At 35.3% G+C, this 72,089-nt stretch overlaps 3 protein-coding genes across 3 annotated transcripts; 1 reads left to right on the top strand and 2 right to left on the bottom strand.

Moving 5' to 3' along the window:
- The first annotated feature begins 15,816 nt into the window (after positions 1-15,816).
- On the top strand, positions 15,817-16,431 carry LOC141685928 (uncharacterized). Its single transcript, XM_074491003.1, has one exon. It carries the CDS (start codon positions 15,817-15,819, stop codon positions 16,429-16,431), a length of 615 nt encoding a protein of 204 aa, XP_074347104.1.
- Positions 16,432-41,871: 25,440 nt separating this feature from the next.
- On the bottom strand, positions 41,872-45,598 carry LOC141684520 (uncharacterized). The gene is made up of 2 exons (XM_074489538.1): positions 44,832-45,598; positions 41,872-42,422 (listed from the first exon to the last, which is right to left on the bottom strand). The coding sequence occupies exons 1-2, from the start codon at positions 45,508-45,510 to the stop codon at positions 42,355-42,357; spliced, it is 747 nt and encodes a 248-aa protein (XP_074345639.1). The 5' UTR covers positions 45,511-45,598; the 3' UTR covers positions 41,872-42,354.
- A 1,292-nt stretch (positions 45,599-46,890) lies between these two features.
- Positions 46,891-48,643, bottom strand: LOC141687243 (putative jasmonic acid carboxyl methyltransferase 2). The gene is made up of 4 exons (XM_074492453.1): positions 48,498-48,643; positions 47,995-48,402; positions 47,505-47,759; positions 46,891-47,374 (listed from the first exon to the last, which is right to left on the bottom strand). Exons 1-4 carry the CDS (start codon positions 48,570-48,572, stop codon positions 47,030-47,032), a joined length of 1,083 nt encoding a protein of 360 aa, XP_074348554.1. The 5' UTR covers positions 48,573-48,643; the 3' UTR covers positions 46,891-47,029.
- Between the last annotated feature and the right edge of the window lie 23,446 nt (positions 48,644-72,089).

Below are 72,089 nucleotides of genomic sequence, written 5' to 3'. Positions count from 1 at the left end.
CCTTATTCTTTTTCCAGGCTTCATCACAAAAAGACTCAATTCCTTGAACCTTGGTGATTTGAGCATGAACATCTTTGAATGTTTTCCATGCTTTAATTACCTCCTATTCACGATCGAGCTGCTTCTTTAAAATTTCTTCCTTTTTCAAGGACTCAGTTAATTCCTCCTTGGCAATTCTACACTCAATTTTTAGTTTCTCAAACTCAACAAACTGAGACTCAAGCACATTATTCCTCTCACTCAAAAACAAGTTGTTTTCTTTGATTTTAGCATTTTCTTTAGTGAGGGACTTAAGTGTAACACGTAAATGATATAATTCTGTAGACATGTCATTTATTGCATCATTACACTCAGCTTTAGATAAATTTGCAAGGTTTGTAGTGATTACCTGATTGCTTGAGGAACTTGTCTCTGTTTCATCAGACTTGGCCATAAGGGCTAGATTGACATAGCTGACATCCTCATCTTCATCCAAACCCTCAGCTGCCCAGTCATTCTCTTGTGTAATAAAAGCTCTTTCCTTCTGTTTGAGTAGATCAAAGTATTTTTGCTTATAATCCACAGACTCAAATATTTTCTTACTGGAATCTGACTTTCTACACTCATTTGCAAAATGCCCTACCAAGCCACATTTGAAACACTTGAATTTTGATTTATCCACCATGTTTCTATTTGGCTTGGCAGCTCCAAAGTTCTTCTTGAACTTGAGCTTGGCAAATCTTCTTGAAAGGAATGCTAGGTGCTCATCAATGTCCTCCATGTCATCTTGGCTCAATGAATCTTCACTTTCTGCAGCTAGCCCTTTACCCTTGCTTTCACAGGCCTTTGAAGTTGATTCCACAGCTTCCATCTTCACTACCTTCTCCTTTTTCAGTTCAGCCACTAGTGCAATGGATCCTCCTTTCTTCTTTCCTCTCTCCATTCTTTCATCCTGCTCTATATCAAGCTCATAGGTCTTCAGAATGCCATACAGTCTCTCCAAAGTAAACTCCTTATAATCTTGTGAGTTTCTCAATTAGACTGTCATTGGTTTCCATTCCTTTGGAAGAGATCTGAGAAATTTCAGATTGGAATCTTTAGTCTGATAGACTCTTCCATGCAATTTAAGAGCATTTAGTAGCTTTTGGAATCTACTAAAAATGTCAGTGAGTGACTCACTTTCTTCATTGTGAAAATGCTCATATTGCTGAATCAGGAGCTGTATTTTATTTTCTCTTACTTGCTCAGTACCATCACAGATTATCTGTATTGTGTCCCAAACTTCCTTGGCAGTCTTGCAGTTGATGATGTTATCAAACATGTTTGCATCAACACCATTGAACAGAATGTTCATGGCCTTTTTATCTTTCCTGACTTGTTCAATATCAGGATCAGACCATTCATGCCTTGGCTTTGGAACAGATGGTTCATTTCCTGTTGCAGCTCTCATAGGAACATGAGGGCCTCTTTTTATGCAGTCCACATAGGCCTCATCTTGAGAAAACATATGAAGATGCATCTTTACCTTCCAATGATGGTAAATATCTTTATCAAGAAATGGAATCTTGACTCCAACATCTTTCTTGTTTATCTTGCTGAATTGTTTTGATCTTTAAACTCTTTGTAGATTAAGAGCTTGCTCTGATACCAATTGTTAGTCCCTTAACAATATAGCAAGAATTACAGAAGGGGGGTTGAATGGAATTCTTGAACCTTTTTCTTGAAATAAAAATGTTCAACTCGATTATGGATATATTTGTTTTGATTAGCACAATGCGGAATGTAAACTTGAATGAATCAAAACATAAGTAATTAAAAACAAGAGTCTTTAAAAACTTTCTGGTGGATTTAAATAATTCCACCAGAGATATATTTAATATATCGAGAGGACTCTGTGTGCAGAAATGCTCACAGCTGCTTACAAAATAGAACTGCTAAAAACACAGGAAATGCTAAAGATAGTGCTTACAAAGATTTCTATGTTGTTGTTTCTTAGCTATCTCAGTTATTTTTCTATTTGCTACTCTCTTGGTTTATATATTACCAAGATTACAAAGTCAAAAGAACTGAACAAATATAAAATCTAACAGTCTTGATCTTTGCTGCTTTTCGTCCTCTATTACCCAGTTAATGGGCTTCCACAGTGTACTTGTATCCAACTCAACGGCTGTGTGTCAGCTTTCACTGTTCAACTGATGTTTGAATCTTGATATGATCATCAGTCGACTTTCAGATCATCCGTCGATGACTTAATTGATCATCCGTCGACTGCTATGTTAAACATCCGTTGATAGTCATTTGATCATCCGTCGAAGCTTTGCTAAACATCCGTTGGTAGCTATTTTGGTCATCCGTCGAAGCTTTGTTAATCATCCGTTGGTAGCTATTTTGGCACTTGACTTCATTTCACTTATACAGAATTACAAGACATTGCTTATGTACAGTTAATCAACCTATTCTGCATATCTAGTTAAAGTCAACATGACTTATATACTACTCCAGATTTTATACAAAGGTGCATACAAAACTGTGCTACAAACTTATTATTACATAAGCTACTCACTCGATGGATAATAAGTTAATCATCCGTCGGGACTATAATGAGTTATCCGTCGGGACTATAATTCTTATCCGTCGAGTGCTACATTATTTCACTAAGTAAAATCTACTTAGATGTTTTGTTTAGGTAATCATCAAGTACACAACATATTCACAACAGAGGATCAGTTGCACTTGTAGCTGACAGTGAGAAGGTTGAAGCCAGGAATGAGGAGAAGACAATGCCAAGTCTCAAAATTGGCACAAGCAAATCAGAATCAAGCAAGGGTAAAGAGCAAGTAGCTGAGGATGAAAACAATTCCAGTCAGGATGACTCTGATGATGTTGATGAACATCTGGCTTTTCTGTCCAGGAGGTTTGCAAATATGAAGTTCAGGAAAAATACAAAATTCACTAAGCCAAACAAAAACATGGTGGACAAATCCAAGTTCAAATGTTATAACTGTGGCATTAGTGGACACTTTGCAAGTGAGTGTAGGAAGCCAACCTCTGATAAGAAGAAATTTGAGCAAGTTGATTACAAAAAGAAGTATTTTGATTTGCTCAAACAAAAGGAAAGAGCTTTTCTCACTCAAGATGATTGGGCAGCAGATGGAGTCAATGAAGATGATGATATGGAATATGTCAACCTAGCCCTGATGGCTAATTCTGATGAAAATGAAACTAGTTCATCAAGCAACCAGGTAATTACTACTGATCTCACTCAGCTTTCTAAAAATGAATGCAATGAAGCCATAAATGATATGTCCAATGAATTATATCATTTACGTGTTTCCCTTAAATCACTAGCTAAAGAAAACACTAGGATCAAAGAGAATAATATGTTTTTAAGTGATAGGAATGCTGTGTTAGAAGATCAGGTAATTGAGCTTGAAAAGATTAAACTTAGATGCTTGACTGTTGAGAGTGAACTAGAAGAAGCTGTTAAGAAAGTAGAAATTCTTTCTAAACAGTTAGAAAGTGAGCAAGAGGTAATCAAGGCCTGGAAAACATCTAGGGATGTTAGTATTCAGATTGCCAAGGTTCAGGGAATTGAATCATTCTGTGAGGATGCCTGGAAGAAAAACAAAAAGGAGTTAGAATTAATTGATGGATTGTCAACGGATGTGGAATCAACGGATGATGAAAGTTATCCGTTGAAGGAAGAAAAAGAGCATCCGTTGAAGGCTCATCAATTAAAACAGGCAAGTAATTTTAAAAATAAAAATCTCAATAAGAAGGATGATTCAACTTTCAAGAACTTTGTCAAAGAAGGAGCTGGCACATCCAAAGATGTCAGTAAGGTGAATATAGGACACATGACTTTAGATCAGCTGAAAAATAGGCTTAAGTTGGTTGAGGATAAGAAGGAAACTAAAAGAAAATCTAAAAGAAAAGGGAAGGTAGGGATTAATAAACATAACAATTACACACCTGATAGGTATGCTCCTAGAAAAAGCTGTGTGCATTGTAAAAGTATTAATCACCTATCTGATAATTGCAAATCTGTTAAAAATGCTCCCATGCCTTCAAATCCCTCCATGCCTAACATGTCCATGTCACCTATGCATGCTATGTCTGTTATATCTCATCAGAATCCCCATGCACATTTTGCAAACATGCCATATATTAATAATCCTTATTTTACTGCATTTAGTATGCCTCAAATGCCATACAATATGCCTATGTGGAATAACATGTTTGCACAATCTATGCCTTATCAAATTCAATCAAATGTCCTAAATGATTCTGTGACTAACCCTACACTTCAACCAACCACATCTGAGATCAAGGTTGACCCAAAGTTACCTAAGTCAAAAGATGCAGGAGGAATGAAGTCTAGGAAAAAGACTAACAAGGCTGGACCCAAGGAAACTTGGGTACCAAAATCAACTTGATTGATTTTGTTGTGTGCAGGGAAAAAGAAGGAATCTATGGTACTTGGACAGTGGCTGTTCAAGACACATGACATGAGATTTCACCCTGCTCACAGAGTTTAAGGAGAGAGCTGGCCCTAGCATAACCTTTGGAGATGACAGCAAAGGATTCACTATGGGATATGGCTTGATTTTAAAAGAAAATGTCATCATTGATGAAGTTGCATTGGTTGATGGTCTCAAACATAATTTATTGAGCATCAGTCAACTATGTGACAGAGGGAATACTGTTTCCTTCAATTCTGAAGCCTGTATTGTCACAAGTAAGAAGGACAATAAAATGGTTCTAACTGGAGTTAGAAAAGGGAATGTGTACTTAGCTGACTTCAACTCTACAGATGCAGAATCCATTACTTGTCTTCTCAGCAAAGCAAGTCCAGTTGAAAGTTGGCTATGGCACAAGAAGTTGTCCCATTTGAATTTCAAGACAATGAATGATCTAGTCAAAAAGGACTTAGTTAGAGGAATGCCCCTAGTAGAATTCACAAGGGATGGACTGTGTGATGCTTGTCAGAAAGGAAAGCAAAAGAAAGTATCATTCAGTAAGAAGCTTGAATCTGCAATTGATGAACCATTACAACTGCTACACATGGATCTTTTTGGACCAGTCAATGTATTGTCAATTTCAAGGAAAAGATATTGCCTAGTGATTGTAGATGATTTCTCAAAGTTTTCATGGGTTTATTTTCTTGGATCAAAGGATGAAGCTAGTGAAATCATTATCAATCATATCAAGCAAGTCAACAATCATCCTGATTTCAAAGTAAGGAATATTAGGAGTGACAATGGAACTGAGTTCAAGAATTCAACCATAAAGTTGTTCTGTGAAGAAAATGGGATCATGCATGAGTTCTCAGCTCCAAGGACCCCACAACAAAATGGTGTGGTGGAAAGGAAGAACAGATCACTAATTGAAGCTGCAAGGACAATGCTTGAAGAGTCAAAAATCCCAACTTACTTTTGGGCTGAGGCTGTTAACTGTGCATGTTACACTCAGAATATTTCTCTAATCAATCAGGCAAAAGGCATGACTCCCTATCAATTATTCAAGAGAAAAAAACCAACTTTAAACTTTCTGCATGTCTTTGGTTGCAAATGTTACATCTTAAGGAATTAATTTGATCACAAAGGGAAGTTTGATGCAAAGGCTGATGAAGGAATATTTGTTGGTTATTCTGCTGAAAAATCATATAGGGTCTACAATCTAAGAACCAACATTGTCATGGAATTTGTGCATGTTGTGTTTGATGATAAAAAGATTGATGGACTAACAGATGAGGGACATCATGAAGGACTCAAATTTGACAATATTGAGATATATTGTGATGATAGTGAAGATGAGAATGATAAAGAAGGCATCTCAAGAAGAATTCAAAATCTGCTTTTGGATAATGCACAGAATGCTGCATCCGTTGAAAGTCATAATTCAGCTTCCGTTGAAAGAGGCAATGCAGCATCCGTTGAAAGACAAAGTGCATCATCCATTGAAGTTCATAATGAAGCATCCGTTGATCACAGTCTGTCAACGGATAATCAATTCACTTCATCAGTTGATAGAGCTCCCAACTCCTTTCAAAGGATCAGCAACTCAGGGGGAGTGTCAACCAATCAACATTCTATCTCACATCATGACAATACTGAGGCAACCTCATCTAGAGCTAATCTACCACCTCAAAGGAAATGGACCAAGAATCACCCTTTTGAACTGATCATTGGTGATGCTACATCTAAAGCGCAAACTAGAAGGGTTACTCAAGATGAATGTCTGTATAGTAGCTTTCTATCACAGGAGGAACCTAAGAGAGTAGAAGAAGCTCTATTGGATCCAGATTGGATTTTAGCAATGCAAGAGGAGCTAAACCAATTTGAGAGGAACAAAGTATGGAAGCTGGTACCCAAGCCAAAGAATAAGAGTTCTATTGACATAAAATGGGTATTCAGAAACAAGATGGATGAAAATGGCATTGTCATAAGGAATAAAGCCAGATTGGTTGCTAAAGGCTATTCTCAACAAGAGGGAATAGATTTTGATGAAATATTTGCTCCAGTTGCCAGACTTGAGGCCATCAGAATCTTTCTAGCCTATGCAGCCCATGCCAATTTCAAAGTCTATCAAATGGATGTCAAGAGTGCATTTCTAAATGGGGAATTGGAGGAAGAAGTTTATGTAAGCCAACCTCCAGGGTTTGAAGATCCAAACTTTCCAGACTATGTATATTATCTGTTGAAAGCACTCTATGGACTAAAGCAAGCATCTAGAGCCTGGTATGAGACTTTGTCAAAATTCCTTCTAGATAATCACTTCACAAGAGGTACTGTTGACAAAACTCTTTTCTTTAGAAATGTTAATGGCTCTACAATACTTGTTCAAATTTATGTAGATGATATTATATTTGGATCTACAAATGATAAGCTTTGTAAAAAGTTTGCTAAGTTAATGCAAAGTAAATATGAAATGAGCATGATGGGAGAGCTAACTTATTTTCTTGGTTTACAAGTTAAACAAGTTAGTGGTGGAATTTTCATTAGTCAAACTAAATATATTTATGATCTTTTAAAGAAGTTTGACTTAATGGACTGTTCATCTGCAAAAACTCCCATGGACACTGCCACCAAGCTTGAATTAAACAAGGCTAAAAAGTCTGTGGACATTTCAAGTTATAGAGGCATGGTTGGTTCACTTTTATATTTAACTGCTAGTAGACCTGATATAATGTTTTCTACATGTCTCTGTGCTAGATTTCAAGCTGACCCTAAAGAATCTCACTTAGTGGTTATTAAAAGAATCTTCAGATATCTCAAAGGGACTCCAAATCTAGGAATTTGGTACCCTAAAGAGTCTGGTTTTGATCTAATTGGCTACTCAGATGCAGATTATGCAGGCTGCAAAATAGACAGGAAAAGCACAACTGGCACCTGTCAATTTCTAGGGAACAAGCTTGTGTCATGGTTTAGCAAGAAGCAAAATTATGTTTCTACATCAACATCTGAAGCTGAGTACATTGCTGCTGGTAGTTGCTGTGCACAGATACTATGGATGAAGAATCAACTATTTGACTTTGGACTAACTGTTGACAAAATTCCTATATTCTGTGACAACACAAGTGCCATTGCCATTACTGAAAATCCAGTGCAGCACTCAAGAACCAAGCACATTGACATCAAGTACCACTTCATTAGGGAACATGTGATGAAAGGTACAGTGGAACTTCATTTTGTTCCAAGTGAAAAGCAGATTGCAGACATATTTACCAAGCCACTTGATGAATCAACATTCACAAGATTAGTAAGTGAGCTAGGTATGCTTAATTATTCATAATCTATGTCCTCTTTATAATCTGCCTTGAAGCCTGAAATGAATTTGCTGCAAGAACAAAGTTGGCTTTAAGTAAGACTTATTCTATCAACGGATATTCCCTATCCGTTGAAAGACAAAATTGTTCTATCAACGGATGTTCATTATCCGTTGAAAGACAAATACATTTCTGGTAATTTTATCCCTCAACGGATAAAATAGTGTTGATCATCAACGGATAACTATTTACCTTATCCGTTGAAGTGTCACATCAGTTACTTTAAGTGAGTCACAGCCGTTGATTCTCTTACTTAACCGTTGATACAAATATACACTGTTGTATATATTTGTATTAAAGGCAGTTTTCAGAATTTCTACAGTTTTCTTTATTCTTAAACGGCTGTAATTTATTTAAAAGTATCATTTAATCATTTTATTTACGTTTTAATTCAAGAAAGTATAAAAGCCCATTGAATTCTAATTTTCACTTTACGCTTTCTTGCAATTTTTATTCTCCTTCTCTCCCAAAATTCTCAAGTTTTTCTCTGCAACCTCTACTCACAACAATGGCACCAGTAGTCAAAATTATGTCTCAATCTGGATTTGTTTATGAAAAGAATAATTTCGTAGCCTTGGTTGAAAAGAATGAAGCCCATTCTGATTATCACAAGATGATGGGCTTCATCAAAAACTGCAAACTAAGCTATGCAATGCTGGAAGCCCCAACCATCTACTGTGAGGTGATTGAGGAGATTTGGACAACTGCAGAGTTCAACTCCACAGATATGACTATTGCCTTCTCTCTCAAAGGTAAGGATTATTGCATTAACTGTGATGATATACAGTCTTACTTTAAGTTACCTGAGAATAATTCCATGACACCACACACTGATAAAGATGTATCTGCTATGTTAGATTCCATAGGCTATGCTTTTGATTCTGTTAGTTTAGGTAGTATTAGAAGGAAGGGCCTTAAGAAAGAATGGAGTTTTCTTGGAGATGCCTTTATCAAGGTTTTCTCTGGGAAGATTAGCAATTTTGATGCCATAACTTCATCTCTTGTTAATATGCTCTATATGCTAGTTTCTGATAGGTACTTTAATTTTAGCAACTGTGTCATGCTAGAATTAGGTTCCAGATTAGGTAACAAAGCTAATAGACCATATAACATCTACTATGCTAGATTCTTTATGTTATTGGCTAACCATGTTGCTGAAGGATTGGTTATATCAAATGAGAACAATAAACTCAAATAATGGGCACAAGAGAAAAGGGTCCTTGCAGACCTTTTGAGAATGAACCTCAACAGCCAGGTGCCATTGGTATATTTGCCAATCATGAATGCACCACAGGTAAGTGAGGTAAACACTTCTATAACTCCTACTATTTCCAACCCCATTGTTTCTTTGCCTTCCAGTGTGGCAATGGAATCTGTGTCTTTGTCCAAACAGGTTCCTACCAAAGCCACCAAAACTAAAATTTCAAAACACAAGTCAAAGAAAACCACCTCTGTTGTCTCTCAAAAGACAACAGTTGTAACAACTACCATAAACCCTGAAGGGAGTGAACAGGGTATGAGTGGTGAGGGGAGGGGTGAACATCAAGAAACCCCCCAGGATAAGGTGGGAGAGGTGAGTGGTACCCCAGCCATCCAAGCCACAGTCTCTCAAAAGACTGTGGTGGTTCAAAAGGAGTCAAACACATCCCTAGTTGCATCCTCCCAAAAGGGTGCAACTATTGAAAATAGTCCCCAACCAGGGACACAGAACAAAAGAGGGAGGGACACTGAAGCCACACATTCACCAATCAAAGACTTTTCAAGGAAGAAGAAGGCCAAGACCCTAGTTTCCACACAAGGGGCACACACAGCACAGATACATCCACCTGTATCTTTGCCTTCTCAAATTCAGCTTGATGTGATTCTAGCAAATGTGGAGTCACAGCCCCATTCTCTCATAATAGAAACACATCAATCATCAAACTCTCCATCACCCTCTCTGGATGTGGATATGATATTCACATCAATTCCTGATTCTCCCTCATTAAAACTCAGGGAGGAGCCCCACTCAAAACCTGATGATCATCATCTTTTAGATGATTTGTTGAATCATCAGCCAATTCTTTCAGATATAGTTGAAGAATCTGTGTCACCTCACTTAAAATCAATTCACACAGATTCAACAATTATGTCACTTTCTATATATACATCTTTTCCTACTTCAACGGATATCTCTCATCCGTTGACAAGTGGTTGTTCTTCGACGGATAAGCTTAACAGCAGTTATATGTTGATACCATCAGTTTCCACTTCAACGGAACTCCCTATCCGTTGATGGTCTCTACACATATAACAGAAACAATTCCAACTGTAGAGGACATGGTTACTGTACAATCACTTTTAGGTTTGAGGGAAGGGAGTGATAATTTGAGTGAGAGGCTGGGTTGCTCCCAGGCAAAAGGAGAGGTTGAGAGTCACCATATGCATGCTATTTCTTCCAGCATGGCAAAAATGAGTGAGGGGAGTGCCACCTTAGAAGGTGAGGGTGAGGGTGTGAGGGTGTGTGTGAGCCAGGGGGAGCCCCTGATGCAAGAAAATAGAGAAAATGAGAGAAAGGCAGGTACAGAAGCTATAAGGGTGGATCCAGCCATTGCTAGTGAGTCAATGATAGTGGATGATGCAGAAAAGGAAAGACAATTTCAGCAATATTACAAAGCTGTAATTGATAACATTTCCTTGGATGCTGACACTTTTACTCACCCTGTTCCAGCCTATCAATTATTGGCTGCTCAGGGCAATGTGGAGGCAGAACAGACTTTAAACATTGTACACACTTCAGAATCTCTTCTCAGAGACAAAGCTGCTGTTAACAGGCTGCCTTCTCAAGCTGGTGAGCCATCTGAAGAATTTGGAGTAAATTCTAATGATGATGACTCTGATTCTTTGGATGAGAGAATGAACTTAGGGGGAGAAGCAGGCCCAAGTTCTGTTCCAGATCTCCCTGATTGGGCATGGGCAAAGGCATCTACACCAGGAGAGTTTGGTGTCACTTTGGTCAGGCAAGTAATGACTATTCAGAAGGCCCTTCAGGAGACTACAGATGCTGGTACCAAGGCAATTCTTCAAGCTCATCTGGACTCTTTGCATCTCTTGCAGTTGCAGCATTTCAAACAGAATCTAAGTGTGGATGAACTCAAGCAGGACATTGCTGATCTGAAATCCTATAATGCTGAGAAGATGGATTCAGTCATGCCTTATGGTACTATGCAAGATTTATTGGGGAGACTGAGGAAAACATCTGATGCTGACAAGAGGCTGGCCAGGTTGGAAGACAGAGTTCAGATCATTGAAGACTCTATGGTCACCATTCTTCAGAATCAACAAACTCAGACAAATCTACTAATGCAGCTGGCAAAAGCACAAGGCTTGACCCCTACCCTTGATGATAACAAAAAGGGGGAGAATAAAGGGGAAGGGGAAGGAGAGCCATCAACAACAGTTCAAATATCTCAAGTGCTAGTTCCTGCCATCACCACTTCTCCAATTATTCAAATCAAAGGAAAGTTTGATGGAATTGATCTAATCCAGATAGCAGCAGCTAAATTGCAAGTCAAAGAGCAAAGGAGGAAAATTGATGAAAAGATGCAACAAATTTTTGGTTCTACAACTTCTAAATCACAATCTGTGAAGCATAGCACAAAGGTGGAACCAATTATTATGGAGCTCAAGCTAGTAAGGAGGAATAAGGTTGGAGAGACTTCTTCCAAGAATCTGAAACCTATGGTTCTCAAGCCCAACAACAGATCCAATAAGGACTCTACAAAGAATCCTCTAAGCCTTGCTCAGATGAAAGAAGTGGATTTTCCTCTTCCAAAGCCTGATGAAGACAAGGTTTTGGGTGGAAGTATCATAAAGCACAAAGAGACCATGGATGTGGCTGTAAGGAGGAACATGGCTATTATCTTTAGAGAGGGAAAGAGCATCTGTGTGATGCAAGGACATCCCAAATTCTCAATAGCCAAGAGGGAAGAAACCAGAAGGTTGAAGGAAGAAGCCAAAAAGCTAAAGGCTGACAAAAGAGCACAAGCAAAGCTTGAAAAACAGCTAAAGTCAAGTCAAGCTGAAGAAAAGAAAGAAATTGAAGACAAAAGTGAAGATGAAGGTATGGGGGACATGGTTGATAATGATATGGAAGAAAGAAGTAAGGAAAGAGAGGAATGGCAGAAAGGGAACAGAAAGAAGGCCAATGCAAAGAGAAAGGTGGTAGATGAGACTGAAGAAACCCAATCAAAATCCAAACCACTACCTTCTATTCCTGAACCCATTGTGCCTGACCCCTTCATAAACATTCATGGTGAAACAATCATTCCTAAGGAGGAACCAATTGATTGGGACACCATCAAATTGCCCACCTTCTTAACCTCTTCTCCACCATCAAAGAAGCAGAAAAGAAGAATCAAATCAACACCCTCTAAAACCTCAATCAAATTCACTCAAAAGCCTAAGCCTAAGCCACAAGCCTCTAAGGATGATTATGTTCACATTTGTGACATAAAAGAATTTTCAGACATTGAACTCTATCTGGATGAGCTGGAGGAAGTAAGGGGAATAGCTGCCTACAGACAGCTACCAGAAAGACTAGTGTTCAAATACAAAGGAAGTGGGGAAAGAACTTGGCCTCTCTACAGGATTCTGAATGAAGGCTACTCTACCTTGGTTAGAGTCTACTCAGCCATATAAAGGGATTCTGGCTTTACCAGGACTGCCAAGACTGAGATTCTCAACAAGATTGCCAACATAAGGAAAACTTGGTGGGAGCCCAATGCCTTACCTAGAACATTACTCATTCAAGAAAGACGAATTACAGTTCACAAATCACCTCATTGGTTGATGGAGTTCAGAGACAACAAAGGAGTTAGAAGATTTTTCAGACTTGAAGATCAGCTCAAGATTGCCAGTAATGAAACTCTCAAGGATATGCAATCTAAGTTGGACATCAATGAAGAAGATGAAGCTGAGTTCTACAGACAACTTCAACTTCAAATAGAGGAGAATGACAGGAGGCTAGGAAAGAAAATAAGGGATCAAAGGAAAAGAAATTAATCTGCTCAGGCTAGAGGAGCACCCTTGGAAACAATGTAATTCTTCAATTCCATCTCAGCATACACATTTTTGCAGCACTTTTGAATTTCTGCTTTATTACAGTCAATATATTTGTCAAGTATTTTGTTATCATCAAGCTAAACCCAAATTTATGCCTACAGTTCTAGTAGACATAAATAGGGGGAGATTGTTAGGAATATGTGTATTAGTTTGATGATAAGTTAAATAAAACACTTAAGTAGAAATCTAGTGTTTGTAGCCTCAACGGATAAGACCATCTTGGCTATCCGTTGAAGGAGTAGCTTTACTTAGCAATAAGTTTAGTATTGTAGCACATTTCATTCTCTGGATTCAAGTTGTAATTCTTAGATGTTGTAGGAAAGTATCAGTCATGTTGACTACTAGTGGATATGCAAATAGGAGGGCTAACTGTAAATATTTCATGCCTTGTAATTTTGTATAAGTGAAGAAGTATCAACTGATATTGAAGACCTTCAACGGATAAGAAACAAAGCTTCAACGGATGTCTCTAATGCTTCAACGGATAAGAAACAAAGCTTCAACGGATGTCTCTAATGCTTCAACGGATAATATCCATCAACGGATAAGTGCTTCAATGGATAAAGACTTCAACTGATAATGCATCAACGGCTAAAGCTTCAACGGATAAAGCCTCATCGGATAAGGCATCAACGGATGAAAGCTTCAACGGATGCTTAGTTCATTAGCAGTTGATAGTGACAATTCATAAGCTGACAGAGGCACATGGGTTGACAGAGACAAACTGGAATGTGGAAGCCTCTAGGAGGAATCAAGAAAATGCAGCATTTCCATTCTGGTGCAAACAAGGAAGTATTCAAAGATCAACAGCTGAGCCTAAATTGCATTGGATAGAGAAATGAAGAAGAAACATGTGAAGAGCCTTTTTAATTATATTTTACAGTTTTGTCTTCACTTGTAAACTTAGTGATATATAAACCAAGTAGCAGCTAGTAATTAGATGAATTTTCCAGAGCTGTTTAGAAAAATCTAGAGAGAAAATCATCTAGTTTGTACTAGGAAGCAGCTGTGATTTAATTCTTTGAATCACAGATTTTCTGAAATAACACATCTCTGGTGGAACAACAAATCCACCAGAAAAGTTTTTAAGTTCTCTGTGTTCTTTACATTTGCGTTTGAATATATATCTGTCTGCATTAGCTTCAAGCAATTCACACACACTTGCTCTCAAAAACACTTAGCCTTAGAAACTGCTCAAAACTTGAAAACGTTTTGAGATTTACATTCAACCCCCTTCTGTAAATCTCATTGTTAGTCCACTGGGAATAACATGAACCTAACGAAACTCCCATATGGGAGGCTGAAGATTAGTTTCATATAATTACTATAGTAGCTTGTATTGTGTGCTTTATTTTGTTTGAACTATGTAGTGTGTTGTTCTTATCAAATAAATTATGTTTCTTAATTATTGTTGGGGAGACTGCGTAGCTGTATGAACAGTTACGTGATAACTCAATACAATAATAACACTAGAACAAGACAGGTTAATAATACTACGTCTATACAAGGAATCCAGGAGAAGAATGATCAGACACATACAAGAATCAGAACACAGTATTACAAGTGCAAGTCTATTTGAAGTCATACAAAGAAGATCATTCAGTGATCAGGCCTCTATAAAGAATAAACAATCATAGGACTTGTTGTTTTAATAAAGTTGAAGATTCAAGTATAGAAATCAAGTGATTCCAGTAGAAAACAATCTATAAAACTCAAGTCAGAATTCACTAACAAGGAACAATCATAAAGGATAAGGATATTCAATTCAGGACTAGTTGTTTATGAACCAGACCAGTGCACTAAGCGTCAGCATTCCAGGATTGATCATTAAAGTCTACAAAAGAAGTATTAAGTGATTTCAAGATCAAGTTCAAAAGGGATTCAAGTCAACATTCCAGGAGTTATTGGTCAAGCAAGAGCATGTATGAAGTATTGGCTAAGCAAGGATGATCACCACTTAAAAGGAATGCAAGTAAAGAAAGTTCTAAGGCATAGAAGTACAAATCGACTTCTTAAAGTTTAAAAATCGACTTGTGGTAAATAAATTATCTACTGGTCGATTTTTATGGAACTAGTAGTCGAATTGTATACACTTAGACAAACTTGAAGTTTCCAAGTCAAGGAAGAGGCAAAATCGACTTGTGCTTTTTCAACTAGTCGATTTTAAAGCCAAGGAAATCGACTAGTGGATTGGTTGTTGCAGAAGCTAAGTCAAGTTTGTTCCCTGCAATGAAAATCGACTTCTGCACTATTCAACTTATAGAAAATCGACTTGTGAAGTACCTTGAAAGCTACTAGTCAATTTCTACTCTCCTCTTGGAACATGATTCGACTTCCAGTAATTCAAGACAAGTTCAATTCGACTACTAGGGACTTGAGTTATTTTGAAGTGCCGCAAATTTGAATACTTGGACGAGAAGAAGCCACGTATTCAATTTGGTTTTAAGTCTACAATAAAATAGAAATCTCAGCATTCATTCAAGATAGAATTATTCACCAGCAAACTGAGAAGCTTTTATGGAGAGCATTACGGAGCATTCAAGTTCATATTAATTGCTTTGTAACTGTACTGTTATGCTGTTGAAATTTCTGTAGAAGCTAATCAATTGATTAGATTGTAGCAACATTAAGGTTTATATCAATCGTAATATATTCCTTGAATTGTGTTGTGTTTTTACCTTCCTGCATAAACTAAGAATTTGTTTTAAATCGGAATTAATTGGTGGTATCGTATTCAACCCCCCCTTCTATGATATATTTGGACCTAACAATTGGTATCAGAGCCGTTTGATTGACATACAAATCAAGATCCGGAAGTTTAGACCAAAACAAGTTCACTCTTGCAGATTTTTTAATTTTCAAAATTTTCTATTTCTTGAAATTTTTGAATCTTAAATAATTTAATCATGAGTTCTCAAAAGGTAAGAAGTATTAAAGTACCAAAGTTTGACAAAGAAAATTACAATCTATGGAAGAAAAAGATGATTCTTTATCTCAAGGCTGCGAACCCTGGTTACATGGAAATTCTGAATGACGGCCCACACATACCTGAAATGGTTGATCTTGATAATGAACGACGTACCATTCCTAAACCAAAATCTGACTGGACTGCAAAGGAAAAGGAATTGGTTTCCCAAGATGACAGTCTACAGCTGATATTGATAGATGCCATGGACTCTGACACGTGTCACCAAATTCTTGTTTGTGAAAGTGGCAAACACATGTGGGACACAATTGAACTGTTAATGGAAGGTACTGAAGATGTGAGAGAGAATCGCCTAGACATGTTAACTACTCAATATGAAGCCTTCAGGTCTCTCCCGGGTGAAGGTGTAACCTCAGTTTATGAAAGACTGAATAGGTTGTTAAATGAAATGAGTCTTTATGGAAAGAAGTATGCACATCATGAAATCAACAGAAAGTTTTTGTTGACACTCCCTTCACATCTGGACAACAAGGCAGAAATAGTTCGTGAACGAGTGGACTTCAATACCATGAAACTGGAAAAGGCGTATGGATGAATGAAGACTCATGAGATGGAGTTAGACCAGAAGAGGATCATATATGGAAACAAATCCAGTGATGCCAAAAATGCTGAGTTGCTGAGAACAACTACACTAGTTGCAAGCAAGCATGAAGACCTGGATATCACTGTTGAGAAGGCCAGGTCTCAAACTAATGTGCTTTTTGAGGCTGAAGTGGATGATGGAAATCTGCCTGGGGATCCTAGTGACTACTACACCATGGAAGAATTAAAACAGATGGAAGATCCCACAATGGCAAATCTAGCAGGGATGTTTAGCAATATGAGATTTAGAAGGAAGAAAAGTTTTAGGGGCTCAGGCAGTAGCAGAGGGCAGATATCCAACTCATACTCCAGTTCTGGATATAAAACTGGAATGGTAGACAGAAACAAATTCAAATGTTATAACTGTGATGAGGTTGGACATTTTTCCAGTGAATGCAGGAAGCCTCAACAATCAAAAGACAAGGGCAAAGGGGTTCAGAAAAGGGATTCAGGGAAATCCAAAAAGTATCCAGTCAAGTCCTACATTGCTGAAGGAAAAAGCTGGGATGATACAGATGATGAAGAGGAAGGATATGAAAACCTTGCATTGATGGCATAATCAACTCCCCAGGTATCGATACCACCCTCTGCTAAAATTTGTGATAATGCTGACTGTATAGCTTTTAAAGAACTTGCTCAAGTATATTCTGACAAACTTTTCTATGATAGACCTAATGTAGAATGTAGTGACAAGTTATGTGCTGAAAACTACAATGTGTTTAGGTTAAGATACAAGAATTATTGCTTATTCCTAAGATGTTCAGAAGGTACTGCTAGTGACTTAAAGCAAGAACTAGAAAAGATCAAAACTGAAAATGATAAGCTAGTTCTCACCAATGTTGCTATAGAAGACTTTAAAACAAGAAATCATTATCTGGAACTTAGAGATAAGAAACATGTTGAGGCTATAGAAGGAAAGGATGAGAAGATAAAGGAATTAGAAACTAAGCTTCAGGCTTATGATAATTCTGCTAATCTTGCAAAGGAACTCATATCTAGTCAAGTTGTAAGTTGAAAACTTGGAATTGGACTAGATTATGATGAACTTAGGAAATCTAGTAAGAAACATGTGGTGGATAATGAACCTGTAATAAAAGTTGTTAATCCAACAGATACACCACATGTTTTGAAGAATGCTAAGAAACCTTTGTTCAAGAAGGCATCTTCTGAACCTGTTGATGAGGAGAATTTGATTATTCATCATGAAATGCTTATTGAAGATCTTGAAAAGATAAAAGATAAAAATGCTAAGAAATCTGATAAACAAGCATCCCCTGAAAGTGAACAAACTACTGCAGGACTAGGTTTTAGTTCCACCACTAAATCTAGTAAGAATAGAAATGGCAGAACAGGAAAGGATGACCCTAGAAAGGTATGTAATAACTGTGGATCCACTGGACACCTATCTCATGCATGTAAAAAGGTTAAAGTGGATAAAGTAAAAAATGATAATATGCATACCATGCCTAGTGTTCCTAAATCTTCCAAGTGTGATAAACCTGCTTGCATGTCATGTGTTATTTCATTCATGAAAATGTATCTTGATTACACACACCCACATAATGCATGCCATGATCATGATAATCATATGTATAAGAACAAGAGTAAGTCAAAGACTGCAAGCCCTCGTAGTGCTAGGAAAGAGGCTACCTTCACCAAGACCAAAAGCAAAGCTAATGATCCTTCCAAGGGTGTTAAGGACACAGTCAATGACAATGTAAAGCATGCTGAGTCTGTCAAGAATGTTAATAAATTTGCTAGATATGCATATGTTCCTAAGTACCCTGGACCCAACATGGTTTGGGTACCAAAGAAATCTTAATCTCCTTTGTATACAGGGCATACAGAAAAAGAAGGTCATGTGGATTCTGGATAGTGGATGTTCGACATATGACTGGAGATAGAGCCCTGCTATCAAAGGTGGTTGAGAAAGTTGGCCCAGTGGTTACCTTTGGAGATGACAGAAAGGTTATACAATGGGATATGGCTGTTTGGAAATTGGAAATGTCATCATAGAAGAAATCTCTCTAGTTGATGGTCTTATGTATAATCTTCTAAGCATGAGTCAATTCTGTGATAAAGGATATGATGTGTTGTTCAAGAAGGAGAAGTGTTTGATCACTAATTAGAAGAATAAAAAGGCTTGCTCTTAATGGAGTAAGAAAAGGTGATCTGTTTGTAGCTGACTGGAATTCTGCAAAAGATGGTTAAGTAATGTCCTTCTACAGTAAAGCATCTGCAAATGACAGCTGGCTATGGCATAGAAGCTCTCACCCTTGAACATCAACTCAAGGAATATTTTTTTAAAAGGGTTTTGATGAGGATCAAGGAATGAATATGTTAATTTGGATTTGGTTATGTGTACTTGTGGTGATGCTCAATTGGAGAGGATGCAAAGATGGGTTATGAAGCTTACTTGGACAACAAGTAATAAAGAAGTGGTGCATGAAGTTGGACAAGTAGCTGATTATTATATAATTATTAATTCGAATTTTGCTTGCAAGTTTTTACCTTTCACTTGAAAGGGTTTTTCTTGTTTTAAGCACTTAGGATTTTATTTTCCTATTTGGATTTGGTTTTTGTCTTTTTTTATTCGGATTTGGTTTTTAAATTTGTTTCCTGGAAGGATTCAGATATTGGCTAATTCAAGCTGATATTGAATTTATCTTGGAATCCTATTGGGTTTGGGTTATTGTCTAAGCCTATAAATACCCTTCTCATGTAATCTCTTAAGGGAGACAATGGATGATATAAAACTTATGTTTTGAGATAAAATATGAGTAGTTTTTCTTTTCTCTAAACTTCAATTACTGGATTGTTTTGAAAATTAGATTCGAATTACTTAGTTTCTGGATTGATCTAAGCAATTTGAGATTCAAAGTTCACGTTTCTGGATTGATCGTGTTCTTTTAAAATATCATCTTCTTCTCTTATCCCTTTTCTTTTTCTTCTTTTCTTTCTTTGTGGAGAGATCCACATCAATTTGGTATCAGAGCCAAGGTTTTTTCTCCAATTTCTTAATTGTTGGGAGATCTAGGTTTCAAAAAAATAATACTATTCACGAGTTACTGTTCACGGGCACTGTTCATCGGCACTGTTCGCGGGTACTATTCATCAAGTTTTTTTAACAGATTTTTCTTATGGCTACGGATGAATTGCTCAGAAAATTACTTGGAAAATTGGATGAGATTGATAAACGTACTCAAAAGCTTGTTAATTCGACGGAATCGAGGTTTGATGAATTTTATAAAATTTTAGTTAAGGTGAAAGATAGTGATGAAGTCTATGATCCTGGTATAGATCTTGGTTATTTTACAGGTTTGGGTAGCATAGATGATTTTGTTGAATGGGTTACACAAGTCGACAAGATTTCTGCTTATACAGGTTGGACTGAGATGAGAATATTCAAGATTGCAGCGCTTAAACTTACAAAGAAAGTAGGCTTGTGGTTTGATAATCTAAACACAAAACGAGTTAAATCCGGAAAAGAAAAGATTATGACTTGGACATCTCTGAAAAAAGATACTTCGTGCAAAATATATTCCTTTGCATTATAAATTCGAATGTATAATAAAGATAACATCCCTCTCTCAAGGTACTATGAGTGTTTCCGAGTATACTTCTGAATTTTATAGATTGCGCCTTATTTGTGACTTGGAGGAGACGAAAACAATTAAAATTGGAAGATTTATTCGTGGATTGAATTTGCCTATTTATCGAAAGGTTAAATCAAGTCCATATATCTCGTTTAATGATGTATGCAATCTTGCTTTGGAATTTGAATCTTTTCAACAAGATGAGAAATTGAAGTCTTCCCTTCACGAGTTTACTCTTTCAGAAGAAACTAAAGAAGAAGACTTTGTCAGTGTGGAGAATGTCGCGAATCTTGTTGCTGATTACCATGTGTTACATTTGGCGACTACATCAAGTTTGGATGAAAAGGATGAACCAGTTACAAAAGAAGCTATGATAGAGAAACATGAAGAAAGACAGTCACTTGTTGAGAAAGTCTTGGTCGTTGAAAAAGATCAGATAGATGCATCTCCTAAATTTATGCGTGATGACATTGTTGATGGACAAGAGATACTAAAGGAGAAGTTTGAAACTAAAGAGGTTGTGGACAAGGAAAACAACATCATCCAAGTGGAACACATTGATTTTTTGGGGGTAGAAAACTTGTTGAATGCACCTATCTCATCAAACTATCTTATTCTTTCGAGTTTACTTCCAAATATATTGCTGATGGAATTGAAATTTAAGGCTTTCAAGTTCTACGAGAAATCACCTCGTTGTGTGCTTATTCTTAAATACTTTAGAACTCGAGGACGAGTTTTCTTCAAAAGAGAGGAGAATGATGAGGATCAAGGAATGAATATGTTAATTTGGATTTGGTTATGTGTACTTGTGGTGATGCTCAATTGGAGAGGATGCAAATATGGGTTATGAAGCTTACTTGGACAACAAGGAATAAAGAAGTGGTGCATGAAGTTGGACAAGTAGCTGATTATTATATAATTATTAATTCGAATTTTGCTTACAAGTTTTTACCTTTCACTTGAAAGGGTTTTTCTTGTTTTAAGCACTTAGGATTTTATTTTCCTATTTGGATTTGGTTTTTGTCTTTTTTCTATTCGGATTTGGTTTTTAAATTTGTTTCCTAGAAGGATTCAGATATTGGCTAATTCAAGCTGATATTGAATTTCTCATGGAATCCTATTGGGTTTGGGTTATTGTCTAAGCCTATAAATACCCTTCTCATGTAATCTTTTAAGGGAGACAATGGATGATATAAAACTTGTGTTTTGAGATAAACTATGAGTAGTTTTTCTTTTCTCTAAACTTCAATTACTGGATTGTTTTGAAGATTAGATTCGAATTACTTAGTTTCTGGATTGATCTAAGCAATTTGAGATTCAAAGTTCACGTTTCTGGATTGATCGTGTTCTTTTGAAATATCCTCTTCTTCTCTTATCTCTTTTCTTTTTCATCTTTTCTTTCTTTTTGGAAAGATCCACATCAGGTTTAGTGAGAGGACTACCTCATCTAGAATACAGAAAATGATAAATGTGAGGCATGTCAGAAAGAGGAGTCAAAGACAACATCACATCAAAGTAAAGACATAACCTAGTGATGGTGGATGACTACTCTTAACAAAGTTGTTGTTTGTGCGTTCTCAAGACAAGACATCACAGATGGTGATTGATCACATCAAAGAAGATCAAGCTGGAAGCAACTGTAAAAGAAATGATCCGGTGATCAGATAATGGGACTGAATTCAAGAAGCAGTCCTGATTAATATCTGTATCATCAAGAATATTTTGAGACATATTCAGCACTGAGAGCTCCGTGTCAAAATGGAGTGGTACAAAGGAAGAACCAGAACTTGATGAAAGCTACAAAGGAAATATCAAGCTAATCAAGACTTTCTAAATACCAAAAAGGATGGAGCATCCAAAACAGTTTGCAACACGTAAGATCAAGCCTTGATCTGGATGTATACATGAAGACCACTAATGAGTCAATGGCCAACAGAAGCAAACACTGGATAACCTCAAAGTGTTTGGAGAGAACGTTCTACAGTTAGGATATTTTCCATGGCTACTCAGTGGAGTCTACAACCTACAGGGCATTTGTGGTTTTTCAACAAAAGATGATTGACAGTCTAAGTGCACAGTTCAACAACTCCATGCTCCAAGTTGTTAAAGGAGAAATTGATGGTATTGATGATTCATATCCAAGCAGTGGAATGGCAATGTATAATACAAATCATTATTTCAATAAAGTCGGTCAGCAAGGGTAAGGATTTTTAGGAAATCCTGGCAATAGCTTAGGGGGAGCAATAGAAGGATCAACTAGTCAGACACAACACCACATTGAAAATCAAGAGGACACTAAAGAACATATCTGCTGAGACAAAGGGTTTGATGTCAATATTATTCCCAGAGTCTAGTTCTTAAGTGACCCAGATGGTGGAGTAATGATTAGCAAGGGCTATTGAGTGTGAATGATTATTTCTCTAGTTTTCTATCTGAAGAAGAAACTAAGAAAGTTACAGAAGCTCTGATAGATCCGGATTGATTGGGTGATTGCAAAGCAAGATGAGCTCAATCAGTCAGCGAGCAGATTATAGGGAAGCTGGTATCCAAACCAAATGACAATATTGTAATTGGTACAAGGATAACCAGAAATCATACTGGATGACAATGGCATTGTTACGAGGGACTAGGCCAAACTGGATGCTAGATTATTATCAGGAAGCAGTATCTAACAGAAAGCACCAGTGATGAGACTTGAGGATATTACGACATATCAGGCACCTGATGCACATTACACTTGGAATTGGACTCTAGTAGATGTGTACAAGTGCACTCCTGGTTGGTGAGTCAAAAGAGGAAGTCAATGCACAACAGTTCATGGACTTTGCAGTTGCAGACCTATTGGACCACGTATATCTCTTCTTGACAAGCTCACTTCAGATTGGTATGAACTAGTATACTACTCAAGCAATCATCAAGGACATGGTATGATACTCTAACTGAAGTTACAGTTTAATATGAACTAGTAGAGTCGTCATATTAATAACTCTCTTATCACTAGGCACAAACATAATGTTATATATGTGCTCTGATATAATGATAATTTTATATGTTGGTCTACTAACAAAACTTGTGCAAGATTATTTGCTAAGTAATTACAGAGTAGGTATGAAGGAGCATGTTGGAAAGGTTACAATTCTTTTCAGAATTACTTCAAGCAGGCCATTAGAATAATTCTTTTAGGAGCTCAAGCAAGCCAAAAGAACAATTCACTTAGGAGCACAAGTAAACCGAAAGAATGATGGAAATACAAGTAAGTTAAGGATCTTTTGAAGATGCAAAATTTGGAAGATTCTGAACATGCCAAGACTACTTACCAATAGAAACCACTAAAGCTTGATCAGTGCAACTCAGGAATAATGACAAGCTATAGAGGTATGACGAGCTCACTCTTTTACTCAAATGCTAATAGACAACATGTAATGTTCTCAAGATGCCAAAGTGCAAGGTTCCAAGTGGATCCTAGAAAATCCAATCTTATAGCTATTAACAAGATTATTAGATATCTTAAGGGACTATCAACTCTTGGAGTAAAGTACCCTAAAAGATATTATGCTTAACATGTTTGGCTATATAGATACAGATTATGCAGGTTGTAAGAAAGACAGGAGAAGCATCTCTGAGGCTGTCAACTTAAGTGACACGAGAAGCATCTCGAGAAGCTGTCAACTTCATGGAAGAAGATTAATTTCGTGTTATGATAAGAAACAACTTTAAATCCAACAACTCTGTGGAACACTCTATGACAAGGCACCTTGACACCAGGTATCATTTATTTCGAGAGCATGTCTTTTAGTCAAAGAGTCACTTACAGAAATATTTATTAAATCACTTGTTAAAGTTAATTTTCAAGACTGGTTTGTAAATGTGGGATATCATTCATTGCACATTAGTTGGAAATCCCATCTATAAGGAATTCTTAATATAAGTTCACAAGTACTAAATCTTCAATATTTAAAGGACTTGTGAATTTATGAGTATTCCAGTACCTCGTACTTAGTGCTACTATCTTGATTATCATGATTACAATATCATTTACATTTATGGTAGTTAAGTGTTATAGCATTAAGTTTGAATATTATTTTAATTGATTTAAATTATGACTGTAGACAATTCCATTCCACATTAGTCTCATAATTTGAATTGTATTAAAATAATATGCAGCATAGTTATTTGTATCTTGTATGAATAATTGTGATACTTTTAGTATTAGTGATATTATTTAGAATTTTTGTTCTAAGTAATCAATGCTTATTTCTAAAATCACTGATATTGAAAGTTGAAGTATTTTCTAAGTCATGTGTATAAAACTCTCAATATTTTATATGCTTAATATAAATCATATATCATATTGGTGATTATTCAATGATAATTATAAATATTTAAGTGCTAGTATCTAACTCATAGATATTTAGTATTTATTTATTTAATATTTATTTTGGGTAATTTGGATTATGGAAATTGAAGCAATTCAGTGATGTTATTTGCTCCATAATTCAAACTAACTTAAAATAAATAGGCAGCATGATTGATTATAACTAAATCTGTCAACAATTGATATCTAGTATATTGATTGTAACTTATGTGTTATAAGATAATGATGAGATTCTGGTTTTAGTGAATTTAGCAATTTTCATATCTCAAGAATTCACTGAAATCATAGCATGATTGTAGCATGTTTAGTTGTATGTATTTTTTGACTTATATCAGTTAATGATATTTAGTTAAGAGTTTAACTATGAACTAATTGTAAATTATTAGTATTAGTGATATTACTTAGAACTCCTCTAAGTAATTAATGCTTATCTTCGGTCACTTATACTAATATAGAAAGTGTGGAAATTTTTCTTGAGTACAACTATGGTCAATGAAGATTGTGCTTTATTAGAAGTAACCATATGTTGTTCACCTAGAATAATTTTTATACTTATTTGCAAATTCCTAAACACTTTGATTATATATGCAATACTCAATGGATCAAAGTATATGGAACTTAGAATATTTTTCTAAGATTGCAAACAAGACAATGTTGGTTAATGTTGCTTTATTTATCGAACCAGTATTGTTTGAGATACTACAGTTGTTAGGAGTTAACAATTGTATGATATATGAAATTGAATGCTGCTGTCTTTTTGATAGATAATTGGTATTCAATTCATTGATATCTTATTTTAATATTTAAAATAGAATGCAACATAATTATTGGTATCTAAAGTACTTGACAAGTATCAGATAATGATATATTGTTAATATTTTGTTGCAGATAATTGTGAGATTTTAATTTCTAGTGAATTCATATGAGTTGCTACATCTAAAAGATTCACTACAATTTGAAATCAGCAACATAGTCAGTCTTATTAAGATTATTTATCAATAAACAATTTTGTGAATTATAATCTTATAAAGATAGATTATGGAGCTTTTTGACATGAATGAGAATTGCTTAGACTTTACCCTAAGTGATCAATGCTTTTACAAAAACTCATTCATATTAAAAGACAAAATCTTTCTTTCTCTTCTTAATACTGCTAGGTCATCAGTCTGTGTCTTATCAAATCATTTATCTTTTTAGGCATAAAAACAGACTTGTGCACTCGAACAGTTTTAGGAGAAAATCAAACTTCTTTCTACTTTAGTGATTGCTTATTTCATTAAAATCTTGTGAAATCACTATTGTACATCATTTCTCTCAAAAGATTAAATGCATAATTTTCATTCATTATAGACCTTAAGTGCATTGTATCTCTATAGTGCCATATGTTCCGTGAAACAGGTTCAGCCTCCAATGGCCTTATTTCATTTGATAGTCATGAGGTTGAAAACCCACAACTTCTATCCCAGACAGTAAAGACAAATACATAAATAGAACCAACCAACACCCTCTTACACCTAAAATGATGTATGAATGAGCGTGAGGGAGAAAGTGCCTTAGTGCACCACATAAGGAAGGTTCTGACGTCAACCCAGGAGCTCTGTCTCCTATAAAGATGAGTAGCATTTAAACCAAGAAAAGTGCTAGCCCCATACATCTTCTCAAAAAGATGTAATGGCTGAAAAGGCACAAAACAGTTACTAGATTCATCCTCTCAACACGGTGCGTCTATTGAAATTCGCCTGTCGGCCAGGGTATCCGATGTAGTGTCACCACCTCAAATATAAACAATTCTTGATGCACAAGGAAATGTTACACACAAAAAAAATTGAGTTGACGGAAATAATAGTTTTGACCATTTTACGGTTAGATTCGATTATTTAAGGTTCTTTAACGGACCAATTACCTTTACAGGTGTTAGGAGAGGATATGATCCAATAGCTATATGCCAATGGTCAGTGTCTACCTCCCCAGGACTAATAAACCTGGATGTATCTGCGGATAGTGGATCTGACATAGGTGCAGATCGGCAACTTGTTGACAATGATTCAGATATTACCTGATGAGTCATAAGGAAATGTCTTCACAAACATTAGAAGGAAACTTTAATTTATGCTAAATTCTTTGGATCATTGTTTACCTTCCCAGAGTTCAAATTTGGAACCCTAAAAGGGAAACTAGCAATTTGTAGATTATGACTCAGATTCATCTGACGAGTCTAACGAAGATGGGGATTTGTGAACTCCCATTGCACCACCTGTGACCTCCTTAAGGATGGCTAAGGTGATTTTCCTTGCAGGTACCGCTGGATTTTGGAGCTATGAAAGGAGTGATACACTTGTGAGAATGAGTGTAAACACGAGTGGAGAGAAGAGTGAAACACTTGTGAGGTACACGAAACAGAATCACCCACTCACAGTGAGGAAGAAAGACGGAAACACCATATTCCATTCCCTATCCCTAAACATGGTTCTTGATACTTCGGGTCTCGATTCTGTTTATGATTGGAACTTAACTCTTAGGAACCTAACATTTACAGCTTGGATTAGAATACTTCGGGACCTTTGGGTGCTAACAATTGGAAACACTTGGTGATATCACATTTGGGAGGCATAAGGAGTTGGGAAGATTGGTGAACATGATGATCAACAGTGAAGTCATTCTTGCAGCATTTAAAGGGACATGGTTGATCAGACTATGACTTGTTATTTCTTTTCCAACCAAGTAACATATGAGAACTCCTTCAGACAATAGCATACATTCCTTCTCTAAGGGGGAAATAAAAGCTTATATAATAGTTTGGAGGATTTCTCAACTAAGGGGGAGAAATAGCAGGAAGGAGGAAAAAGGTAAAGCACATGTACACTACACCACACCATTATTGTTTGTAACTACGGATCCTATTGTACGGGAGAGGAGGTAACCACAAGGTGATTTCCTAGTGATCAGAAGAAGTGGTTTAGTTCATCACTGTTCTTCATAAGGGGAGAAGTTGTTTTCCAAAAGGGGAATACCATTAGTTCTTATCTGCGGATCCTATTGTACGGGAGAGGTGGTAGACGAAGGTGATCTCCTTTAAGCAGTTGATTCTCATAGGGGGAGAAGCAAGAGAGATATGCACTTCTTAACAGGAAATATGGTTGTATAAAAGAAACTGCTGATGATTACTTCACGACTGAGAAGTATTATCTGGCAGAGAGTTGAAAAATCAAGGAAATGAAGATGAAACTACTTGAAGATCAGTTCTGTGCTAAAGGAACAAGCATCTTTCATTCCAGTTACTTAAGAAATCTGGAAATGCAGTATTTGATCCAGAAAACTAGTAGCATTATTTACAAGTCCTAGTACATTACTTTTTCTAGTTATTAGTTGAGTTATCCTCTCTATTTAATTTGTTTGTTAAGTTTAACAATCAAATAGGGGGAGATTGTTGGTGAGACTGCGTAGCTGTATGAACAGTTACGTGATAACTCAACACAATAACAACACTAGAACATGACAGGTTATTAATACTATATCTACACAAGGAATCCAGAAGAAGAATGATCAGACACATATAAGTATCTGAACACAGTATTACAAGTGGAAGTCTATTTGAAGTCATAGAAAGAAGATCATTCAGTGATTAGGCCTCTGTGAAGAATAAACAATCAGAGGACTTGTTGTTTTAATACAGTTGAAGATTCAAGTATAAAAATCAAGTGATTCTAGTAGAAAATAATCTATAGAACTCAAGTCAGAATTCATTAACAAGGAACAATCAGAAAGGATAAGGATATTCAATTCAGGGCTAGTCGTTTGTGAACCGGACCAGTGCACTAAGCGTCAGCATTCCAGGATTGATCATTCAAGTCTATAAAAGAAGTGTTAAGTGATTTCAAGATCAAGTTCAAAAGGGATTCAAGTCAACATTCCAGGAGTTATTGGTCAAGCAAGAGCATGTATGAAGTATTGGCTAAGCAAGGATGAACATCAGTTAAAAGGAATGCAAGTAAAGAAAGTTCTAAGGCATAGAAGTACAAATCGACTTCTAAGAGTTTAAAAATCGACTTGTGGTAGATAAATTATCTACTAGTCGATTTTTATGGAACTAGTAGTCGAATTGTATACACTTAGACAAGCTTGAAGTTTCCAAGTCAAGGAAGAGGCAAAATCGACTTGTGCTTTTTCAACTAGTCGATTTTAAAGCCAAGGAAATCGACTAGTGGATTGGTTGTTGCAGAAGCTAAGTCAAGTTTGTTCCCTGCAATGAAAATCGACTTCTGCACTATTCAACTTATAGAAAATCGACTTGTGGAGTAACTTGAAAGCTACTAGTCGATTTCTACACTCCTCTTGGAACATGATTCGACTTCCAGTAATTCAAGACAAGTTCAATTCGACTACTAGGGACTTGGGTTATTTTGAAGTGCAGCAAATTAGAATACTTGGATGAGAAGAAGCCATGTATTCAATTTGGTTTTAAGTCTACAATAAAACAGAAATCTCAGCATTCATTCAAGATAGAATTCTTCACCAGCAAACTGAGAAGCTTTTATGGAGAGCAATACGAAGCATTCAAGTTCATATTAATTGCTTTGTAACTGTACTGTTATGTTGTTGAAATTTTTGTAGAAGCTAATCAATTGATTAGATTGTAGCAACATTAAGGTTTATATCAATCGTAATATATTCCTTGAATTGTGTTGTGTTTTTACCTTCCTGCATAAACTAAGAATTTATTTTAAATCGGAATTATTTGGTGGCATCGTATTCAACCCCCTCCTTCTACGATACCTTTGGACCTAACAATTATATACATAATGGATTCTGAAGATATATGCATTGCTGATTGTGGTACAACTCATACGATTTTACAGAACCGAAAATATTTTACCCAAATAACCAAAACTGAAGCTCAAGTCGAAATGATTTCCGGCGTATCCAATATAATCGAAGGTTTTGGAAAAGCTAGTTTCGTCCTACCTAATGGTACCCATATACACATTCTAAATGCATTATATTCTAGTAAGTCTACTAGAAATCTTCTTAGTTTTAAAGATATCCGACTCAATAATTTTCACATCGAAACTACATCTGAGGCTAATAGAGAATATCTTCTTATTACTTCCGCTAATCCTAGCAACAAGAAAATCTTAGAAAAGTTTCACTCACTTTCCTCGGGATTATATATGATGAAAATTAGAACTATTGAGTCACATAATGTCATTGCTTCCAAACTTATAGATCCAAAATCTTTTACACTTTGTCATGAAAGATTAGGTCATCCTGGCGTCTCTATGATGCATCGTATTATAGATAATTCTACTGGTCATCCTCTTAAAGATTTTAAAGTTCTTTCCAACAATGACCTTCCATGTTCAGCATATTCTTTAGGAAAACTGATTACTCGACCATCCCCTACTAAAGTTCAGCTTGAAAGCCCAACTTTTTTAGAAAGCATCCAAGGCGACATATGTGGACCTATACACCCATCATCTGGCCCATATAGGTATTTCATGATATTAATCGATGCCTCAACTAGATGGTCTCATGTTTGTCTTCTCTCAACTCGTAATGATGCTTTTGCAAAATTACTTGCCCAAATAATCAAATTACAAGCTCAATTTCCAGATCATTGCATCAAGTCAATTCATTTAGATAATGCCGGCGAATTCACATCTGCAACTTTTTTCAACTATTGCATGTCTGTAGGAATCTCAGTTGAACACCCAGTTCCTCATGTACATACACAAAATGGGTTAGCCGAGTCCTTTATCAAAAGACTCCAACTTATTACAAGACCGCTATTATTAAAAGCAAAACTCCTACATCTATTTGGGGTCACGCAATACTTCATGCTGCTAATATTATTAGGATTAGACCAACTTCCTACAACCAACATTCTCCGCTACAACTGGTACTTGGTCAAGTTCCTAATATTTCTCACTTCAAAATTTTTGGATGTGTTGTATATGTACCGATTACTCCACCACAAAGATCGAAGATGGGATCTCAAAGAAGAATATGTATCTACATTGGTTTTGATTCCACATCTATAATTAGATATCTGGAGCCTCTAACCGGAGACTTATTTACCGCAAGATATGCAGATTGTCATTTTGACGAGTCTATGTTTCCTCCCTTAGGGGGAGATAAACATTCAAATAAATTTAATCCTGACATAACATTGAATGCGTCATTATTATATTTTTTAGATCCACGTATCGGTCAATGCGAATTTGAAGTTAAAAGAATTATTCATATGCAAAATATCGCAAACCAAATGCCTGACGCATTTAACGATTCTAAAAATATAACTAAATCTCATATACCTGCAGTAAATACTCCATCTAGAATAGATATACCAATTCAAAAATCAGATACAAAAGAATTGGTTACAGAATCAAAGCCACGCCTGAAGCGTGGTAGACTAGTTGGTGCAAAAGATGTTACACCACGAAAAAGAAAAATAAAGAAAATTGCCCCTGAAGTGGCACATGCTCCAGAAGAAGCAAATACCCCCGAAGTGGTATTATCTCCTGAAGAGATTCCAGTCCCTGAAGATACGGGATTAAACAATCATGAAATTTCAATAAATTATGTGCATGATATGAAATTATGGGATCGAAGTAAAGCCATAATTGATTATATATTTGTGTAGTCCGCAGCATTGGATGTAGACATAAATACTGATCCTGAACCACAAAGTGTGGATGAATGCCGTCGAAGAAAAGACTGGCCAAAATGTAAAGACGCAATCCAAACAGAATTAAATTCACTGCGTAAAAGAGAAGTATTTGGACCTGTTGTCCAAACACCAATCGGTGTGAACCCTATTGGAAATAAATGGGTATTCATAAGAAAACGAAATGAAAAGAATGAAATTATGAGATATAAAGCCCGACTTATAGCACAGGGGTTTTCTCAAAGGCCTGACATTGATTATCAAGAGACATACTCGCCAGTGATGGATGAAATTACTTTTCATTTTATATTAGGTATGGCATCTAAAGAAAAATTGGAAACACGTCTTATGGACGTCGTTACTGCATACCTGTACGGTTCACTTGATAGTGAAATTTTTATGAAAATCCCAGAAAGGTTAAAAATGGACGAGTTCAAGAAACCTCGTCATATATACTCCATTAAACTTCAACGATCATTGTATGGACTGAAACAGTCTGGTTGTATGTGGTATAACAGACTTAGTCATTATTCACAAAAGAATAGGTATATTAGTAACCAAATTTCTCCATGTATTTTTATCAAAAAATCACAATCTGGTTTTGTGATTATTGCTGTATATGTGGATGATTTAAACCTTGTGGGAATAGCTACAGAGGTTGATGAAGCTGTCATATACCTAAAGACGGAATTTGAAATGAAAGATCTGGAAGGACAAAATATTGTCTTGGTATACAAGTCGAGCACTTGTCATCGGGAATTTTCCTCCACCAATCTACATATACAGAAAAGGTTTTAAACAGATTTTACATGGATAAATCTCATCCATTGACTACTCCATAGGTGGTTAGATCTTTAGAGCCTGATAAAGATATATTTCGACCACGAGAAGATGATGAAGAAGTTCTCGGCCCTGAAATCCCATATCTTGGAGCAATTGGTGCACTTATGTATCTTGCAAATAATACAAGGCCAGATATTGCATTTATTGTGAATTTATTGGCTAGATTTAGCTCTGCTCCGATGGACAGGCATTGGAATGGGATCAAGCATATATTTCATTATCTTCGTGGAACAATTGATTTTGGGTTATTCTTCCCGAAAAACTCAACACCTCAGCTGATTGGATATGCAAACGCTGGATATTTGTCAGATCCTCATTTTGGCAAATCACAAACGGGATATGTGTTTACATATTGCAGTACAACCATTTCCTGGAAATCTACCAAGCAAAATACAGTGGCAACCTCAACAAATCACTCAGAACTCATTGCAATTCATGAAGCCAGTAGAGAATGTGTTTGGTTGCGGTCTATCATCAAGAATATTCAGGAATCATGTGGATTACAAGACATCACTAGAAGTCCTACCGTTATGTATGAGGATAACACTGCATGCATTGATCAACTCAAGGAAGGATATATCAAAGGAGACAGAACGAAGCACATTTCACCAAAATTCTTCTACACTCATGAACTTCAAAAGAATGGTGAAATTGATGTACAACAAATTCGGTCATGTGACAACCTTGCTGATTTATTCACGAAATCATTACCGATTCAATATTTGGGAAGTTACGGCATAACATTGGAATATGCGTCGACTCAAGGATTTATTACAACAAAACTTCGGAGAATGATTACTTTTTTCCAGTGGAGATTGTACTCTTTTTCCTTCGTCAAAGTTTTTATCCCATGGGGTTTTTCTTTGACAAGGTTTTAACGAGGCAGTCTATGATCCATTTTAAAATAACAATCAAAGGGGAGTGTTATAAATTGATTATTATTTTCAAACATTAAATCGTAAGGCTAGGCTTAGACTTGGAAATATTTGCATTGCATTAAATTCTATGTTACTTGTTTTGGCTATAAATAGCCTTCTTTGGAATGATGGAAAACACACTCAAGCAGCTTTCATCTCTCTAGTCTGCTCTCTTTCTCCATTTCTGCTATATTTACTTTTACAGAGGTTCGATATAATACCGGTATAGCTAGTATTTCACAACACAAAATATATTTTTAAGTTTAAAAATACTATTTTCGTGTTACAAAATAATTCATGCCGAATTAATTAATTAAAATTTATATATACATTTTGTTCAAAATATAAATTGATAATCAAAACATGATTCAACCTTTATACGTTTATGTTTAAATGATCAATTATATTAGTAGTATACTATATATATTAATTAATATTTTTGTTAAAATATAGTTTTACGGTTTAAGCATGTCGTGTTCAGGTGAACCGTGTTGACACGTAACCCGTCTTTTTTATCTGAGTCAATTTCAGATCTGACCCGTTTTCGATCCGACTCATACAAGGACAATCTTGACCCATAAAATCTGTGTCGGGTTCATGTTGAATTGCCGGGTCTTGTAAAATTTTGACAGGCACCATGCTAAGTTTAATAGTTGACGTAATTTTTGGACCTAAAGGAAACTCTATGTTTCATACTTTGAGCAAGTGTCTGGTTTCCCTAGAAACTATTGTTATGACTGAGTCACCAATACTCAAAGACCCGAGAGTGAGTGATGAAGTTTCAAATTTGTATGAAGCTCTTGAGTTGATTAACAAGTCCGACCATCCTGAGTACATCCTACACAATCATGGACGCATCCTACATATACAGGGCGCATCTTCGCCTCATACAATGCGGACCAAAATCTAATTATTCATCTTCTTGCCCCAATTCAATTCCAATTGACCCGTATTTGACCCGAGATGATCCAATACCAAATTTTGGCTATAACAACTACTCCCCGAATTCCATATAAAGTTGGAAACAAAATTGGAATTCTAATATCTACATCCAAGCAAAAATTTGTGTTATCCTCCACTCGTATGAGTATGCGTCTTCTACATCTTCCTCTATAAGGGCGTATTCTAAATTAAGGCCGCGTCTTCGGAATCTTATCCTCCTTATTGACCATGACGGCGCGCTCTCACTCTTTGCCGCGTTCACAATTGTCATTCACATTTCTTCCCACCTTCACCTATGAATACCCCTTCTCTTCTTGATAACTTTAACCTTGGTTTGTCTAGAGAGGTTTACCACTTATGTACCATATCTCTAAGCTTACATGAGCTAACTCGGCGTAAGAAACAAGAGAATTTGTACAAAAGTGTGCACCTCACATACCTTGGAAAAGCACAATCCATTAACAAAGGTTTGAGGGTTCTCTAACTTTTTCATCCCAATATTGGTCTCCCATGAGCGCGCCTTAAACTGAAAGGGTCATCATATGAGGGCGCGCTCTAAGGAAAGCGCGACCAGAATAAAACACTAGCTCTCTGATCTTCAAGTAATAAATAATCTTTGACGCAAGGAAGACGTGCCTTGTTGGTGATAGTGATCCTTCTACCGATGACACAATACCATTCTATATTTGATTTCCTGCTTCTTTCCAAATCATGACTCCAAACCACTGATCTCATCTTTTCCATAAATAGCGTGATTCATTTATTCAAATCAAAGTCAAAACTTTTACAATCTTTTTCAATCATCTATTTTTAGAGGGCGCGCCCTTTAAAGAGGCGACGTCTTCCTCAAATAATTAACATCATTAGAGGGCGCGTCCTCTTTACGAGGAGTGTCTTGCTCGATGAGAGGAGTGTCCACGTCGACAAGGGTATCATTCTTGGAGGGCGCGTCCTCTATGAGAGGAGCGTCCACCTCCACAAGGGGAATCATCCTTGGAAGGCGCGTCTTCTCTAAAAGGAGCGTCTACTTCAACAAGCTAACATCCTTGGAGGGCGCGTCCTCTCTAAGAGGAGCGGCTTATCTCGACAAGGTCTTCATCTTTGGAGGGCGCGTCCTCTCTAAGAGGAGCGGCTTATCTCGACAAGGTCTTCATCCTTGGAGGCGCGTCCTCTGTCAGAGACGCATCCACCTCGACAAGGGTATTCATCCTTGGAGGGCGCGTCCTCTATCAGAGACGCATCCACCTCGACAAGGAAAATCATTCTTTGAGGGAGCTACCTCTGTAAGAGGCGCGTCTACCTCGACAAGCTAACATCCTTGGAGGGCACGTCCTCTCTAAGAAGAGCGTTTTATCTCGACAAGCTAACATCCTTGGAGGGCGCGTCCTCTCTAAGAGGAGCGACTTATCTCGACAAGGTCTTCATCCTTGGAGGGCGTGTCCTCTCTAAGAGGAGCGGCTTATCTCGACAAGCTAACATCCTTGGAAGGCGCGTCCTCTTTAAGAGGAGCGGCTTATCTCGACAAGGTCTTCATCCTTGGAGGGCGCATTCTCTCTAAGAGGAGCGGCTTATCTCGACAAGGTCTTCATCCTTGAAGGGCGCGTCCTCTCTAAGTGGAGCATCTACCTCGACAAGGGTCTTCTACAGAATCTTCATGTAACAAAACTAAATCAAAGATCAATATTTTTAGAAGGCTTTTATCTTTAACAAAGCTCAAGCGATGCATAAATTATCTCTTGTTGAAACATCTCCCAACGAGGCATCTCACGAAGTGGCATCTGATAAAGGGCATCTCACTCTTTGAGATATTTTATTGAAGTTGAGCGTTTCCTTAAACATGAGTATTTTTCCGACCTTAAGCATCTCTTTATTTTTAGGAAAAGCCATATACCTTCTTCATGTGGCAATATGTAACACCACAGAACTAATGAGAGGTAACCTACCCCCCGAGCGTGCACCTTGTCAAAATTACTTTGTAGTGTCATCTTCCTCATCTGAACTAATGCAACTCCCACATTCCCTTTTTGCTAAAGACAACCAGATGACCTTGGTAATCATATCAAAAGAAGAAGCCTTAACATATGAGCCAGATATGCTCAGGGCGTGTCATGAAAACTCACTCAGATTATTGAGGATGTGAGGGCGCGTTCACTGAAATTAAACTCTCGACATACTAGGAAGATCATTGTACTTCATTTGCTTCTTTATAAATTATGTATGTAATGTCGAGGAAGATGACATGGGTATTTCAATGAAAGCGTGCCTTAAGAGAGATAGCCTTGGAGAGTTTACTTATAGTTGTTGAAGATATAACATTACATCCTTAGACGGAGGAGCTCATTCATATCATGGGGCCTCACCTTGATAATCAAGGGGCGCGTCCTAGGATTCATGGTACCTCTACTCTGATAGATTCTTTTCTCTTGAAGTTCCAATATTAAGATTTTCCTTGTAGTCAATAAAGTTCACCTCACCATTAATATTATTTTGAGGGTGCGCCTTAAGGAAAGGGCGCGTCTTGAAAGACGAGGAAGTGGTTCCAGTCGAGCCATTCTTGAAGCAGTGACTATAACTCATATGATCATCAAGGCATATTCATTGAAAACTTCCATAGGCTTTCTCTTGTGGGGGCACGCCCTGGGAGGGCAATTCTCCACTGAATGTTTCACATACAGAGGGCGCGCCTTAATATATTGTGACGCAGCGCATGGTAACTCATGAGATTTTTTCCTGATAAGATTTCCTACCAGCAATAAACACAATTAATATTAAACTTGAAATGTTACCTGTAGGACGCGTCCTCGAAGGGACGGACGTGTCCAGTCGGTGAATTCTCCTGGAATTTGCTGGAAGTCGTCTAGGCCCCAAATTTCTTAATCAAGGCGCGTCCTAGAAGTTTGTGGGGATTTTCTCCATGCCAAGTCTACTTCCCAATCCTCTTCCTGCACAAGTCCCGGAAATGAGTAACGAAAAATACAACGAAACTAGTTGAGTGTTTCCTTGAGGGATCGTCTTAAAGGCGATGACTAGCTCATGATAGTAATGCCTTCTTCTCGGAGTTTTCTCCTCTCGATCATCCTCAAATTTGCGCCTGATTAAGTCTTCTGATCTGAATAGTGTTCTCAAATCTTCTAAATCAAATAGGATTGTTCAGTCTTCTTATTGGAATGGGATTCTCCAATCTTCTAAATGGAATAGGATTCTCCAATCTTCTAATTAGAACAGGATTCTCCAATCTTCTAATTAGAACAGGATTCTCCCATCTTCCAGATCGAATAGAATTCTTTAATCTTCTAATTAGAATAGGATTCTTCAATCTTCTATACCAAATAGGTTTCTCCCAATCTTCTTAATGGAATGGGTTTCTTGCAATCTTCTAAACCACATAGGATTTTTTGGTAAAATTTCGCAGCTGCTGTTTACCTCTGTTTCCGGGATGCTCAACTTGTATTCTCGTAGCCATATCAACTCTGAATTAAAGAGAATTCAATAAGCTTTGTGTAGGCTGTAAGATCGTCCAGATCTGACTTACGAAACTCAAGATAAGGCTCAAACAGTGTAAGTAAATCGCTTAACGCATCAAATCCGAATTTTGCATTCAACTTCGCTCCTTCGTGGCCATGGCTGAAAACCTCAACCCCCATGGCTGGAAATCATCATCCATGAATCTCCGTCGTAGTTGCGGATACTACATTCAAATCTCCTTCGACCCCCCCCTGAAAGAGATGTGTCCTAAGTTCAATCATGTATGATGATTTAGGAATAACTTTTATGTAATCTGTTTTGATTTCATTGATATTAATAAAAGACTTGTTTTGGTTTTATTGCGGACTTTATCTATTTAAGTGTTTAAATAAGATATACCATAGTTTAGAGTAAAGCTTTTTATGGATTATGATGAGATCATAATAATGAGACCTAAAAGATGATAACTCTAAACTTAAATATTTTCTGGTCGTAGAATTACTAACTTGTAATTAGTAATCCGCAAAGATCGGTACATACTATGCTTGCTTCATTATGAAGGATGTTTGTTCTCATAGACATTTATGTGGTGACACTATAGCTAGTATGTAGGTGCTTATTATAGAATAAGTTCACTGAACATGACTCACACAGCTGAACAACTGATGGAGTTCACTCACGTGTCAGCAGTTGTTCACATAGTGATAGTTGTATAAGTATCCTTAGACTTGAGGTCATCATAGTCATCTTGTGTACACTGAACTATGTTTTGGTTTAGTTCTTAGTCTCCACGGACAATTATAAGGGCTCTACTGGGTATAGGAATTTGTACACGAAGATAGTGTATGATCAATAAAGGATCTACCCCTTCCAGTGAAGGAAGAGAATGTTCAATGTTGATCCACTTATGCTAGTTCAGGAATCTCTGGCCAGAGTGAATGAAATTAGAAAGGAGTTTCTAATTTACATTAAATAGAACTAAGCATAGTGAATAGGAAAGCAAATGATTAAATAAGATAGGCTTGACACAAGTTCCATGCCTTATATTTAATCGTGACATTGCAGGGTAGAAGGAATTGATTGTACGGTAACTACTCACTAAATAGGTTCTTGGTATTCTAAGCAGTAAATTCGTATTATCCGGATAATCGCGATATGCTGAGAAGTATCCCTCACGATGTAGAATAAATATGATTAATTTATTAATTAATCATATTTAATGAATTAGAGAATTTATATAAATAATGATAAAATAGTTTTATTATTATTTATTTCTACTACCGACTTAATATTGAACCTACAGGGTCACACCATAAAAGAGAATGATTTAATGGTGGAGGAATTAATTAATAATGGCTGGTAATTATTTATTTGTGAAATAAATAATTAATTAGCAGATTTAATAATTGATTAAATGAGATTTAATTAATTCTTAATATTATTAATTAAGAATTTAATTTTAGAAATTAAATTCAGTGAGAGAATTATTTTTCTAAAGTGTTTAGAAAAGGAATTAATGATTAAAAGGTGTTTTAATTATTAGTTGATTGGTTAATAAGAATAATCAATTAAAGGGATAATAATAAAAATATTTTATGAAAAATTTTCAGCTGAAAATTTTGCCTATAAATATACTATTATAAACCATATTTGCCTCAACCCAAATAATTAACCCTAATTCTAAAGTAGAACAAGAGGGAGGCAACTAATTCTCTCAACCTCTTCCTCCTCCATCACATTGTACTCTTGGTGGATACCGGTGGAGTGCTTCACACTTGAGGAGCAGCTGCTAGGGATTTCCGTTCATCGTTCTTGGATCGCTATTAAAGACCTCCATCTTTCCATTAACGTAAAGTTTCTTAAGGTAAACATACTGAACTACGAATTAAATATTATTTTTCGCATGGATCCTGCGGAGGGTTTCGGTTTTTTTAAGATTTAAATTTACGTTTTCGTTGCGTTTATATGCTAAAAACCCTTCACCCCCTAGCCGAAAATAGTTATTCACGGATCTCCTTCATGGCCGTTGTTTGCAAACTCCTCCGTGGCTTTCCTTCAATTCTTGCGTAAAGAACCTTCGTCGTGATGAGACATCTCTTCCTCCTGAGATTATGATCTTGATCAGCACCCCTCCTTCTAGCGCCAATTTGTTGACGGAGAAATTTGGTATCAACAAAGTTTGAGGTTCGTCGCCGGAATCAAGATCTACGATGGTGGTTCTTCGCCTGAAAAGTGAGCGGAGTGTAGTGGTTGTGATGAATTAGGGGCTGAGATTGTTTAGGGTTGGTTGTGGCTCCTTATGGCTCTCGCTTCCGACCCCTTACAATTTGCCTACGTATCCCTATTTATAGGAAATCAAACCCACGTAGTTCTTGGGGAACAAGAAATCCAATGGGCTTAGACTTCTTATTCCCAGGCCCAGTCCAGAATCTATCTTCCACTAGCTTTAGGAATGTCCAACTATGAGGCCCAACCGCGAAGGCCCAAGGCTCGTTTGTAATCGCAGGACTTCACGGATAATGCATCTCCCTGCACAAGGATAACATTCCGCTATAGCTATCTCCCTTGAATTACGAACGCAGGTATAGCCACGGTTCACCCCAAATGTCAGACGCGTCCCTGTCCCCCGAATGAGGATAACCCAGCAGATAGCAGGACAGGTGATCCCAAGCTCTTGGGTGCAAAGTGCAGGATGACTCCAAAGTTCTCCAACGAGGACACCCGTTGAATACAAGAACAAAGTTCCCAAAGCACACACCAAAGTTAACCCCGCATCTCCAACGAGGACACCGTTGAATACAGGAGGAGGCCTTCAATCATTAGGTATACCCCTTGAGGCCTTCAAGCTTTTCACGGACATCCCCCTCCTTGACCGTCTCAAGGAGGGAATTCTTCAAAGAGTACCTGCAACAAATACGTTAGAGAAAATAATCCTCCGTTGCTCCTTCCACGCTTGCCTTACTTTAAACTTACTCTTGATCATGCATTCCTGATCCTACGAACTCCACATATTGCTATATCTTCCAAGTATCTCTATTTGTTTTGTCTTGAATGAGAACAAGCTCAACCATCCCAAAGTGTGCATCTCCAGGAGGCAGGACGCGTCCTCCCCTTGTAAAATACATATATTCTCCTTGCATGGCAACCTTATTACCTATATAGCTCATCCCATTATTTTTACTCATCAAGTGGCGTCTTCCTCCTTTCAATATCTTCCTCCTCATCTCTCTATATGACAACCCAAAGTACAGTCTACACAATCATGGACGCATCCTACATATACAGGGCGCGTCTTCGCTTCATACAATGCAGACCAAAACCTAATTATTCATCTTCTTGCCCCAATTTAATTCCAATTGACCCGTATTTGACCCGAGATGATCCAATACCAAATTTTGGCTATAACAAGTAATATGCGCCTGGGCTCCTTTAGAAATTTCACCGAAGACGATGAATGACAGGTGGTGGAGGAGGAGGATGATTTTGTGGATTAACAGTAATTAGTAATTTATGTGCTACCTAGTTATGCTCCCTGTTGCACCACAATGCTTTAATCTTTAATCTTTCAGCTGACATGATATGGAGTATTAGTATTCTGCAATGATGCAGTCTGAAAATTTTAAACTTTTGATGCATTTACGAAACTAACTATGTCTATTATCAATATCAATGTATTATCAATATCAATGTTCTGCCTTCGATTCCTTGTAGAATGAAATAAAATAGTGGGTGTGTTACATCTACTCAGCTTTATTATTTGAACATAAAATAAAAGCAAACTGAATGTGGCCATGTTCAAAAAGCTAAAGAAGTATCCCTCCCAGTGAACAGATCCGGACATGAGTAATCACTTGTGGAAGACAATTTCATCATATACGCAAACATTGATACATTTTCACTGTCATTTTTATAGTCAAGTTCCTCCAACACTTTCATTAAGCATCCAAACATATTGACAGATATTTGGAAAAACAAGGAACGCAGGAGATGCGGTACTATACCCTATTTCAACTCAGAATACAACCAAAGAAGGTGAAGCAACCGTAGGATTAACCAGAACACAGGAGGAAACTTATCAAGTACCAAAGCTACTTCTGATCAACACTGATCCTTTCTAATCATCTCTGCAAACACTGATCCACATTGGCAATTTCACCCGCATCAATATATAGTCAAGCTCCTCAAAAAATGAGTTGTCCTATTAAACAATCTCAACACATTGACAGAGATCTGGAAAGGAACATTAAACACAATATTCTATCCTTTACTAGCACAAAATTAAACAATCAACGACGGTGTCTCAACCATAGGATAACTTGTGAAAAACCAATCCGAAGTTCGTTATGAGGATCAATAATCTTCGGTTCAAGATCAAAAAGCAAGAGGTGCAGCCATGGAATTTTTGTAAAAATAACTCTTTTTACCAGAAATGCGGAACAAGGGGCCGAAGTAGAGTGTGCACGTAAACACATGTATTATATTTGGTAGAATAGTTGAAGCATCAATGTAAAAAGTTATATTCTATGCACTTGTATGACAGAGACACGTGGGCGGGGATTAAGCAGAAATAGACAGAGAGAAGAGCAGCAAATGATGAGCAATTCTCATCTACATCTACACCTTTATTAAATTTGTAAAAAAGTGAAGCCGAAAGCAATCGTATACGTTGGATGTGCATTGTCAATATACTTGTATTTAAGATTGAGATCGCTTATTCCAAATATTTCATCTAATTGTCATTGTTGACAGCTCATGCACTCTGACCCTCCGGGCACTTCAGGAACTTGGAAATGTCCATTGTTCTGGTGACCATCCAAAGCCACGTGGTTGAACTCTTAGACAATGGCCTTGATTCTGAAATGTAACTTCCCTTGTCAACATTACAGGTGAATACAACAGCTACTTACCTTTTCCTAATTGTAGTGTATTTGCTAGCTATTTACAATTGCAGCGTACAATTGCCACTTAACCAACATGTAGTAATGGAGAAGTCAGAACTTGTACTACGAACAAGTGATACTTGTATCATAAGCCCATGTACAGAAGTTAAGGAATTTCAGATAAACACTCTGGGTCATTGTAAACCTTTCTTAGGTGCACAGGGATAACGGTGGTTCCAACTCCCAGTTGCAGCCATAGGACCTGCACAGATGATAAATGAACTCATTATTAAGATAATTGAGAAGCAAAAATTAACAGAATAGATGATCCTTATGGTGGTTTTGTCATCTATATTATAATTGTCTACATAACCAAAGATGTAATGAAAATAGTAGCCTACGTCTAAACAACTTCTCTCAAGAGAATCTTCTTGAAGCTAATAATCAACCCCTCGACTAAAGAAAATTTTGGAGTCTTGGAATTTATGGAAACTAAAAAGATGTTGATTAGTCCACTTCAAAAACTCAATTGAATAATGAAAAATATCATTGTACAGTTAAAAACTGCGAAATGCGTACACCAGAAACATATTGAGTCCAATATCATAATGCTTTATAATATTTGGCACAAAAGTTGGCCATCAAGCCATAGTGCAGATATGCAACATATAAAGAAACGATCACTGACTCAATATTGAAACTGATAATCACAAACCACCAACCTTCTATACAAGAGAAAACCTTAAAAGAAAAATTAGCCAAGCCATCAACAAGTATGTTGTTCAAGAGTTGTGGAACTTGTCTTCAGGTACATGATAATGAATCCAAATATAACTGGAAAGTCAGTTAACTCTAAGGTGAAGGCACATTTCAAAGTTTAGGAACCACAGCTGGTTGCAATTATCTAACTGTATAAATCTCAAGATATCTATATTGGTTTTAGGTAACCAAATTGGACATTTGGATATTTAAACATCGTATGGACCAGGTTATGCTCAAACAGCATGTTCATTTGCTAGAGAGGGTCTTAACAAATATAAGAGCAACCTTATATAATTGAAATTTTCTTATTCGTCCTTGTAAATTCCCTTTGGAGGAAATCTTTTGTCACACTTTTGAGAGAACTAGGCTACACCAATGACAAAACACTTAATACTCCACATTCAACATAATTTTCATCATATCTCTACTAATACCTTCTTTTCCATTTCCATCAACCTATTCTTTCATATGATAACTGTACAATCCTATGTTAACACTGAAATTGAAACCAAATGCATGAAAGAGCTATCAGATAAAATATATCCCTATTCGAAAATAAGTATATACCCTAAATTAATATCTCTTTCCGCATAAGTCAGTAGGATGTTACCGTGTGTGTTTGTATGTGGTATGGGTGGGGGAGGGAGGGAGGCTGGTTTCTAATTTTACAATAGGCCCTACGTGAAATAAGTTAACACTTATACCCCCAAATACATTACAAGTCCTGAACTATTCAAATGAAGGACTCAAGGTAAATCATCAATATACAAAGTGATAACGCAGACTCTTAACACAGCAAGAAACTCATACTTACGGGTAAGAAAACTGTCGATTTACATAATATCATGGTGACAGGAAACTAGATAAATACATATCATATTACCTAATCTAGTCCAAAACAAAACTTCCAACTTAAAACTAGATTTTCTGTCACACAAACAGTCAACATTCAATTGTTTATAATACAAAATAACACTTCCATTTAGTTTCTAACATTACGATAAGCCCTGTATGTTGGGTCGGTGATTAAAACTTACATCCAATAAATTATGAGGCCTGGACTACAGAAATCAAGGACTCAAAGTATTACCATCGAATGTCCAAACTGATAATGCGGAATGTTAATAAAGCACTCAGAAACTCCTAATTACAGACAACAAAACTGTAGATTTACAAACTGAAATTTTCAGCCCAAACCACAAACTTCCAACTTAAAACTGTATTCTGTTTCCCAGAAGTCAACTTTAAGTTATTGGTAGGTTTAGCATTATTACTAAATTGTCATAGGACAAATTTTAAAAGAGAAATAAAACAAAATTAATCCTTAATATGTACGATTTGCCAAAAAAAAACCCTTCTCGTAATGTCACAACAGGCCCTTTATTGAGTAACTCAATAACACTTTCACCCAAATACATTACAAGGCTAGACTACACAAATGAAGATAATACCATCAATGTCGAAAGTGATGACGCAAGACTGTTAATGAAGCAAGGAGAAATTCTTAATTACAGGCAAAGAACTGTTAATTTGCAAATTAACATTTTCAAAAGATACTACATAGGTGTTGCTCGTATTAACCCAACCATTATAAATTAAACTTCCAACTTGAGACTAGATTTTGTAACAAAACCGGTTGACTTTTAGTTGCTGATTATACAAAAGAATACAATGTTTTCAAGTTTAACATCACAGGCCATGCAATCAAAATTTGTACATGAAACGAAATTAAATCCTTCATATGTGTATGTCAAATTATGCTCTTCTTATATAAACAGTGTTTAACAGTAAGTCCAAAAGAAAAAACCCTAAACAGAAAACTACCGATTTAAGCACAACTAAGCAAATATTCATACTAATTTCTAATGAAAACAGCAGTAAACACAAAAACTGAGCAGATGATACATACCAAGAATTCCACGGGCAGTGACCTTTTTCTTGACAGACAGTTGAAGATGATGATCACAGTCAAGTAGAGCATCATACTCTTTGATGACAGCAGGTCCAAGTTGACGATAAATGGCAGCCCATTTCTTCTTCTGATCTTCTATGTTAACAAACCTCAAATCTTCCATCTGTTTCCTTGAGTAAGAAATACTAGTAGCCACGATTTCCGCCTTGTCCTGGACTTTTCCTCCTCTTGGCACCCACACTTGAACTGTCTTAACATTCTTTTCTTGATTTTTATCAACACACAACATTCCTTTCTCAATTCCACAGACCTTTTCTTGAATCATTTTTTTGTCCTCTTGACAACATTCTTGCTTCTTCAAACTACAACCCATAATCAGTTTCGCATCAACATGAAAACCCATATTTGCAGTTTCTTGAAACTTGAGTTTCTCAGTAAAGCCCACATTTCCATTTTCTTGATTCACTGTGACATTTCCACGAACATGTAGAAGGCTACTTCTTTTCTTGGGAAAAGCATTTCTCATGGGTTGTTGGGTTTTGATGATTGCTTCATCAACATTAGTATTTGAAGCATTGTTGTGACGAAGACCCAGAATTGTTCTCTCTTTTTTATGGACATTTTTAGTTGAAGTAGTTTCAATGAGTGCAGTGTCGTCAACCAAATTAATCTTCATTACATAAGGTTTGTCAGTGCCGGTGTGTGATATGGAGAGAGAGATAGAGGAGGGAGGGAGGGAGGGAGGACAGAAACCTCAAGTGTGTGTATATGTATAGCAGAATGTACAGCATGTATCACAAACCTTTCTTTTAAATACAAGTCCTTTATTTATACCAACAATTTCCAACTAGCTTGGATATTAGGACATACTTTCTAAATTCAAAAAAAACATGATAATTTTAATTTTTTAAAAAGATAAATTAGAATTCTATATAAAAAAGATGTCGCATTAAAATTTATTAAGGATAACAATAACTGGAGTGATTTATTTTTTTGTTATCCAAGTGTTTCCTGTACATTGCAGCAAATTTAGAACACTGTAATGAGAAGACAAAGCTTCCATTAAAATTTAGAACACCAGAAAGAAATAAGTAGTATGAATTCAGCAATAATTTGGAGAAGACTAGCCTTGTAATACTTGTTTATAAGTCCATGTTGCCTTCCAGGAGTTCGTTGAATTTGTGCATGGTGCATTGTCAAAGATGTCTGTGATTGCTCCTAATTTTAGTTATCATTCTGATGTGGGAGTAGATGGTGTCAAAGCTCCATTGGTCTCAACCAAGGTACATTATGATCCAAGCACTGCTTGCTGTAATTGTATGTTTTGCAATTCTGATTTTTTAAGGCCATTCAGATGATTAAGTCATCCATATATTTGGTACTAGTCAGACTTGTAAGTGGCTGATAATGTCAAGACTGAGGATGAATCAGTGGCTTAATCTTCCTAAATTTAGTATCTGATTTGCATAAAGTTCATGTTACTACTATATTATGTGCGAGTGTGTATAGATGCCATTTTACATACCAGGCTACTGGCTGCCCGAGATGAAAGATATTTTGCAGTGAGTTATCCTGATCTTGTCAGAAGTTCATTATCTTCTTGATTTCATAAATCTAATTCCAGTGTTCAGTTTCATAATTCGATTTCAGAGAGATTGACATCAACCACCGCATATACTGCACTTGTTAATTTAGAAACTTAATTTTACAAAACATGCTACTACAAAACTATAGGAATAGTGACCAAAAGGCAAAAAAAAAAAAAATAGAACTTTACCATCAATCTACAGTCATGTCTGTGAAGCATAATATTTTCACATCAGACCAGAATCCATTTGGTAGTAAGTTGTAACTTGTAACTTTGATAGAAACCAAGAACAAAAGCTTGTAACCAGAATAATAAAATTTTAGAGAAATGTTGTTTATATGTTTAATTCAGCATCAATAAGATGTCTACGTTGTAACATTAACAAAAACATAACATCTTTTTGTACCAGAATTACAGAAAAGCTTGTATCCAGAAACATAGAACTTTATAGACATATTATTCCCCGTTTAATTTAGCATTGATAAGATAAATGAAAAGATAATGATCATAACATAGCCTGAATACTGATATTTATTCTTAGTCCAATATTTGCCACCAAATTGGCCTGCAGCATAAAGCATTATCCCAACATTTACTCGACAGATTATTAACTTTTCCTTGTTAAGGAAATTACTAGATCTAAGAACTCTAATTTCTCTTTGGAGATATGCTCAGCCACCCTCTCTGCATACCTTTCGAAAAGCTTGTCCATGTATGTATCTCCAAAATGAGCTATCAGCATAGGTTCATTTACAGCCCGAATTCTTTTAGCCACCATTTTGCCCATGTTATCCTTGTCAGTGCTGGATTGTATTGCGATGGCACGTTCAATGGTTTGCAGGCTCTCAAGACTAAAGGAGCCCTCTTTCTCGACTATAACCTTCACTTCATCGACGGTAGGGTTATAGAATGGGAAATTGAATGAATCAATTTCTGCTGCATTGAGGAATCCCTAAAAACAATAAATCATGTAGAGTGTAGTTTAAAAATAAATTTAAAGATATCAAGAACTCCATTTAGGAAAATATTGAGAAATTTGATAGTTTCACAAGCATAAACTCTCCTTTAAAGGTCATACATACCTCACTTGACATATCTTTAAGGGACTTGGCTAGAAGTTCAAATAAAAGGCAAGAACCACTTTTGCTGGGATCTGCACAGCTCCGACCTTGGAATGATAACATCATGCAACCTTTTGCACTTACTTCTTCAGATCGGAGATGTAAAAATGTTGAGAAATCTCTTGTATATTGATTCAAGTACGTTTGACTAATACCAGCAGGACTGTCTTCAGCTATATTGATATGTCCTTTGTTACTCTCCAGTTTCTCGGGGACCTGAACTAATTATTGTTAGTCTATGTTCACTCGGCCTCAATTACAAAGAGTAATTCTACAGGTATGAAAATGGTTACAAAAACATATCAATTGATTATGTAGTATATTATAATCGGTTTTGCCTGCAGTATGCATCCAGGCCTCTACAATATTACAGGGTTATATTCTGAAAACAAAATTCAAGATTAAACAAAGTATTAACAATTCTCGAATTTGAAGTTTAGAATGAAATTACCTGAGAGAGCCAGTGAAGACTATTAGAGGAATGAACAAAGTCGAGGCTTCTGCTCCGAAAAAGCCTTGTATAGAAAGAACCTGGCACTCCAGATATAAAACACTTATCCTTATATTCGTCGCCCTTTTCATCGATAAGCCTTGAATAGAACGGCTGTACCATTTTAAAAGTTGTATTGAAATCGTTCTCCGGAAGATCATTCAAGAAAACTTGAAACTCAGGTACATCAAGACCATTACGTTGGCATGTTGCATGAACAGAGTCAATTACAGTTTTAACAAGCAACAGAGTGTTGGGCCCTGAAGAGCAACCCAAATCAGCTAGCACAAAGCATTTTGGGAATCCATTGATGCCATATTTATCGATGCAGTCCTCTACAAATTTGCGTGACTTCAATAACAAAGTTTCCTGGAGATAAAACGTTATGTACATTCTTTTGTTAAAATTTAATGACATTGTAATCAAGTGTGTGTGTTTGTGTAAGGGAGAGAATATTGAAAGACCTGAACCGCTGAGTTCTTTGCATAACTAGCTTCCCCGTCGCCTGCATTCATGCGGAGAACATTTTCCAAACTCATAGCTTCTCAGTTGTGACTGTTAATTTATTTAGACACACTCTCTCTCTCTCTCTCAAACACACAGCTACAGAAAATTTACTTACCTGTATTCACACAGCTATGGATTTCAAAAAAAGTAAAGAAAAGAGAACGAAAGATACTATGTAAAAAAGATTCGAACATTTAATTTCAGATTTGTAAGATCTTTATGATTTTAAATTTTAAACGGATCAATGATAACATATGAAGCTTTAAGAGATTATTTTGTTAGATTTTAATTGGGATATTACCAACGAGAATTCTATACTTTTTGACTATTTCAAGTGATTTATCTTTTGACTTAAAAGAGGGGTCTTGGATAACTGAAATTCATGGAATCGAGATCCGAATCATATAATCCGATAATAATTTGAAAACCAATTTAAATTGATCTGAACATTGTCTAACCGAAAATTTAATCGAAAAATATCTGAAATACTAGGCTATTTATAACCTGGATCTTATCAAAACCAATAATATATTATCCAAATCGTAAATGACGCAAATATATATATATATAGGAATTTGAAAAACGATAGATTTGAGTTTACCTATTATAATTTAACAAGTCATAACTATTATTGTCCATATACATTAACTGTTAAGAAAATTACTTATTTATCAGCAAAATCATATTTAAACAATTTTATGTTTATGATTACATATATCATTTAATCGAATTTTATTAAAAGAGGACAAATATATAATATTAATAATTTTCCACCGAAATAATTCTTTTCAAAAAATTCACAAATTGAAACTGAATAAGTTATGATACGAAAATATTAAAAATGGATTTTATCCGATCATGATCCGAATTTCATTTAATTTTAATCTGAATTAGACCCGAAGCGAATCAAAATCTTATCCGAATGATGTCCAAATATATCATTATACGAAAATGGATTCAATTCGAAATTGAACTAGTTACGAGCAATTGATGATATCAAACAAAAACTATCAGAAGTTCACATCAGAACTTATATATCAACGGATGCTGATGACATCAACGGATAATGAAATATCAACGAATGATGATTTCAACGGATGATGATGTCAACGGATAATGAAACGAATATTTATCATATCAGTTGATCTTCGAGGAGGAAAAGGAAACAGGAATTTTAAGGCGGTGAAGGACTTTATCTCAGAAGCAAAAGTATAGGTTTCCTTGTTGTTAATAGAATAGGATTCCTTATACATTGGTAACGGTGCTCTACATAAAGCACAAATTAGGTTCATACTATAAGCATTGCGATATTGTTATATCTTTCGCATAACCTAGCAGCTCTCAAGGATATTTGTTCATCCTTTCGAGAGAGTACTTTTGTAATAAGTTTTTATCAGATAATATAAAAACTGTTGATTCTGTTGAAGTTTTGTCGCTTAGATTGTATTAACTGTATTCATACCCCCCCCCTCTATAGTTGATTAAGGGTCTAACAATTGGTATCAGAGCTTGTTGTTAACGTACAAACAGTTTAAATTCTGAAGATCAATCTACAATGGCAGACAAAGAAGAAGAGACACAGAATTCGAAGCCACAATCCCCTAGCCGTATCACAGATAAGTAGCAACATGAGTAGGTATGACGCAATCAAAGTGCTCATCCTGAAGATACATGAATATCCAATCTGGAAAGTCGGGATGGCCATGTGTTTGGAAGCCACAGATCCTGAATACCTAAGCAGGATCTATGATGGTCCTCAAAACCAATGAAGGTAGTTGTTTCGCTTACAGGAGAACCGGAGAAGATGATAGACAAAGACAGGAAGGATTATACCCCCGAAGATATCTCGTCTATCATGAATGATGTTAAGATTAGACATATCCTGCACAACAGTGTTGATAGTGTTATGTCCAATGGAGTCATTGGATGTAAAATAACAAAAGAGATATGGGATGCTTTAGAAGTAAAGTGTCAAGGTACAACTGCTATCAAGAAGAACAGGGGGACACTACTTACTCAAGAATATGAGCACTTTGACTCAAGGGACAATGAGTCCCTAACTGAGATCTATGACAGATTTCAGAAGTTTTTGAATGACTTATCCCTTGTCAACAAAGAATATGATTTGGAGGACTTAAACTTGAAGTTCCTACTTGCTCTTTCTGAAAAGTGGGACTTTAAAGTCACATCAATCAGGGATAACTATAATCTTGATATCACACCTCTAGATGAGATCTATGGAGTTCTGAAAACTCGTGAAATAGAGATGGAGCAAAGGAGCAAGAGAAAAGGATCAAAAGCTAGACCAGTTGCACTTAAGGTTGAAGAGAAGCCAAAGGAGAAAGCTAGGAGGAAAAGCTACTCCAAAGGGAAAACCATGATCGCTAAGTTAAATACTGAATCAGATACTGACAGTGAAGAATATGGATCAAATGAAGATATGGATCAAATGGCTGCCCTACTGGTTAAAAGTTTCAAGAAGATGGTCTACGAAAACTTCAAGAAAGGGAGAAGATTTTCCAGAAAAGGTTCTAGTTCTTCAAACTCTGATAAGAGGAACAACGGAAGAGATACTGATTGGAAGGAAGCTAGATCTGAAAAACCTGACAAGTCAAAAGAGAGATGTTATAACTGTGATGGACTTGGAAACTTTGTAGCTGACTGCAGAAAACCCAGAGCTGAGAAGAAACAAGCTTTGATCTCAAAGAAGAGAAACTGGGATGATTCATCAGACTCGGATGATGGGATCAATTATGCTCTCATGGCAAATGCTAATACTGAGGCCAAAAATGTTGAATTAAAGGTACCTCGGTCTATTCTTGCATTTGATACTGATGATATCTATGAATTAAGATTATTTCTTAAGTCTCTGCTTGTTAGTTTTAGGGATCAAACCTTAGAGAACAATAGAATCAAGAGTAAAAACTCTATGTTAAAGAATAGGAAAAATTACCTATAAATTGAGTTTTTTTCCATGCTAGAAATTTACAAAGTAAGAGATAATGCTATTTATGTTAAAGAAAAATTGTTAGAAAAACATGCTTATCTAGAAAAGGAGCTAGCTAAAGAGAGAGAAGTCATTAAACTTTAGACTAACTCAGGAAAGACAACTCTATGAAATCTTAGAAAATGGCTGTTGGGGATAAGGATTAGGATATTCGGCTAGATCTAATATTGATAAGAAAAATGGAGAAGAAACTGAGAAAACAGAACCAATAAAAACTGATAGTCAGGTCAAATTGAACAAGGTTCAAAAGACCATTAAGTTTAATCCAAGTGCTAATAATGTTAAATCAATCCATGAGGAAGGTACTACCTCAGCACCTAGATCAAACTTAACTACTGAAAAGAGTGAACAAGCTCACACAAATTCAGTAAATATTGGTTCAATGACTCAAAAACAGCTTAAGTAAAAAGCTAAAGGACTTACGCATGAAAGACAAGAGGAAAAGGTCTAGGAAAAATAGGAATGGAAAGGTAGGTGTTAATAAGAATTGAAATTATGTGACTCCTCTTAATGCACCTAGAAAGACCTATTCAAACTGTGGTAGCAATCATCATCTTGCTAATTCTTGCAGGAAGAATAAAGAAATAAAAGTTATTCCTTCTGAATCAGAGTTTAGGAATATAACAGCTAGATATAAACCACGAAATCCTTATTTTCATTGTGACAGTGTTTGGCACTCTATTATACATGTAAAGAATATCACAGTTTGTATTATGATTTTTATAAACCGAAACCCTCTTTAGTTAAAGAAAAATATGTTTATGCATGCATAAATACTGATAGTAAGAATGTTAACATAAATTCTGATATACAGTCTTCTGCTGCATATGTTAACAAACTTAAAAGGCCAAAGGATCCAATCAAGTCTGGGTCCTTAAAAACACTAACTGATTCAAATTACTGATTGCAGGGTGACATGAGGAATGCTCTAGTCTTGGACAGTGGATGCTCAGGATATATGACTTGTTATAAATCCCTATTATCAGAATTTGAGGAGAAGGCTGGCCCAAGCATTTTTTTATGGAGATGGCAACTTAGGAAAAATCTTGGGATATGGCAAAATCAAAATTGGAAATGTCATCATTGAAAATGTAGCTCTGGTTGCAGGACTCAAGTATAATCTGATCAGTTTGAGTCAAATATGTGACAGAGGTTACCATGTCAACTTTTACAAGGAGCATTATGAAATTGTCAGTAAGTCTGATGGCAAGATCACATTGACTGGTGTGAGACATGGTAGTTTATATGAATCCAGGGTCTCCACAAGAATTGATAATTCAGAAGTTTTTTTACTAAGTGGAGCATCTATGGAAGACAGCTGGAACTGGCATAAAATATTTTCTCACCTCAATTTCAACAATATCAATGAACTTGTGAGGAAAGAACTTGTAAGACGATTGCCCAATGCAGTATTTACTCCTGATGGCTTATGTGATTTATGCGAGAAAGCCAAATAAAGGAAGACATCTTTCAAGAGTAAAACTGAATCCTCCATTCTTGAACCATATCATCTACTTCATGTTGATCTCTTTGGTCCAGTGAATGTTATGTCTATTTCCAAGAAGAGGTATGAACTTGTGATTGTTGATGAATATACAAGATACACATGGGTATATTTTCTGCACACCAAGGATGAATCTCCATCCATTCTTCTTAATCATGTGAGCGAGCTGGAAAAAGGCTCAACATACAAAGTGAAGATCATCAGAAATGATAATGGAACTAAATTCAAGAATAGCTCTATGGAAGAGTTCTGCAAACTCAAGGGGATAAGACAAGAGTTTTCTGCTCCTGGAACTCCACACCAAAATGGAGTTGTTGAAAGAAAGAATAGAACTCTGATAGAAGCTGTAAGAACCATGCTAGAAGAAGCAAGATTGCCTACCTACTTCTGGGCTGAGGCTGTGCAAACTGCTTGCTTTACATAAAATACAACATTGATCAACAAGTATGGAAACGATGGGGAAAGGAAAGAAGCCAAATTTGAAATACTTTCATATATTTGGTTGTAAGTGTTTTGTTCTCAAAACTCATCCGGAGCAGCTTACCAAGTTTGATTTAAAAGCTGATGAAGGAATCTTCGTTGGATATCCATTGTCTACAAAAGCCTTCAGAGTTTATAATCTGAGAACAAGAACAGTCATGAAATCTATACATGTATCTTTTGATGACAAGAATATAACAGGTCTAGAAGATGCATATGATCATGACAAGTTGAGATTTGAAAATGAAGTACCTTATGCTGAACTTATAAATCCTAACTCTGATTCAGTAAATCCTGATATCACTCAAAGCTCTGAGGTATCATAGAACATTGAAAATTCTTCTGACACTGAAGCATATGTTGAGGGGGAGAACTAAGACTCAAATCCAGAGACCACTGCAAGTGATTCAACTCAAGTAACATCAGTAGAAAGATCATCAGACTCATCTTCCTCAAACTTTGATGAGTCAAACACTGATAACCATGGGAACACTGATTCACGGGGAGCATCAGGAAATATTAGTGGTACTACTCAAGGAAATAACAGAGAATTTATGGATCAAGGGGGGGTTCTTCATCTAGGAGTCAACTTCCATCTGCAAGAAAGTGGTCTAAGTCACACACACACCTAACTTAATCATTGGAAACCCTGACAGTGGTGTAAGAACAAGAAAAGCCAATCAGAATGAATGTCTCTACCATTATTTTCTATCTCAAATTGAACTATAACGCCCCCAAATCTGGGGTCAGAGGATTTGGTCGCCACTATGAAACCCCAATCCAAATTAACCTGTTAAATCAATAAATAAATGTCAGCGAAAGATATTTAACATAAATAACCCCAACTAATCCAAGATATTTTAAGGTTACAGTTCTAGAAACAAGATATCCAAATTCCACAAATAAAATTTTCACTTTCTTTTAAAACTCTTTTCAACAATTCTCAATCTCAAAACTTAACCCGCTAATATAACTTCGAAAAGAAGTATACTAGGTCCAATTACAATACACAACTATAATATAATATAATATAATAAAAATAACTTTATACAATAAAACTTACACTAGTCCGCAAACCCTGGACCAACCACCTTCCAAAAGCTTCTTCTTTTCTTTCTCGAATTACGCAGCTAAACAGCGCGAGTTAATCCTCACTGGAGGTTAAATTTGAAAACAGGCAAGTATGAGCGAAAGAAATGGTTAGCAAAATCATTATAGCAAATATAGGGTCGTTTTGATATAAAACCGACATCTGCAATAACGCAGATCATTTTAAAATCATAATTGCTGAAACATAAAATTTGTTAAAGAATCATATAATTGTTTATCACTGTATTCAAAACTCTTTTTTCTATTTTCGAGCGAACTGCTTCAGCAATACTTTGAATCTTGACGAGAATAAAACTCGTAAAACAGTGTTTACGGAAATATCGTAAACAACCATAACACGAAGCAATGATTATGGAATGAATCATAAACTTTATTCAAAACTGAACTCTTGATATTAATATTCATTTTGTTGTCATATCAAATTAGATATCAATATGAACTTTGATGATCACAATATCCCATACTGAAGTCAACATCAATCATCTATACTGATACCACCTTTGATATTTAACAACAACCTAAATATCCACATCAAGCAGAAACTAAATCAAAAGGGCATTTTACCTTTTATCCAGAATAGAACAGTTGATAAATTATTTATTCTATGATTATATTAAAAAACAATATGATAATTTAGATTGGGATCATTCTCCGACGGACGTACTATCACATGTTGATCAGCCTGTGTGATAGCACTGAGTCATGATTCCTAGAAACATGACCCCAAAAACACGAGTACTCAAATAAAAAGGTAATATACCTGCCTGTGGCAAAAATTGTGTCATAATATTTCATATGACACTTAGAAATAGCCCTCCGCTGGATCGTCCGTCCCGGTCACTTACGCAATTATGATCCAATCTTAAAACATTTTATTGAGAGGGGTCATAATAATCGACACCTGAAATAATTTTATTCCCCCATTTACTTGGGTAGGAATATTCGCAAGCAAATCATCTTTCTCAAAATACAAAGCATTTGTAAATCCAGTAATTCGATAAGTAAAATCACTTAGCTATTCTGAACATAGAATAGCAGAAGAGTACTTGCATAAACAGAATCATTTAATTCAGCGATATGTAAAACATTATCTATTCCAAACTGAGAATAGGGAAAGCAATACTTGCATAATGAGATTCAATAAAAATATCACTTGAACAATAAGTGATGATAGGGATACTTGCCTTTGAGATTTAGCAGTTAGTCACACTCGCAATGACACATCTATTCTGACATTCTGTCTCAAAACATCACTGTCTTTCTATTCAACATTTTACTGATATGCTGCTCCTGCGATTGCTAGAAGCCAGATATCCAATACCATTCCATTCCATTCTTTATCCAATGTATTGTACTGATAAACTCGAACGATATGCTTCTATAATTAAAAGATATAACTTTAATCGTCTAAACGATAATTACTCGACGAACGGCGCATCAAAACCCTACTGTCTACACATACGATAGCCCACACATAAAGAAAACATCCAAATACAAGACTTATGACCCACGTATACACGTAATTCACATAGCACGTAAACACATAACTCATCTATCACATAATTCATATAGCACATGCCTCAGTTTGTTAAAAGGTTAGACTTGGTACTTTAAGAATTTAAAACGGGTCAAAATAAGATTTATTGATCAATAAACGACTTAGAATGATTTGCAAAAATAATCGAGTCCCCGAAACAAAAGAATTTAGGTCTAGAAAGTATTTTTAAAGAAAGCAAAATATTTTTCTAAGTCTATACGCGTTCGTTCCGTAATAAACGGATGAACGGTTTATTTAATACGAATAAAATAAGAATAAATTATTTAATAATATTTATCGAGCCTTGAAAATAATTTATAATAATATTTTAAAGCTCGAAAATATTTTTCAAAATTTTGAAATCATAAAAAATAAATAACTCGAATTAAATAATCAATTATAATTCATTAACTAAATAATTTGGATTTATTTTTGAATAATAATAAAAATAATAATCTTCAGAACTAAAAATAATATTTTCTTGGAAATCGGACAACACCTCCTCTATTTCTCGGACTGCCAGTCGATATCATATCGACACAACCAACAACAATCAACACAATAATTTATATTTACACGTATAAACACTCCAGAAATGAATAACACGGTCAAAAATGACTTCTACAACCAATTCTAAAAATTATGAAATAAATATATAAACACTAACATGCTATAATATACCCAAAATATAAAAGCAGAATCTCAGAATCCTTAGCCAAAATAAATTCTGGTCACTCCAAAGAGAATATCTGATGTCCGGAAAATATCTCCAGAAAAATCCGAAATTAATATCCAATTCATACGCTGACATGTCATTTGGAGTAATCAAAATCGTCAAACTTTTTTTTTACGTCCCGAGAATAAATTAAAACGGAAATATAACGGAAATATGCCCCGCAAATTATCTCCTCAAAATCTTGCAAAATATATACCTTGGTGTAGGTATCGAAGCGCTGATCGTTTATATATATAATAATTGAAATTTGGACAAACGGTTTGTAAGATATGAATTTTTGAAAATTAAAAATATATAAATATACGAGACAGTGGACAGAGAGAGAGAGAGGGAGAAGGAAGCTGGGGGAAAAAGAAAAGCGAAAACCGGGACCGGTGATTTGGCTGGGTAAAGAAATTTGGGGGGTTGATGAAAAGAAAAAGAATAAGGGGAAGGGGAGGGGGTACGCGCCAGGGGTAGGGGAGTTAACAGGGGGTTTTTGTTTTTTAAATTCTTTCCTTTATCCACTGCATTACTCGTTGTACTTATCAATATATAATTTCTAACACGTATCAAGTAGTTGCCACGCGTCCTTTCTGTAATTACGAGCCTAATTTTGTTCCGAAATTTATGATTTAATGAGCAGACTCACGGGTAGAATTAACCCGAAAATTACCAAATAAGTTTTAAAATTCTCGGAATAATTAAAAACTAATAACATAAAATTTTCATAATTTTTAAATCATTTCTAAAACGCGCATCAGACCCGCAATTTATGATTAAATGAACAAACGTGCGGGTAAATAAAACCCGAAAAATTACCAAAATAATTCTAAAATTCTCGGAATATTTAAAAACTAATAAAATAAATTTTTCATAATTTTTAAAGCATTTTTGACTCGCTCGCTATACCCGCATTACACGATTTAAAGAACCGAGCTGCACTTGAAACAAATTCAGAAAATCACGAAAATAGTCTTAAAATGTTACAACTATCCCGAAGTTTATAAAAACAAAAATTTTGAAATTTTAAAACAATTTTTTGAAACGTAATTTATACACGCTTCTAGCAATTAAACGATTCAAAACGCGGGTAAAATTAATCCCAAAAATTTCCAAAATAATTTTAAAATTCTCAGAATATTCCAAACTTGAATAAATATGAGTTTCGTAATTTTTGAAGAAATTTGGAATTAAATACGGATTTTATAAATAAATGAAATCAGAAAATCATACAGGGCTAAATAATTGATGAAATATTGATTTCTAAATTTTATAACATCTCAAAAATAATTACTGTAATTATAAAGTCATAAAAATAATTTTAAAGATAATTTTAAAGATAATTTAAATATTTATGAAATTAAATTTTCAATAAAATCACCTTTGACGACAAAAATAAAACGATAGGACTCAGTAATTAATAATACAAATAATCCTCAATCATAATTGAGCCCCACAAAATTAATATTACATACAACACATAGCAGACATAATATCTATCGAATCCCTAATATTACTAAACAAACTCAATTTACCGATATCAATAAAATGATCAGTTTTCAAATAAACTTTTGAAAATAATACATTTAAGTAAATATTTTTAGAAATTAATAAGGATCGATATAACACTTAACAATTAGCACATTACCATTTAATAACCCCAACTCATCAAACAAGAATAAAATATCCACCATTTTATTCCTTCCTAATCAGAAAATCACCTAAACATATTCAAATAATAATAATAGTTCTGAAAAATATGGGATATCACAATCTACTCCCTTATAAGGATTCTGTCCTCGGAATCAGCAGAAGAAAGCATTAAGGATTTTCGTTTCAAATTTCCATTCTTGCATACGCAATTTTTCTCAAAATTTCAGATGAACTTGAATTCCTGGTATAACATAATGATCACGGAGGCTTCACTCCGCACCACTGTTCCATCCACATCCTTTGACCAATTCCTCAATATAATCACTTTTACTGATTGTGAGAGAGAAGAATAGAGAGAAAGATAGAGAGAAAAAGAAAGAAAAATAAAGAGAGATATAGATAAATAGAGACAGAAATAAAGAGACAGACAAACTTCGTTATATGCCACTGATATTTTAATTGCATTGCAGTCCACTGCCTCCATTGGTAATCCCATCACATATCCCTACTTTTCTTTGTCCAAGCTAGCTCAACCCAACTTGATTGGCATACCTTCGAATATTTGAGATGATAAAATCATGGAATTTCAAAGAGGAAAGAATTTCATAGCAGACAGGACCAAAATCTGAATTTGTGAAAAATATTGTTGAAATAAAAGAATAACTGAGAGATCAATATGATCAAATGAACTTGGTGTTGCGTGCCCAAATTAAGAAACTACTAAAGGTTGTAATCCTTATTGTAGTCACAACACACACAAGTGATGGCGTCCCATCCAACTCCTATCACACAGACAGGTATACCTTGTGTCCCCTATAGTTAGGGTTGTTCATCTCAGTCAGAATAAAAGAATATCAAAAAATCAAATTAATAAAATTGAAAAGATTTCAAAGCTGATATTTCTGAAAGAAATGAAATCCAGAGAATAAAATTATGGCATAAAATGACTAAATAGGTGGTAGGGAATATATCATCTGACGGATACCTCTTTTTGAGAGAGGTCAAAAGAAGTTATAGAAAGAGTAGGTATTGCCAAGATCTTAATATTTATCTTCTATTTGAACTCTTCTGTTAACTCGCCATCTGATTCTAGATACCTCTTCACGTTCCAAGGATATCAAAAATCTTCATCACCGTCGAATTGTAGTAGCCTCGGAAGTTTCCACAATAGAAGTTTGCAACTGCCAGGAGTTCCATCCAGCTCAGCACAACCGACTTAACCGAATACGCCTTATCTTAACTTAATCGTTGGTACTATATCCGATAGTCCAACAAGAACTCGATATTAGCTCAAGCGTCCTCACATAGTTATACACACTCCTACACACTCTCGTTTCTAGTTTACTATAACCTCAGCTCTGATACCAACCTACAACGCCCCCAAATCCGGGGTTAGAGGATTTGGTCGCCACTATGAAACCTCAACCCAAATTAACCTGTTAAATCAATAAATAAATGCTAGCGGAAAATATTTAACATAAATAACCCCAACTAATCCAAAATCTTTTAAGGTCACAGTTCTAGAAACAAAATATCCAAATTTCACAAATAAATTTTTCACTTTCTTTTAAAACTCTTTTCAACAAATCTCAATCTCAAAACTTAACCCGCTAGTATAACTTCGAAAAGAAGTATACTAGGCCCAATTACAATACACAACTATAATATAATATAACATAATATAAACAACTTTATACAATAAAACTTACACTAGTCCACAAACCCTAGACCAACCACCTTCCAAAAGCTTCGTCTTTGCTTTCTCGAATTACGCAGCTAAACAGTGCAAGTTAATCCTCACTGGAGGTTAAATTTGAAAACAGGCAAGTACGAGCGAAAAAAATTCTCAGCAAAATCATTATAGAAAATATAGGGTCATTTTGATATAAAACTGACATTTGCAATAGCGCAGATCATTTTAAAATCATAATTGCTGAAACAGAAAATTTGTTAAAGAATCAGATAATTGTTTCTCACTGTATTCAAAACACTTTTTGCTATTTTCGGGCGAACTGCTTCTGCAATACTTTGAATCTTGACGAGAATAAAACTCGTAAAACAGTGTTTACGGAAATATCGTAAACAACCATAACACGAAGCAATGATTATGGAATGAACCATAAACTTTATTCAAAACTGAACTCTTAATATTAATATTCATTTTGTTGTCATATCAAATTAGATATCAATATGAACTGTGATGCTCACAACATTCCATACTGAAGTCAATAGCAATCATCTATACTGATACCACCTTTGATATTTAACAACAACCTAAATATCCACATCAAGCAGAAACTAAATCAAAAGGGCATTTTACCTTTTATCCAGAACAGAACATTTGATAAATCATTTATTCTATGATTATATAAAAAAAAATATGATAATTTAGATTGGGATCATTCTCCGACGGACGTACTATCACATGCTGATCAGCCCGTGTGATAGCACTGAGTCATGATTCGTAGAAACATGACCCCAAAAACACGAGTACTCAAATAAAAAGGCAATATACCTGCCTGTGGCAAAAATTGTGTCATAATATTTCATATGACACTTAGAGATAGCCCTCCGCTGGACCGTCCGTCCCGGTCACTTACGCAATTATGACACATCTATTCTGACATTCTGTCTCAAAACATCACTGTCTTTCTTTTCAACACTTTACTGATATGATGCTCCTGCGATTGTTAGAAGCCAGATATCCAATACCATTCCATTCCATTCTTTATCCAATGTATTGTACTGATCAACTCGAATGATCTGCATTTATAATTAAAAGATATAACTTTAATCGTCTAAACGATAATTACTCGACGAATTGCGCGTCAAAACCCTACCGTCTACCCATACGATAGCCCACACATAAAGAAAACATCCAAATACAAGACTTATGACCCATGTATACACGTAATTCACATAGCACGTAAACACATAACTCATCTATCACATAATTCATATAACACATGCCTCAGTTCGTCAAAAGGTTCGACTCGGTACTTTAAGAATTTAAAATGGGTCAAAATATGATTTATTGATCAATAAACGACTCAGAATGATTTGCAAAAACAATCGAGTCCCCGAAACAAAAGAATTTAGGTCTAGAAAGTATTTTTAAAGAAAGCAAAATATTGTTCTAAGCCTATACGCATTCGTCCGTAATAAACGGATGAACGGTTTATTTAATACCAATAAAATAAGAATACATTATTTAATAATATTTATTGAGCATTGAAAATAATTTAAAATGATATTATAAAGCTCGAAACTATTTTTTGAAATTTTTAAATCATAAGAAATAAATAAATCGAATTAAATAATCAATTAAAATTCATTAACTAAATTATTTGGATTTATTTTCGAATAATAATAAAAATAATAATCTTCAGAACTAAAAATAATATTTTCTTGGAAATCGGACAACACCTCCTCTATTTCTCGGACTGCCAGTCGATATCATATCGACACAACCAACAACAATCAACACAATAATTTATATTTACGCGTATAAACACTCCAGAAATGAATAACACGGTCAAAAATGACTTCTACAACCAATTCTAAAAAATATGAAATAAATATATAAACACTAACATGCTATAATATACCAAAAATATAAAAGCAGAATCTCGGAATCCTTACCCAAAATAAATTCTGGTCACTCCAAAGAGAATATCTGATGTCCGAAAAATATCTCCAGAAAAATCCGAAATTAATATCCAATACATACGCTGACATGCCATGTGGAGTAATCAAAATCGTCAAACTCTTTTTTTTACGTCCCGAGCATAAATTAAAACGGAAATATAACGCAAATATGCCCCGCAAATTATTTCCTCAAACTCTTGCAAAATATATACCTTGGTGTAGGTATCGAAGCGCTGATCGTTTATATATATAATAATTGAAATTTGGACGAACGGTTTGTAAGATATGAATTTTTGAAAGAGGGAGAAGGAAGCTGGGGGAAAAAAGAAAAGCAAAAACCGGGACGGGTGATTTGGCTGGGTAAAGAAATTTGGGGGGGGGGGGCGATTGATGAAAAGAAAAAGAATAAGGGGAAGGGGAGGGGGTACGCGCCAGGGGTAGGGGATTTAACGGGGGGTTTTTGTTTTGTTTTTTAATTCTTTCCTTTATCCACTGCATTACTCGTTGTACTTATCCACATATAATTTTAACACGTGTCAAGTAGTTGTCAAGCATCCTTTCTGTAATTACAAGCCTAATTTTGTCCCGAAATTTATGATTTAATGAGCAGACATACGGGTAGAATTAACCCGAAAATTACCAAATAAGTTTTAAAATTCTCGGAATAATTAAAAACTAATAACATAAAAGTTTCATAATTTTTAAATCATTTTGGAAACGCGCATCAAACCTGCAATTTATGATTAAACGAACAAATGTGCGGGTAAATAAAACCCTAAAAATTACCAAAATAATTCTAAAATTCTCGTAATATTTAAAAACTAATAAAATAAAATTTTCATAATTTTTAAAGTATTTTTGACTCGCTCGCTATACCCGCATTACACGATTTAAAGAATCGAGCTGCACTTGAAACAAATTCAGAAAATCATGAAAATAGTCTTAAAAGGTTATAAATATCCCGAAGTTTATAAAAAAAAAAAATTTGAAATTTTAAAACAATTTTTTTTGAAATACAATTTATACCCACTTCTAGCAATAAACGATTTAACGTGCGGGTAAAATTAATCCCAAAAATTCCCAAAATAATTTTAAAATTATCAGAATATTCCAAACTTAAATAAATATGAGTTTCGTAATTTTTGAAGAATTTTGGAATTAAATACGGATTTTACAAATAAATGAAATCAGAAAATTATACAGGATTAAATAATTGATGAAATATTGATTTCTAAATTTTATAAAATCCCAAAAATAATTATTGTAGTTATAAAGTCATAAAAATAACTTTAAAGATAATTTAAATATTTATGAAATTAAATTTTTAATAAAATCACCTTTAAAGACAAAAACAAAACGATAAGACTCAGTAATTAATAATACAAATAATCCTCAATCACAATTTAGTCCCACACAATTAATATTACATACAACACATAGCAGACAGAATATCCATCCAATCCCTAATATTACTAAACAAACTCAATTTACCGATATCAATAAAATGTTCGGTTTTCAAATAAACTTTTGAAAACAATACATTTAAGTAAATATTTTTAGAAATTAACAAGGATCGATACAATACTTAACAATTAGCACATTACCATTTAATAACCCCAACTCGTCAAATAAGAATAAAATATCCACCATTTGATTTGAGTTTACCTATTATAATTTAACAAGTCATAACTATTATTGTCCATATACATTAACTGTTAAGAAAATTACTTATCTATCAGCAAAATCATATTTAAACAATTTTATGTTTATGATTACATATATCATTTAATCAAATTTTATTAAAAGAGGACAAATATATAATATTAATAATTTTCCACCGAAATAATTCTTTTCAAAAAATTCACAAATTGAAACTGAATAAGTTATGATACGAAAATATTAAAAATGGATTTTGTCCGATCATGATCCGAATTTCATTTAATTTTAATCTGAATTAGACCCGAAGCGAATCAAAATCTTATCCGAATGATGTCCAAATATATCATTATACGAAAATGGATTCAATTCGAAATTGAACTAGTTACGAGCAATTGATGATATCAAACAAAAACTATCAGAAGTTCACATCAGAACTTATATATCAACGGATGCTGATGACATCAACGGATAATGAAATATCAACGAATGATGATTTCAACGGATGATGATGTCAACGGATAATGAAACCAATATTTATCATATCAGTTGATCTTCGAGGAGGAAAAGGAAACAGGAATTTTAAGGCGGTGAAGGACTTTATCTCAGAAGCAAAAGTATAGGTTTCCTTGTTGTTAATAGAATAGGATTCCTTATACATTGGTAACGGTGCTCTACATAAAGCACAAATTAGGTTCATATTATAAGCATTGCGACATTGTTATATCTTTCGCATAACCTAGCAGCTCTCAAGGATATTTGTTCATCCTTTCGAGAGAGTACTTTTGTAATAAGTTTTTATCAGATAATATAAAAACTGTTGATTCTGTTGAAGTTTTGTCGCTTAGATTGTATTAACTGTATTCATACCCCCCCCTCTATAGTTGATTAAGGGTCTAACAATTGGTATCAGAGCTTGTTGTTAACGTACAAACAGTTTAAATTCTGAAGATCAATCTACAATGGCAGACAAAGAAGAAGAGACACAGAATTCGAAGCCACAATCCCCTAGCCGTATCACAGATAAGTAGCAACATGAGTAGGTATGACGCAATCAAAGTGCTCATCCTGAAGATACATGAATATCCAATCTGGAAAGTCGGGATGGCCATGTGTTTGGAAGCCACAGATCCTGAATACCTAAGCAGGATCTATGATGGTCCTCAAAACCAATGAAGGTAGTTGTTTCGCTTACAGGAGAACCGGAGAAGATGATAGACAAAGACAGGAAGGATTATACCCCCGAAGATATCTCGTCTATCATGAATGATGTTAAGATTAGACATATCCTGCACAACAGTGTTGATAGTGTTATGTCCAATGGAGTCATTGGATGTAAAATAACAAAAGAGATATGGGATGCTTTAGAAGTAAAGTGTCAAGGTACAACTGCTATCAAGAAGAACAGGGGGACACTACTTACTCAAGAATATGAGCACTTTGACTCAAGGGACAATGAGTCCCTAACTGAGATCTATGACAGATTTCAGAAGTTTTTGAATGACTTATCCCTTGTCAACAAAGAATATGATTTGGAGGACTGAAACTTGAAGTTCCTACTTGCTCTTCCTGAAAAGTGGGACTTTAAAGTCACATCAATCAGGGATAACTATAATCTTGATATCACACCTCTAGATGAGATCTATGGAGTTCTGAAAACTCGTGAAATAGAGATGGAGCAAAGGAGCAAGAGAAAAGGATCAAAAGCTAGACCAGTTGCACTTAAGGTTGAAGAGAAGCCAAAGGAGAAAGCTAGGAGGAAAAGCTACTCCAAAGGGAAAACCATGATCGCTAAGTTAAATACTGAATCAGATACTGACAGTGAAGAATATGGATCAAATGAAGATATGGATCAAATGGCTGCCCTACTGGTTAAAAGTTTCAAGAAGATGGTCTACGAAAACTTGAAGAAAGGGAGAAGATTTTCCAGAAAAGGTTCTAGTTCTTCAAACTCTGATAAGAGGAACAACGGAAGAGATACTGATTGGAAGGAAGCTAGATCTGAAAAACCTGACAAGTCAAAAGAGAGATGTTATAACTGTGATGGACTTGGAAACTTTGTAGCTGACTGCAGAAAACCCAGAGCTGAGAAGAAACAAGCTTTGATCTCAAAGAAGAGAAACTGGGATGATTCATCAGACTCGGATGATGGGATCAATTATGCTCTCATGGCAAATGCTAATACTGAGGCCAAAAATGTTGAATTAAAGGTACCTCGGTCTATTCTTGCATTTGATACTGATGATATCTATGAATTAAGATTATTTCTTAAGTCTCTGCATGTTAGTTTTAGGGATCAAACCTTAGAGAACAATAGAATCAAGAGTAAAAACTCTATGTTAAAGAATAGGAAAAATTACCTATAAATTGAGTTTTTTTCCATGCTAGAAATTTAAAAAGTAAGAGATAATGCTATTTATGTTAAAGAAAAATTGTTAGAAAAACATGCTTATCTAGAAAAGGAGCTAGCTAAAGAGAGAGAAGTCATTAAACTTTAGACTAACTCAGGAAAGACAACTCTATGAAATCTTAGAAAATGGCTGTTGGGGATAAGGATTAGGATATTCAGCTAGATCTAATATTGATAAGAAAAATGGAGAAGAAACTGAGAAAACAGAACCAATAAAAACTGATAGTCAGGTCAAATTGAACAAGGTTCAAAAGACCATTAAGTTTAATCCAAGTGCTAATAATGTTAAATCAATCCATGAGGAAGGTACTACCTCAGCACCTAGATCAAACTTAACTACTGAAAAGAGTGAACAAGCTCACACAAATTCAGTAAATATTGGTTCAATGACTCAAAAACAGCTTAAGTAAAAAGCTAAAGGACTTACGCATGAAAGACAAGAGGAAAAGGTCTAGGAAAAATAGGAATGGAAAGGTAGGTGTTAATAAGAATTGAAATTATGTGACTCCTCTTAATGCACCTAGAAAGACCTATTCAAACTGTGGTAGCAATCATCATCTTGCTAATTCTTGCAGGAAGAATAAAGAAATAAAAGTTATTCCTTCTGAATCAGAGTTTAGGAATATAACAGCTAGATATAAACCACGAAATCCTTGTTTTCATTGTGACAGTGTTTGGCACTCTATTATACATGTAAAGAATATCACAGTTTGTATTATGATTTTTATAAACCGAAACCCTCTTTAGTTAAAGAAAAATATGTTTATGCATGCATAAATACTGATAGTAAGAATGTTAACATAAATTCTGATATACAGTCTTCTGCTGCATATGTTAACAAACTTAAAAGGCCAAAGGATCCAATCAAGTCTGGGTCCTTAAAAACACTAACTGATTCAAATTACTGATTGCAGGGTGACATGAGGAATGCTCTAGACTTGGACAGTGGATGCTCAGGATATATGACTTGTTATAAATCCCTATTATCAGAATTTGAGGAGAAGGCTGGCCCAAGCATTTTTTTATGGAGATGGCAACTTAGGAAAAATCTTGGGATATGGCAAAATCAAAATTGGAAATGTCATCATTGAAAATGTAGCTCTGGTTGCAGGACTCAAGTATAATCTGATCAGTTTGAGTCAAATATGTGACAGAGGTTACCATGTCAACTTTTACAAGGAGCATTATGCAATTGTCAGTAAGTCTGATGGCAAGATCACATTGACTGGTGTGAGACATGGTAGTTTATATGAATCCAGGGTCTCCACAAGAATTGATAATTCAGAAGTTTTTTTACTAAGTGGAGCATCTATGGAAGACAGCTGGAACTGGCATAAAATATTTTCTCACCTCAATTTTAACAATATCAATGAACTTGTGAGGAAAGAACTTGTAAGACGATTGCCCAATGCAGTATTTACTCCTGATGGCTTATGTGATTCATGCGAGAAAGCCAAATAAAGGAAGACATCTTTCAAGAGTAAAACTGAATCCTCCATTCTTGAACCATATCATCTACTTCATGTTGATCTCTTTGGTCCAGTGAATGTTATGTCTATTTCCAAGAAGAGGTATGAACTTGTGATTGTTGATGAATATACAAGATACACATGGGTATATTTTCTGCACACCAAGGATGAATCTCCATCCATTCTTCTTAATCATGTGAGCGAGCTTGGAAAAAGGCTCAACATACAAAGTGAAGATCATCAGAAATGATAATGGAACTAAATTCAAGAATAGCTCTATGGAAGAGTTCTGCAAACTCAAGGGGATAAGACAAGAGTTTTCTGCTCCTGGAACTCCACACCAAAATGGAGTTGTTGAAAGAAAGAATAGAACTCTGATAGAAGCTGCAAGAACCATGCTAGAAGAAGCAAGATTGCCTACCTACTTCTGGGCTGAGGCTGTGCAAACTGCTTGCTTTACATAAAATACAACATTGATCAACAAGTATGGAAACGATGGGGAAAGGAAAGAAGCCAAATTTGAAATACTTTCATATATTTGGTTGTAAGTGTTTTGTTCTCAAAACTCATCCGGAGCAGCTTACCAAGTTTGATTTAAAAGCTGATGAAGGAATCTTCGTTGGATATCCATTGTCTACAAAAGCCTTCAGAGTTTATAATCTGAGAACAAGAACAGTCATGAAATCTATACATGTATCTTTTGATGACAAGAATATAACAGGTCTAGAAGATGCATATGACCATGACAAGTTGAGATTTGAAAATGAAGTACCTTATGCTGAACTTATAAATCCTAACTCTGATTCAGTAAATCCTGATATCACTCAAAGCTCTGAGGTTCTATAGAACATTGAAAATTCTTCTGACACTGAAGCATATGTTGAGGGGGAGAACTAAGACTCAAATCCAGAGACCACTGCAAGTGATTCAACTCAAGTAACATCAGTAGAAAGATCATCAGACTCATCTTCCTCAAACTTTGATGAGTCAAACACTGATAACCATGGGAACACTGATTCACGGGGAGCATCAGGAAATATTAGTGGTACTACTCAAGGAAATAACAGAGAATTTATGGATCAAGGGGGGGTTCTTCATCTAGGAGTCAACTTCCATCTGCAAGAAAGTGGTCTAAGTCACACACACACCTAACTTAATCATTGGAAACCCTGACAGTGGTGTAAGAACAAGAAAAGCCAATCAGAATGAATGTCTCTACCATTATTTTCTATCTCAAATTGAACTATAACGCCCCCAAATCTGGGGTCAGAGGATTTGGTCGCCACTATGAAACCTCAATCCAATTTAACCTGTTAAATCAATAAATAAATGTCAGCGAAAGATATTTAACATAAATAACCCCAACTAATCCAAGATATTTTAAGGTTACAGTTCTAGAAACAAGATATCCAAATTCCACAAATAAAATTTTCACTTTCTTTTAAAACTCTTTTCAACAATTCTCAATCTCAAAACTTAACCCGCTAATATAACTTCGAAAAGAAGTATACTAGGTCCAATTACAATACACAACTATAATATAATATAATATAATAAAAACAACTTTATATAATAAAACTTACACTAGTCCGCAAACCCTGGACCAACCACCTTCCAAAAGCTTCTTCTTTTCTTTCTCGAATTACGCAGCTAAACAGCGCGAGTTAATCCTCACTGGAGGTTAAATTTGAAAACAGGCAAGTATGAGCGAAAGAAATGGTTAGCAAAATCATTATAGCAAATATAGGGTCGTTTTGATATAAAACCGACATCTGCAATAACACAGATCATTTTAAAATCATAATTGCTAAAACATAAAATTTGTTAAAGAATCATATAATTGTTTATCACTGTATTCAAAACTCTTTTTTCTATTTTCGAGCGAACTGCTTCAGCAATACTTTGAATCTTGACGAGAATAAAACTCGTAAAACAGTGTTTACGGAAATATCGTAAACAACCATAACACGAAGCAATGATTATGGAATGAATCATAAACTTTATTCAAAACTGAACTCTTGATATTAATATTCATTTTGTTGTCATATCAAATTAGATATCAATATGAACTTTGATGATCACAATATCCCATACTGAAGTCAACATCAATCATCTATACTGATACCACCTTTGATATTTAACAACAACCTAAATATCCACATCAAGCAGAAACTAAATCAAAAGGGCATTTTACCTTTTATCCAGAATAGAACAGTTGATAAATTATTTATTCTATGATTATATTAAAAAACAATATGATAATTTAGATTGGGATCATTCTCCGACGGACGTACTATCACATGTTGATCAGCCTGTGTGATAGCACTGAGTCATGATTCCTAGAAACATGACCCCAAAAACACGAGTACTCAAATAAAAAGTTAATATACCTGCCTGTGGCAAAAATTGTGTCATAATATTTCATATGACACTTAGAAATAGCCCTCCGCTGGATCGTCCGTCCCGGTCACTTACGCAATTATGATCCAATCTTAAAATGTTTTATTGAGAGGGGTCATAATAATCGACACCTGAAATAATTTTATTCCCCCATTTACTTGGGTAGGAATATTCGCAAGCAAATCATCTTTCTCAAAATACAAAGCATTTGTAAATCCAGTAATTCGATAAGTAAAATCACTTAGCTATTCTGAACATAGAATAGCAGAAGAGTACTTGCATAAACAGAATCATTTAATTCAGCGATATGTAAAACATTTATCTATTCCAAACTGAGAATAGGGAAAGCAATACTTGCATGATGAGATTCAATAAAAATATCAATTGAACAATAAGTGATGATAGGGATACTTGCCTTTGAGATTTAGCAGTTAGTCACACTCGCAATGACACATCTATTCTGACATTCTGTCTCAAAACATCACTGTCTTTCTATTCAACATTTTACTGATATGCTGCTCCTGCGATTGCTAGAAGCCAGATATCCAATACCATTCCATTCCATTCTTTATCCAATGTATTGTACTGATAAACTCGAACGATATGCTTCTATAATTAAAAGATATAACTTTAATCGTCTAAACGATAATTACTCGACGAACGGCGCATCAAAACCCTACTGTCTACACATACGATAGCCCACACATAAAGAAAACATCCAAATACAAGACTTATGACCCACGTATACACGTAATTCACATAGCACGTAAACACATAACTCATCTATCACATAATTCATATAGCACATGCCTCAGTTTGTTAAAAGGTTAGACTTGGTACTTTAAGAATTTAAAACGGGTCAAAATAAGATTTATTGATCAATAAACGACTTAGAATGATTTGCAAAAATAATCGAGTCCCCGAAACAAAAGAATTTAGGTCTAGAAAGTATTTTTAAAGAAAGCAAAATATTTTTCTAAGTCTATACGCGTTCGTTCCGTAATAAACGGATGAACGGTTTATTTAATACGAATAAAATAAGAATAAATTATTTAATAATATTTATCGAGCCTTGAAAATAATTTATAATAATATTTTAAAGCTCGAAAATATTTTTCAAAATTTTGAAATCATAAAAAATAAATAACTCGAATTAAATAATCAATTATAATTCATTAACTAAATAATTTGGATTTATTTTCGAATAATAATAAAAATAATAATCTTCAGAACTAAAAATAATATTTTCTTGGAAATCGGACAACACCTCCTCTATTTCTCGGACTGCCAGTCGATATCATATCGACACAACCAACAACAATCAACACAATAATTTATATTTACACGTATAAACACTCCAGAAATGAATAACACGGTCAAAAATGACTTCTACAACCAATTCTAAAAATTATGAAATAAATATATAAACACTAACATGCTATAATATACCCAAAATATAAAAGCAGAATCTCAGAATCCTTAGCCAAAATAAATTCTGGTCACTCCAAAGAGAATATCTGATGTCCGGAAAATATCTCCAGAAAAATCCGAAATTAATATCCAATTCATACGCTGACATGTCATTTGGAGTAATCAAAATCGTCAAACTTTTTTTTTACTTCCCGAGAATAAATTAAAACGGAAATATAACGGAAATATGCCCCGCAAATTATCTCCTCAAAATCTTGCAAAATATATACCTTGGTGTAGGTATCGAAGCGCTGATCGTTTATATATATAATAATTGAAATTTGGACAAACGGTTTGTAAGATATGAATTTTTGAAAATTAAAAATATATAAATATACGAGACAGTGGACAGAGAGAGAGAGAGGGAGAAGGAAGCTGGGGGAAAAAGAAAAGCGAAAACCGGGACCGGTGATTTGGCTGGGTAAAGAAATTTGGGGGGTTGATGAAAAGAAAAAGAATAAGGGGAAGGGGAGGGGGTACGCGCCAG

The sequence above is a fragment of the Apium graveolens genome, chromosome 9, assembly GCF_009905375.1.
Source record: "Apium graveolens cultivar Ventura chromosome 9, ASM990537v1, whole genome shotgun sequence".
Taxonomy (NCBI): domain Eukaryota; kingdom Viridiplantae; phylum Streptophyta; class Magnoliopsida; order Apiales; family Apiaceae; genus Apium; species Apium graveolens.
The sequence above is the reverse complement of the archived record's forward strand: the minus strand, read 5'-3'. Positions and strand labels throughout refer to the sequence as shown.

Coding starts and splice junctions, on each gene's coding strand:
- LOC141685928 (XM_074491003.1), top strand. CDS start 15,817: ATGAGTTCTCAAAAGGTAAGAAGTATTAAAGTACCAAAGTTTGACAAA.
- LOC141684520 (XM_074489538.1), bottom strand. CDS start 45,510: ATGAAGATTAATTTGGTTGACGACACTGCACTCATTGAAACTACTTCA. Junction 42,423..44,831: donor CACTGCCCGTGGAATTCTTG/GTATGTATCATC, acceptor TCATCTGTGCAG/GTCCTATGGCTGCAACTGGG.
- LOC141687243 (XM_074492453.1), bottom strand. CDS start 48,572: ATGAGTTTGGAAAATGTTCTCCGCATGAATGCAGGCGACGGGGAAGCT. Junction 48,403..48,497: donor CAAAGAACTCAGCGGTTCAG/GTCTTTCAATAT, acceptor TTTTATCTCCAG/GAAACTTTGTTATTGAAGTC. Junction 47,760..47,994: donor GTCTTCACTGGCTCTCTCAG/GTAATTTCATTC, acceptor TAATTAGTTCAG/GTCCCCGAGAAACTGGAGAG.